Source organism: Cyprinus carpio, chromosome A4 (genome assembly GCF_018340385.1).
Source record: "Cyprinus carpio isolate SPL01 chromosome A4, ASM1834038v1, whole genome shotgun sequence".
In the NCBI taxonomy this organism is placed as follows: domain Eukaryota; kingdom Metazoa; phylum Chordata; class Actinopteri; order Cypriniformes; family Cyprinidae; genus Cyprinus; species Cyprinus carpio.
The window spans coordinates 6,784,792-6,849,541 of NC_056575.1; the positions used below are offsets into that span (position 1 = coordinate 6,784,792).

The window sequence follows — 64,750 nt, forward strand, 5'->3', positions numbered from 1 at the left end:
GATAATGAAGCCCCTCAGCACATACTGAATCTCTCTTTTTCTTTCTCGGTGTGTGTTTAAATAACACTTGCTGAATGTCCTTTGATGAAAAATATGTCCATTCTCAAATATGTGCAGCACTCGATGGGACGCCCTAAATGAGGGCTTTCAAAATCCTCCGAGTAGCGGCCCTGAAATTCTTCTGTCAACGTTAAGATGACATGTAATTTGTGTGTGTTTGCAAAACGGAGGGGAAAGCAGAGAGATACTGATACCAGGTGCTTGCTTGACAGTGCATAATTAATTTCGTTTTGATCTTATGGGTTTAAGCATGAAAGCCCATCCACTGTTTTGTTTGTGTGCAGTGGTTGATGCACCATGAGAGAGCTAATGATAAGGCAGACATTTCACATGCAAATTCATTTTTTAAAACATTGCATCAACTTCTCCACAATACCTGGCAAAGACATTTAACAAATGCTTGCCTCAGTAGGCAGCATTTTAGGTGCAAAACTTAGACATCGTATCTATACTTCTAAGATGTTTGTTTGGACAAATTCTGAGGAAGCATCATATTAATAATGTAGAACACAATACAAGAATGATTTGTGATTAGCTCAGTGAATAACTGATGTGAAATCACTGCACTCAACCAATACTAGGGTGCATAGATCAATAAAAAATCATAATGACTTTAAATAAAAAAATGCAGGATCTGCATTTTATTTTTATTATTATTATACAAAATTATTATTATACAAAAAGCACATATGGATTAACACATATGGATTAGCTCAGTGAAACCGATTAAAAACAGATTAATGATACAGTAAGTTTAAATAACAATGATAATGTTTAAATAATGAAATACAGATTATTTCATTCAATTAAAAATAGTTTAAATATTTTGTTTAAATAATAATATTTGTTTAATAAAATAATAATAAAAAAAGAAGGTGTAAAGTAAAGTGATTAAAATATTAAATATAAATTAATTTGTAAAATATTTATTTATTGGTGTGTTTTAAATGAAGTTATTATATATTGTACTGTATAATATACACTTCTTACATAGTGTGTTCCAAATCAGATCACTGACGTGTTTTCATTTCAGTTTGGCAGAGGTGCAGATCTAGGTATTGGACATTTAATTTTGGACATCACATTTAATATTTTGTTGCGTAGAAACATAAGTAAGCTTAATTGAGACACTCATTCATGACTTTACTTTGCTTTACCTTTATCAGTTGCATCACATTCAACAATTTGTAATTTTTTCATATCACAGTTTTTTATTGTGTTTTTATTGAGTCAGAGTCATTAATTAATGAGGTTTGTTATTTATGTTGTGAATGAATGCAGAAGTGGTGTAGACCGTCAGGTGCCATGCATTATTAAATCAATATTCCAGGTAAATAAGTAATTGTATAGTTTACAAGAACAACTTAGCTCAAATAAAGTTTTAACAGAAGAATAATATGTGCTATTATTATTATTATTATTTACTAAAATACTAATAAAAAAGATTAATACAAATAACAATAAACTATAATTAAATTAATCTGTATAGTATTTAAACTAATATTTCATAATTACAATAATAATAATGTTGTTATTATTATTATTAAATATAAATGAATATTTTTTTTGTTAAAAATTACAATTATTTATAATAATTAGTTTAAAAGTTTAAATCAAATCAATATTAAAAAAAATAAATATTGATTTATTGAGTAAATCTGTTAAAATAATTTAATTTATAAAATCAAATAAAATTTTTAATTGAATCAAATTAAATTTACTTTTAATTATTCACTTCCATTATGTTTGGCTCACTGTAGCCATATTTTATTTTTATTTTTATTTTTATTGTTATTTATTGTTGGTAATCGATATTCTACAAAACCCGATAATTATTCTTATATTGAACCTGGAAATTTTTCTTTAATGAATTCCCAAGTTAAAAGTGTCTGATCCAGTAATAATAAAATAATAACAAAAATAATGTGAATGATGTTGACGTGTAACCAGCTTTATGTAGAATCAAACAGTGACTTGACATGATTGTATATCATTTAAAACAAATTTTTCAAAAGTAATATTAAGTTCTTTGATATTTTTTTTTCTCCAGTCAAAATTGTTACTTCAAAAAGACACTTTTAAAATGGGTCTTATTTAAAGTCAGAGCACCAATTTTCTGTCGTAAATTGGACTGTCCTGTTGAGGAGAGATTTGAGTCTCTCTCGGTTTCTACCTGTGAGATAGAGCTGTGCTCATTTATTTTAGCACTAAACCAACAACTTTAACCCCAGCCCTCAACTTTATCCTTCTTTTCAACTTTAATTTCCTGCTGAGCTGCTCTTTTGGTGAAAGTTTATGTAAAAATCTTTTAAGTAAGGTTTATTTTCTCACTTTTATACAATGTTTTGCCTTCCTATGGAATAATCAGCAGAAGGAGAATAGACCGAAATGAAAATGTGCATTTTCAGTCGATACTGATACTGTTTATGCTATCGTTTCTTTTATTAATCTAATTATCTTTTTGTAATAGTAATATTTAATTACATTTGATCCCTTTTGTTTTATCAACAGTTATCAGACTTGGACGTCCTGAATGACTGAATGTCTAAAGTTGATGCTTTAAATATCCTCGTCCTGACAAACAATCACCAGACTCGTCTATGCTGGTGACCTTCCTTTTTCCACATTCATTTAATGCAATTATTTAATAGCCTATTTATTAATTTGAGTGCAAGGTGTTTTTATCATGCTGAAAATGTCCTGGCACCCTCTGCTGGTAAATGACACTTTGTGAACTTCATTATATTTCTTTTTCTTTTTGCCTCATGCAATGTATCTCAATTCATTAAGCATTCCTGTGAACTCTGCCGCCAATACCTTGACACAGTGATGAGAACAGCGATACAGAGTGGCCCCTTCCTGCTGAGCTACACGGGATTTCTTGGCCCCCGTTGTCATGGCAGCTGAGATTGAAGACTGCAGGCTTTAATTGTAGTCAGCCCACTAGGAAAGGGGATATTGTTAATGAGGTTACACAGCTGGAAATGGGTGAAAGAGGGGATACGGAACGACTGCCAATCAGGGCTGAAGATGTTAATCTGACCTTTACAAAACTGTTCTGTAGGGCAGCCTAACACAACTTTCACAGAGGTCAAAGGATGACAGACAGAGAGCCGTGACTGGCAGCTCAATGCAGGGCTGCTGCTTTAGACTCCTACTGTGTGTTTAATAACTACAGGAAATATCAGATCCAGTGTTTGATCAACCTGAATTGCCTTTACAGTCATCAGTCATCTGTATGAAGAGAGAAAGATGGGCCAGAATTTCATGAGGGGGAAAAAATGTGTGTGTGTGTGTGTGTGTGTGTGTGTGTGTGTGTGTGTGTGTGTGTGTGTGTGTGTGTGTTTGGTTCAGGTATACCCACCCGTTATGAGGACAAAATATCGCCACAAAGATGTTCATATCCACAATGAGGAAACAAGCTTATAAATCGTACAGAAAGATTTTTTTTTTAAAATCTAAAAATGCAGAAAGTTTCCTGTGAGGGGTAGGGTTAGGTGTAATGTTAGGGTAAGGGAATCTAAAATACAGTTTGAACAGTATTAAAACCATTCAATTAGGTCAGTCTTTCACAGTTTTTTGTTCGAAGAACTGTAGATGTCAGACATTTGATGGCACTAATACAAAGCAGAAACATATGATTGTCAGCTTTGCCAGAGTGTGGGAGAACCCGTCGCCTGTCACTTTGGAAACCAAATAAAAGCACCAAAGAAGAAATCACACCATCAACGTCATCATTTTAAGCACCTCTCTTCTGACAGGAACAGAGCATTGAGGAGAAAAAGAAGAGGAGAACAAACTACAGTAAAGTTAGTACTTGAGGAAACATTTATGTCCGTTGTTTGTCTGTAATGAGAACGGTGTGATTAATGACTGGATGCTTTAAATGTTTTTCCCATTTCCAAATATAGTGTTTAGGTTGAGACCATTTTGCTTTAGCAGGAAACTTCTTGATTTACAGATAACTGATCCAATGTGCTCTCTTTATATATAGGTTCTCATCCTTGTGGACCACAGGTTTGGAGTTTTCCAACATCCCAGAGACATACTCAAGTTTAGCTTAAAATGTATGAATCTCATTTCATTAGATTGTGAAATATCAAACCAAGTGGCATCTGCAAAAACAATAGCACTTTAATTTGTGTGGAATAGTTTATCAAATAAACACTTACATTTGACATGAGAATGTCTTAATTTTGAAGATATAATCTGTTTTATGACTGAAAATCTAAAAACTGTTTCTTTACAATAAATGCCGCTTGATTGAATAAGTTTTATTTAATGCACTGATATCCATGCATTTTTAAGTGTCCAAAAGCACACTGTTAAGTGTTCATTGCACATACTGATCATGCTGCTCAGCCATGAAGCTTGTGTTTGATTGACAGCAGATATAAATATCTTCACTGATGTCACACTTCAACACACCCTAGAACCCTATTAAACATACCCAAGAGCTTTACTAGCACTTATGTGATATAGAACGTACAGTTATTAATTCAGCATGCATTAGTCCAATACCAACATTACATATCTTATTTATTATAACATATAACCGAGCATTTTGTATAATACCCAAGAGAAACTGTTAGGAATATTAGTTAGGAACATAATACAGAGTCCATTAAATCATCTAAAATGACCCTTAGAAGTCCAAAAATACATTTAAGTGCCCATAAATGCATCGTTAGAGTGAGGGCGTGATCAGTGATTGGAAAAATCATCTAAAATGACCCTTAGAAGTCCAAAAATACATTTAAGTGGCCCATAAATGCAGCAGTATATGTGAGTGTGAGTACAGTATGTGCAGTGGTTTACAGTATATGTGTGTGAGTACAGTATGTTATGTCACTAGCTTGTACTCTACTCTGGTGATGTCAAGTAGATATGCAGTCATCTTGCTAAGGATATTAACTTTGCATCATTGTCATATGAGAGACACTATATCCTCAGTTTCATAAACATTACTAGACACACACACAACTTTATCTTACCTAACTGATGTCATGACCTTTTGATATGTGAAATAGTAATGAGATTATAGTTATGCAGGAAGCTCTTGTTTTCTTTTTTGGTTTTTTTTGGAAAGAGAGCAAGCAAATTAGGTTCCCATCAGTCAATTTACAATTCAAATGCTTATATCTCATACAATAATTCAATTAAAATGAACAACATTTTACTCTAGTAATTAAATTATACAAGACATATTCTGGGCCATATTCCCAAAATTTAAACATCCATTTGTACATCCATTTTTTCTGCACTATTTTGATAACAGTTACTATAAGCAAGTTTATTTATTTATTTATGAATTTATGTATTTTTTTCTTATTTTTAATTTATTATCATGTCATGCTGTAAGGAAAACCATCCTGTCAAGACACAATTTAAAAAATAAAAAATAACAATATCAGCACGAATCAGTACCACAAATAGTACCATGATGTATAAATATTTTACACTTTAAAAATATATTCATTTTTCTGATATTTAGATAAATATATTTTCTATTAAACTTTCTGTTGTTTCCATTTCTAAGTATTCAATAAATAAATAACATATAGTATTTTGTCATCAAAATAATGCAGAAAAAATCACAAAGCAATAATTTTGTTTAAATTTGGAGTAAAGTAAGACCTTGAATATGACCTTATTTTACCATGTAGACCTATGAGATTATACATTAGTGTGTGTGTGTGTGTGTGTGTGTGTGTGTGTGTGTGTGTGTGTGTGTGTGTGTGTGTGTGTGTGTGTGTGTGTGTGTGTGTGTGTGTGTGTGTGTGTGTGTGTGTGTGTGAATAATGATAATGACAAAACTTTGTCTTTTTAGGTGAAGTATTCCTTTAACTTACTCGCCCCTCTGTAGACCCCCGCTGTGAATGACATGAGATTAGTGTCACAGAATTTGTTCCACCTACTGATTTTGTATTCTCTGTCTCCCCCTGCTGACTCTGTGCAATGCTGTCGCGTGTGAGGGTGAATAAGTGACCCATAAAGCGCCTCCTACACCATTCAACCACTTATGTCTAAGCGAGGAATGGGGGAGTCATTGAGGAGCCTTTTCATTGTAATTTATTACTCTGTTGTGTAGTTGCACAGTTGCACCAGCAGAAGTCAGACAGGCGCTTTCTACAGATTCTGTAGCGCAGGCTGCTTGGTGCTTCCGTTCATCTCAAAGGTTAAATTCAACCTGGTGTAAACCTGGCATCATGCATTTGCACTGAATAATACATTCGGACAATGTGCGAATAGCTCATTGGCTTTCAGAGGGTCGACTTTAAAATATTAGTATATTAATCAGTACTTTGTTTTTATGCGGAATTGGTTGAGGGTCGTCGTTTGGCGCCCCTAACGTCCTTAGCGAAGTGTTACCACTGAAATACGTTTGAAAAAACACTTTATATATTATTTACAATATATTTTGTGATGCATAAATTTATAATGCGGCGTTTGCTGACAGTACTTATGTTTTACACACACATAATGTCTTAAATATATATAGTCTTATTTTATATTTGCTATATTAAATAATCTTAACAGAAATAAGTGTAAACAAAATTTCACTTTTCAATTTAGGATCATATTTTGTGAGTGTTTCCACCGCCAAATGGCACCAATTAATCAATAAACCGTTTTAGTAAGAATTAAATCTAGTCCAGTGGTTCTGAGTCCAGATCTTGAAGTACTCCAGCGCCAGCTTTTGGGATTTCTCCGTTATCTGACACACCCAGTTCAGGTCTTTCGTCTCTGCTAATAAGCCGATGATACAAATCAGGTGTTAAACAAGAGAACTATCCAAAATGTTCAGAGCTTGGGTTCTCAATGACCAGGACTGGGAAAAACTGGACTAGAGGTTTCCTAAAATAGAGTGACTGTCAAATTTATGGGTCTTACACGCACACACTCACACGCCCCAACCCGCCCATCAATTGACAGTAGTGTGAGAGCGCGCGCATGAGAAAAGCGCACGCATAACAATTTTCTCTTTTTATTGTTTGCAAACACAATCAGATACTCACACACCTAAGAGTGTGTTTAGATGAGTTACGGCGTCTGTCACCTCTTTCTTGTTTATACCGCGTGCGCACTCAACCTGTGCGTAATATCGATGCGGCCACTTGCATCTCCAGCCGTTCTTGCGCGTCCGGCGATGCGGCTGTAACGACGCGCCCCTGTGGTTCACGTGCCACTTTTCATGGGTTTTCTGATATGCATGGTTGAATGTCATCGCATTGCTTTACCCACCACAGTTTCCTGCTGCTGGATCACGCACTGAACCTGTGGTTAGATATGACGCATCGGGCACAGTAGGGACGCGTCTCGGAGAAGCAGAAAGGTTTCAGACAGAAGGGACCAGCGGATCTGGACTATACAGGCGTCATGTCTAACACGACGAAGAGCAAAAAGGAAAAGGAAATCATTACAGAGTATGAAAGCCAAGTGAAAGGTAAGAAGAACACTGGCACCTGATGGGTACCTGGAGACGGTCTCGTCTGATGCATCTAATTCGAACCTTGTGCATGCGTTAAATTTACAACATACTGGCCAAATAATATTTCATAATGCATTTCAGTTGCATTATTGCTGCTTATTTTGTGTGAATTGATTCTCAAAACTTATTAAATTGAAATTTAATTAAGTTGGTGGATGTGTTTTAAAGCATGTTAAGTGGTTTCTTGCGCTCCTTTTGCTTGTTAAACCTGGTAAACCATCTTTGCCCAAGCAACTCAAAATGGTCAAGATAGTTGGGGCAAGATAGTTTTTGGAACATGGTTACTGGTCAACCAGCTAATGACCAACTGACCAGTTTGGATTAGCTAGAATGTTTTTTGCAACATTACTAGCTAGAAACCAACCAGATTAAAGTGGCTTTGAGTCTTGGAATATGGTAGCTGGTTGACCAGTTAATTACAAGCTGTAAATCAGCGGCCAGTTGGTCTAGATGTGTTTTTTTTCTTCTTTTTTTCTTTTTCTTTCTTTTTTTTTCTTCAAAATGACAGCTAGTCAACCAGTTTATTACTAGCTAGAGAACAACAATATAAATGTGGTCAAGATGAGTTTTTGAACATGCTAGCTAGTTGACCAGCTAATACCCAGCTAGAAATAACCAACCACCTGGTCAAGATGGTTTTTGCAACATAGCAGCTGGTCAACCAGCTTATTACTAGTTAGAAACCAACCAGCTTAAGATGGTTAGGATGAGTTTTTGGCACATGGTTGCTGGTTGACCAGCTAATGACCAGCTGGTCAAAATGTTTTTTGCAACATGGCAGGTGGTTAACCAGCTTATTACTAGCTAGAAACCAACCAGATTAAGGTGGTTAAGATAAGTTTTGGAACACAGTTGCTGGTTGAACGCTAATAACAAGCAACCAGTGGATTGTAAGCTCAAGATGGTCCAGATGTTGTATGTAATGTGGTTACTGGTCAACCGGTTAGAAACCTCAAGGTGATCAAGATGGTTTTTGGACCATGCTAGTTGTTTGACTAGCTATCTACGAACTAAAAACCAGCTATGAGCTGGACATACCAGCTCTTGATGGCTTATTCACCAGTTGATAACCACCTCGGACTAGCTAGAAACAAGCTACTGTGTTTCAAAACAATCTTAAGATGGATTTCCAGCAGGAAGTGAGAGGCTTAAGTGAGGGAATTATGAAAATGCACGCTTTTTTGCATTCAATATATGCATTAGCATCAAAATAACACATACAATCCACACACCCTGCATCATTTGTTTGCCCTTACAGCAGGGCGGCCGTTTGTGCGCACACTTGTTTAACAGTGTGTAATCAATGAAATGGAGGGGGGGGCAGCATCGTACAGGCTCCATGGCAACCCGCATGGCAACCCCTGTCTCCAGCACTCCAACTGTAGTCAGGTGAAGGTGTATGGCTTGTTTAGACCTCAAAAATTGAAAAATGTTTTGGAAAAAAAGCTGGAAAGGGAAAAGCACCAATTTGCTTTCTCTAATGCTGATATTTAAATGTAAGGAGCCGAGTTGCTGTCTCAGCTACTATTGGCCAATGGTGGTCTGGGTGAGGGTGGTCTCTAGGCAACATGCTAATAGAATGGTGTAGTATTGGGGCCGCTGCGTTAGCGCTCGCGCAGCCAAGATGGATGAACATATGGACGGCTCACATTGTCAAATGTAGGTTCGTGTGCACGTGCACAAAGGTACACTCCGCTTTCAACAGACAACAGGCTCCTGCTGCATTGTACATGTTTCCATGGATACTCAACCACCAGGTCCAATAGGGAAGCGATGGGTATCTGGCTGTGTGTGTGTGTGTGTGTGTGTGTGTGTGTCAGGGAGCAAGATCAGGGAATCCTCCTGCCGCAGCACTGCTGTTTAGTATGGACCACACGTACAGCCATGTGTGTGGCATACAGTAGTGTGACTAAGGATGGATTGAGACAGATGATTGATTCATGGTTATAAGGGACAGCTCTGTTATTCTCAGATATTACAGACACATGCCCATTTGCTATTCAAGTATACTTAATTTTCTTTTTATTGATTAATAATGTCACAGTTAAATGCATTCTGTGAGCGCAGATGTGTAAATGTGATTACTTGAATTTTTATCAGACTCGAAAAATTGGTGCTGTGAAAAAAAATGTCCTCGGGAACATGCTCGAGTTTGTCAGTGACCGAACAGGAAATGGTTTTTTCTAAGGGAGGAAGTTAGGAGGAAAGAGAGGCACATGACCTTGACTGTACCTGCAACTACACTAGTGCGTGTGCGCACACACAAACTGAACTACACATTTCTGGTAATTCAAAGCAGTATTATTTTAGTATCGCTGTATAGTTTTTGTTAATATTTTGAATTAGATTTTTTTATATATATATTTAGGTTTAGTAATTTAGTTGTGTGTTGTCAGTGCATTTATATTTTTATTTTAGTTAATTTTAGTGAGTTTAATGTGTAAAACACTGGTGTGTGTTTGTGTGTGTGCGCATTCCTAAAAAAAAAATATCTCCACCACATAAGAAACAAAAAACAAACGAGCGACTTACTATTCCAGTCCTGTAGGGAGCTTGCTATGGCTAGAAACACAATTGTAAACCCCACCCTCATGCCATCCAGTGATAGCTAGTGTGTGTGTGAGTTATGTGTACAGTATGTTATCATGCAAGGTTTAATCTTTTCCAACGTGCACTTATAAGCATAAAATGAAAGACAGAAAATGATTGATGTCTTACAGTATGAAATTGCCATAATACTGTGTTTTAGCCTGTTATTCTCATGAGATTTGATGCTGGGTTGTACTTCTGGCTGCCGACCAGTCCAAAGCCACAAACACACAGATACACATCATCGTCCAAGGCTGCAGACTGACTCGCTGGTGTACTTCCTCTGCCTAGAGTGACTGTCTGAATCAGATTTATTGCGGCTCAGGGGATCCACTCTGCTACAAGACATTTCATCTCTTTGTTCAGAGTCCCAGAGAAGGAGCTGTCAGAGTCCAAACATCTCGCAATAAATGTTTAGAGTGAATGCAAAGCAACGTAAAACAGGTTGTACAGATTAAAGGAGCAATTGTAGCGGGTTTGAGAAACATTTATAATGCAGAATTTCCTGAATTCAACAGCCATTCACAGAAACAGTACCAAATGATTTTATTTTATTTTTGGTAATGCGAAAGGAACAAAGTGGTTTTGATCGCCCACGTCATCCTGTGCGTGTCGCTGTGTCACATTAAATGATGAACTTTGGGTTTTTCTGATATGAAATAATAAGAAATGTCCTGCTTCTTTAAAACTTACAGATTGTTCTTACATACACTTTGATTATCTGTGTAACAGCTCAGTTTAAACACTAGTCAAAGTGCACAGGAAATGTGGACCTGCAAACCTTGTAGATTATATATATTACAGGGAATTGGATGTGTGTGTGTGTGTGTGTGTGTGTGTGTGTGTGTGTGTGTGTGTGTGTGTGTGTGTGTGTGTGTGTGTGTGTGTGTGTGTGTGTTTGTGTGTGTGTGTGAGAGAGCGATTACTTATATTTTTGGAGAAAAAAATAGTTACCTCTCCCTTTGGGGATATTTGGGGACATTCATAATTGGGAAAAATTTTAAATGGTTACATTTTATTAAGTAGAATTAAAATTAAGCATAAATATAAATTATAATATAAAATAGAAACATAAATAAAATAAAAATAAAAAAAATACAAATATAAAATAAATAAAAATTATATATATATATATATATATATATATATATATATATATAATATATATATATATATATATATATATATATATATATATATATATATTATATATATAATTTTTATTTATTTGTGGTTGGCTGTTCAAAGGTTAGGTTAATCAAAAGAACAAATTGGGGTATCAGATCAAAAACTTTTCTTAGTTTCAGTGTTGGCTTTTTTTTTTCTTTTTTTTTGCATTATAATTAGCATTATGTAATATCTAATGGAGTCATATCTGATGGACACTTTACTGTCCCATTAGGCCACAGGAGAGGAATTGTCATGTTTGTGAATGTTGTAAAACTGCAACATGAATGATGTCTAGGTCATATGACAGTTACAGCATGGTGTAAAATGTTCATACTACCAAAATTCATACATGCATATTAATGGTCAAAAATAAATTCTTCATCAAAAGCAGTACATACTTAATATGCGATTTCAGCTTATGAAATGGCTCATTTAGGTAGCAAAATAAATGTGTATGTCTGGACAAGTGGTATTGTAACACAAGTCAGGCGATGGGCGAATGCTGAGAGATGGACAATGACCAGATGTCCACAATGTGTGTGTGCTTGCAAGAGTGTGTGAATGTGAGTGTTGTGTGTAATATCATCCTCATACTCATCTCAGCCCTGGTCATGTTTCAAAATAATGATTGGAAATAGCATATGGCCTCACTTCCTCTTTTCGAGGATAGACAGTGAACAAATAGCTAATTTGGTCAAAACTGATTTCTTTGTATCAGACTCGAGACCAGACAGATTTTCCAGCCACCCACTGCATGTATTTATAACAGGAACCCTGTAAGTCTCATTAATCAAGTATAGATATCGATCCAGTAATCCATTTAAGATCACAGCAGAGAGGGCCATATACACTGCAGAACTTACACTAAGGATTGTCTGGTCTTTGACTTTACTCTTGGGTTTAAAGCAGAAAGCTTAGTTAGCCAGGTTTGTTTTTCAGATTATCTCGAGTTGTATTTAGATTTGAAAGGACAGAGATGTGCTAATGATGCTTAGTCAGGGTGTCTCTCTAAAGATGAATCATTACAATTTTTTTGCATTTTTAATGTTTTGACTGTCTCTTCCAAACAGCCTCATTTCTATTTGTGTCAGATTAAGTTCTGGTCTAGCGTTGAGTCCTTACACGTTCTCTTTAGCTGTTCGTATCTACTGACCTTGGATTTGTGAGCGCTTGATTACATTTGATGTGTCTTGTGTGCTGAATGAAGCCTCAGCTAATGCTGGCTTTTCCTTGACACTATGCAAAGACATGTACTTTAAGAGAGCGAGAGAGAAGAGGAGGTATGGGAAATAAATGGGAAGTAGCTGAATAACGTAAAACATGATGTGTGTGGGGTTTTTTTTAGAGGGCAAAAATGCGAGTTCCTCTTTCTTTCACATAAATAAGATATTTTTATGTATATGGAGGGCATAAGTGTGTATTTTGCTGCCGTTGTGGTTTGAAGTTCCCGTTTTTATAAATCATGTGAATATGTGAGTGTGTGGTTGTATGCGCTAGCGTGTGTGTAACGCTGCTGTACAGGATGCCTGCACACTCCTCACACTCTCAGGTTGCTGAGCAGAAGCCTTGTTGCCATGGAGACAGTCTGGGTCAGGCGCATGCCACAGGGTATCAGACATGCTCACCGCGGTCACAAGTTCAAAGGTCAAACACCAGAAAGACATTGACTTGTAAAGACGAACAATTTGAAAAATTATAAATGGCAATTATTTTATGGTAGTGAGTGGAGTACACTATTTATACACATTTTGTTTGCTTATAAACTGGCAAATTTTATTTTTCATCATGATAAATGTCCATATTTATGTACTGGCTTGGCTCAGCAGGATGGGAATTTTATATTTCTCCTCTGGATGCAATCCATCCACATGAACAAACATGTTTCCTATGCTTTTATATTCTTTTAATTAGCATCGTCTGCCTGTTTTGTGCTTCAAAGCCTTGTGGAAATGAGTCACTGTCTATTTATTTGTCGTTTGGAAAGCAGTTTCAATGCACTTCCAGTTCCGCAGTCGTTTCAAGCTGGTTTTTGCCAGTGAGCTGTTTGTGACTGGTTTGAAACTGCATGCACATTGTCCAGATGACAGATGAGCGTGTTTCGAGGATCAGCATGAGTGGAGGCAGGGGACGACGGCCCATGTGAGGATGCGCTCCGTTGCAGTTGGATGTTTTTTCTCTTGAGATTTCCTTGAGAACAGCTCTGTCAGCATCAGCTGTACTGGTAAAAGACTGATGCATTGGCTAGGCCACTTAATTGTCCAATATTTGGCAATTTTGAGAATTTCGATATGATCACATGATATCAAATTATTCTGGTTGCCAGTTTGCTCCTCATGATATCAAATTATTCTAAAGCAGTTTTTTAGTAGTTATTTTATTTTAATAATATTTTAAATTATTTTCTAAAGCAGTTTTTTAGTAGTTATTTTATTTTTTTTACTATTTAGCATTATTTACATACTGTTACAGTTTTATTAATATTTTGAATTATATTATATTTAAAACATTACATTAGTTGTATTATACGTTGTATTTTGTTACATTATATGTGTATATATATGCGCATGTGTGTTTTTATATTTATGTGTATTTATTTTTGAATTATTACTACTAAGGTTGAATTTATATGTGTATATATACAAGCATGTTTATTTACAAATTTATTATTTACTAATTATATTATTTACTTTTTATTATTACTTGAATATTAAATATATTTGTTGTACATATATTTTTAAATACTTGTACTTTTTTTTTACGACTAAATATAGATTTGGTTTTTATTTTCTTTATTGTTTATTTTCTATAAATATGTATATATTTACAAATTAGAATTAAAGAGTAATATTATCAACTTTGACAGCCCTTATAAAATAGTTTTGTATTTTCCCTACAAATGGCTTACTTATAGTTGTCACTGCATATTAAACTGCAAAAGTGTTTTAAAAAAAATCACACTCTGAAAAAAGTAACATGCACCACTCAGGCAGTGCTGACATTCATTTGGCACATTGTTTTGAAAATCACCTCAGATTCTCTGCTATTTTATCAAATGTTTCTCACATTGCACACAAACAGCAAAATTCATAACAATCAAACACACACACACAAACAAAAAAAAAAAAAAAACACACACAAAAACACAAACACACACACACACACACACACACACACACATACGTGTTACATGCCTCCATTTCTCACAGTCCATCCCACCCTCCTACACAATCAAACACACACACACACCCACGCAGAGCTCATGCCAAGCCTGCTGTCTCATCTTTTATTTCGAGCCGGAGAGGCAGTGTGACATTAAACAGTTGGTCTATGGAGAGAGAAGGAGAGGGGGAAAAGTGTGAGGGAGAGGAAGAAAAGGAGGGAGAGAGCGAGCTGGTGAAGGGGAACAAGGGAATGTTATTATTAGGAATAATTAATAATTAAAGGAATAATTTGTGCAAAAGTGAAAATTACATATCCTCATGGTGTTTAAAACCAAGGCAGAACCTGGTATTCAGGATTGGGATGCAAAATGTAAGAATCAACCATTACACCATAAAAAGCCATATCGATGTGAATATGTTGGTGGGACGGGACGTGGAGGGGTGGTGTGTCCTAGGGGGATTATTGGGGGTGTTTATGGTTCTGTTTCAAAAGCATATGGCTGTTTTACATGCTCATTTCCATGCAATTACAAATAACAGGCAATGAATCTTTTTAAAGCTTCAAAAAGGATGCAAAAACACTGTACAAATATCTTGTAGTTCCTATGACTTGTGCACTGATATGATAGCTTTATGTGAGGAACAGACCCGAATTTAAAATGTAATGCACTGAAAGTCTGTCCTAGTTCTGTTCTGTGCATTCGTGAGGGTAGACATGAGAGTTGTAGTAATAGTCTGATTTATTTCTTAAATCTTTCTTTTAAATGAGTAGACTGATTGGGTTAAAGCGAGAATGATTCATTCACAAATCTAACTCATGATTCAGTCACACCTTAGATTATAAGTGGATAATGGCTTAAATTTCATGCAAAGATATCATATGTCTTGGCTTATATTTAACTTGTATATCTTGGTTATAATATTTAACTTAAACTAAAACTGTTAAAAAATGTGTTAACTGAAATAAAGCTGAAATAAAATATTGTGTTAACTGAATGAAATAAATTCAGGGTTAATGACTAAAATTACTAACTGGGAAAAAACTGAACTAAAACTGAAACAAAAAATAAATTAAACTTAAGTAGCAATAATAATAATAATAATAAAATACAAATATCAACAGCAGGTTACAAAATTAATCAAATTTAAACTATAATGAAAATAACTGGAAATAAGCCAAAGCTAATTCAAAATATTGATAAAAAACTATTTTAGTATATAATACTAAAATAACAGCTTCAGACAAATTTTGATTATAATTATTATAAATTATGATATGTTTGAATGGAGAATGGCTTCTGAAAATTGAGCTTTGTCAAAACGGGAATAAATTACATTTTAAAATATATGAAAATATATTACCGTTTTTACTATATTTTTAATTATATGCAGCCTCTGTGAGTGTTTTTCAAAAACCTATGAATATATTTATATTTCATTGACCCTAGGCTTGTATATACAATTTATATTTCTTGCCTTAATTTTAAAAAGTATTTTTTTTTTGTCTTTATAGTTTCGTATAGATTTATTATTATTTTATGTATTGATCTTTTTTAGTGTTTTTTTGCTGTCTTATTTTCTTGTCTAATTCATAAGAATTTGTTTATAAATGCATGAGTCTAGTCTACTTTTATGATACATTTGTACCTGTTTTAAAAAACTGAAAGCAATCTCTATCGACTGCCTTAGTATTGAAACGGCAATGAGTTTGGAATGGCATGACGTAACCTAAATGAAGACAGCATTTTAATTCTGATTGAACGATCCTGTAAGGAAAAGGAGTGTGGAGTTTGTGGAGAAGTAGCATGGAGAATCCAGAATACCTCCTCCTATTAAACCCACACACTAATCCCCATGGGATGCTCCACTCCACTACCTGTTGTCTTGGCAACGGCAGTGAGTGTGATAACCAGTGTGTTGTTAAGGAAGAATCCAGCCCGTCTTGTTAGGAGGAAAATCTCTGGTTCAGGGAGCACAACTTCACCCCTCAGTGCCCACTTTGTTCTCAAGTTGCTCCCGAATGTGTCATGTGATGTCAGTTACACTGCAGCTGTCATTAAGAATGAAACACTGTCGTTTGAAATGTCCGTTGTTAATTAGCTAACATAACTTTGTGTGTGTGTGTGAGCAGAGATACGGTCTCAGTTAGTGGAGCAGCAGAAATGTCTGGAGCAGCAGACGGACATGCGGGTTCAGCTCCTCCAGGACCTGCAGGATTTCTTCAGGAAGAAAGCTGAGATCGAGAGCGAATATTCACGCAACTTGGAGAAGCTCGCCGAACGATTTATGGCCAAAACCCGCAGCACCAAGGACCACCAACAATACAAGTGAGTGGAGGTTGTGTGTGCATGCGTATGTGTGTGTGTGCATGAATGATTCAAGAGTCATTTTCTTGAAACGAATCAGTGGTGAATCGTTTCGATTCAGATGCATATCTCCTTTCCTTCCGTTCACCTCCAAATCATTTTTCCCTCCCTGTTCTGTTCAACTGTGGTTTGCGGTGGATTAGGGCGACGTCTGGAATATTTTACCCGTGATGCTCTGCTGCTTCATGCTTGAAAAATCAGAGATGGCAGAGGAGAGGCGATTGCTGTGTCTGCTGTAGTTATTGTTCTTGTATGTGTGGACAGGCATCTGTGTATTTGCTGTCTCATTAATGCAGATAACATTCTTCCTGTAGCAATTTTTTTTTCTCATGCTAGAGAGAGAGAGTTTCACAGTTTCTCTTCTGTTGCAATTTTTTTTTCTCATGCTGGGCACCGTTAGTGTGCTGGTCCTCATGGGGCTGTCCCATCGGATGCCTGCTGAGCTTTGTGATTAGTCACTGGCTGCTGAAGGCATTCGCCTCTTTGGTCCAAAATGGCTTCCCATTGTCTTTTCGCAACAGCCATAACTAATATAGAAGATCAAGTGTGAGAAACAAAATGGCGTCTTTTACCTTCACATCGGCAGGTGGTTAAACCACCTTCACTCTCCAAAATAAATGAGCAATTTGCACAGAGAGAAATGCAATGCATTTTTCGGCAGTAATCAGTTTAAAACGCAGTCATACAACAGTATGGGGTCAATAAGATTTTTTTTTAATGCTTTTATTCAGCAAGGAGGCATTAAATTGGTCAAAATTGTAAGTAAAGACATTTATAATGTTACAGATTTTTTTTATAATGTTGCAAATTTTAGTTTCAAATAAGTGCTGTTCTTTCAAAGTTTTAATCACTCAAAGAATCCTGAAAAAATGTATTTTTCCACGAAAATATTATGCAGTACAACCGCCTATTTTATGGGTTGTGGCACATTTCCTTAACATCCTCAACCGATCAGTTCAGTGAACTGCAGTTGAAATCTTCAGCAAAGCCTCAGCATTTCTTGAGGATAAATATGAAATGGTTCATTAGTGGATTTGGATGACTACTTGAAAAAAGCCACAGAGCAGCATTCACGAAAACAGCATGAACAGCAAATCCAGGGCCGCCCAGAGAGCAGAGATGAAGATATTCCCTTTGAATATCACAAAGAGATCAGGATTTATGATTTTAAGCTTGACATTTATATATACAATGACAGCAAAAAATGTTACATTTAAATCACCTAATGTATGTATGTTGTATTATATCACAAGATTTATTTGTATTTTGTATCATTTTTTCCATCTACATGTTAAACACACATATCTGTGGCTTTCAGGAAGGACCAGAACCTGCTTTCTCCTGTGAACTGCTGGTATCTGCTGCTGAACCAAGTGAGGAGGGAGAGTAAGGACCACGCCACCCTCAGCGACCTTTACCTCAACAACGTCATCACGCGCTTCACGCATGTCAGCGAGGACAACATGCGTCTGCTCAAGAAGGTGAGGTCAAACACAGGTCAGCATGGAAGGTCGTTTCTGTCAGTACTATAATGTGATGGGATGCACGTTTAATTCCACCAAAAATAAAGCTGGAAAAAATATGCATTCATTAAAAACACAGCCGGTGGGAGACAAAACCCCACATTTCTCCTTTGGATAATTAAAATGTGAACAACTTTTTACTTTCTTGTAATAGTGGTATTAGAATTTGTTCCTAGCAGTTAATTTTCATTCTTTCAGTGTAATTATCAGGCTTAAACTCTGATTGCTTTCTCAGATTGTGTGCATGGCTGTGGTTTTATTTTATGTGAATTCACCATTCATTATTCAGGCATCGTCTCTGTAGAATCCAACACTGGTGGTTTATTTATAGGAAGTGAATTTCTTTTTCTGCACTACAACACTTTAGTAGACCAGCACTAGTGTAATAACAATAGTAGAAGGGTCAGTGACAAATAGGAGTGTCCAAGATATGGAACAAATAGTTTAAAACACATGTGCTAGTTCATATAAATGGAATCTTTGTATTCATGTTGGTTTCATGTTTTAAAAAAGTTTTACACCATTTTTGGAGCTTTCTTACTTCTTAAAACAGCTTTACAGTTGTTTCCCCTATGAAATAACAATAAATACAGTAATAGTACAGTTGATACCAAACTATTTAAGTTTTATTTAACTTTCTTTTTTTTCATCATTAAGATATCATGACAGGACAGTTGTATCATCCTGATCTTTTATTTGACTTTATCCCACCACAAAAAAAAAAAAAAAACAATTATATATATATATATATATATATATTCTTTAAAATAAATAAATACTATTTTATTAAATGCGTTTTTAATAAATGAAAAGATTCAGTCAAAAAAACTCTGCTAAAACGCAATAGTGACACTCTATAAGAAATACTGTGTAACATGACTGATCCAAGAGAAGTAAAGCAACATAAGTGGACATTTGAGTTGTTTTGATCTATCATGTTAGTTCAGAATTGACAAAGCTAGGACAGCGATTCTTGGCTGTATATTTGAGTTTGACCCAGCTCGCCTTTACTCTCTGTCCATTATAACACACCTTGTGTTTTTTTGACCCTCAGAGCAAAGAGATCATTTTCCAGCTGCAAGAAGACCTGATGAAGATTCTTAACGAACTCTACACGGTGAGCTTGTCTCATTCTCTCTCATCATCTATTCAGTCTCTTTTTGGATTGCTTTTTCATCCCATCACTTTGTTGGTGCTTTTCCTCTCTCTCATTTTATCATTCCATCATTCCATCAATACGTAATTCGCCCCTCCATCACTGACACTCTCAGTCTCTCACTTCTCTTCTTCCAGAACTCAACTGTATAGGTTTCATCTATCTTTCAGTTGACTGGCTCAAAAAAAGTTTGCAAAAAAGTTGAGGAAAGATGGCAGATTTGAAATCACAAAAAATAACAAAAAATAAATAAAAGAAATGCATGCACGGATGAGTCTTTCACATGAAACAATATGCATTTATAAAATATGGTGAATTTCCATTGTAATGCTGACTTTAAGCTGGGTGGGAACTTTCCCTGTTGACAGAAATGTTATTCATCTGTAATTGTTTTAATGTGCAGTTGTGAATATTTGACCTGAATGTGAGCTTGTCTGACAGGACTGAAGTCTTAAAAGCCAGCAGCTCTTGCATAAATAATCTTGATAAAACAAAAACACGCAGCGCACATTAAGTCTGTCAGCTGAGCTTACCTCTAACATGAGGAATGTGCACTAAAAATGAGATGAATTCTCTGAACCACAGTACTCAAAGTTCAGGAAGTTTCCACCTCACTGCAGCCCTTTGTGTTAGCAGTTTTGTGTCCCTGTTGAGAAAGATTTACATCAGAGTATGAGAGCAGAGCAGGATGCATGTTGCATTATTTAGCTTGTAGCGAGGAGCCATCCAAGATGTAGATGAGTTTGTTTGATTTGGAGAAATTTAGCATTACATCACTTTATCACCAATGGATGCTCTGCAGTGAATGGGTGCCATTAGAATGAGAGTCCAAACAGCTGATTAAAAACATCACAATAATCCACAAGTAATCCACACAAATCCAGTCCATCAATTAACATCTTGTGAAGCAAAACGCTGTGTGTTTGTATGAAAAAATCCATTATTAAAGTGTTTAAACCTTTGCTTCTGGCCAAAATATGCACCATAATCCATAATAACACTTCCTCCAATGGAAAAAGTCTGTCTCCTGTTGTCCTCTCACATCAAAATCCACCAGCATATTTGTTTAAAACGTTTTTAGTCTTATTTTTTTGCTTGTAAACAGTTCTTGATTTGTGCATATTTCTCTCTTGATTCAGACTAGACCACTTTATCTCTGTACAAAGTAATATTATGCACACATAATTTAGCACTGAAAGCAACGGTTTGAACTTAACATTTTTATGGATCTGTTTATTACAATCACACAGCTTTTTAGTATATTGTCTTGTTTGTATCAGCATTTTGGACTCTCATTCTGACGGCACCCATTCACTGCAGAGGATCCATTGGTGAACAAGTGATATAATTCTAAATTTTTCATATGGAAATCATTACGCAAACACACCATGTGGACACAGATGCACAACAGACATTTATGAATCAGATTTAGCTTAGCAGGATGGGCTGCATTCTGCTCAAAGTTTTTGGGCTTGTGGGTAATGTAGTTTTCCCTCTGCTCAGGTGATGAAAACATATCACATGTATCACACTGAGACTCTAAGTGCAGAGAATAAGTTAAAGGAGGCAGAGAGGCAGGGTGAACGTCAGGGCCGAGGTGGAGAGACTGTCTTCAGTCTGCGCACTGAAGATCGCCACCAACGGCGCAACGCTGCTCGAAAAATCCAGAAGATGAAAGAGAAGGTGAGTTCCACATCTTTTGCTTTGTTTTTCTGTTGTGTTGTTGTTTTTTGAGGAAACCTTATTTGTTATACCTAATGTGTTTAGTTATTTGCAATCTAAGAGAGTATTATCCACTTTGCAAATTACATTCTTTGAATTTTAATGTGCCAGATGTATTTCCAGAAATAGTGCAAAGTTCATTTGTCTTGATGAAATACTGTGAACTGGAGTTATGGAGTAATTCGGTGGACATTATGAGGGAATAATTTCTGATTCGTGCATAACAAACCTGAAAATGAGCCTATTTTGTTGCTGTTGTTGGCTTAAATGATTTGATGCTTCATTATAATGATGGTTATAAAGATTTACTAATAATTTTTTGGGATGCCAGGTTGATTTAACGCTAAATTAATTAATTAATTATTTTTTATGCGATTGAGCTGAAATACATTATAACGTCACTGCTTTCCAAATGTAATTTTGAAGTTATTCCATTAAATCCTGGTACAGCTACAGCATGTACGGTCAGTGCATGTTTATAGAAATGTACACTGGGGAGTCTAGGGGTAAAAAGCAAAGAAGAACAGCCATTTTGCAAACTATTCTGTAACCGAAAACCATTGATAACCATGTTTTTGTAGGACACGGTGTGGTCCTACACCAGTGTGAACTGACCCAGGAGACTATAATCTCAGACAGTGTAAATATAGCAGTCTATATATACAGTAGTCTCGGTTTCAGAACATTAATTTCCAGTACATACACCCCCATGACACACCACGTGTTCACTACAGTTTGGCACTGCATTCATTTCTCTCTTTCATAAGTGGGAGGAGAGATTAGAATGAGCAATTGTTACAGTATCGGACAGAATAGGCAGACAGGATATCCTGATGGACAGAGTCAACAGTGCGTTTTTTTTTCATTTGAGGCATGGTATGAACATAAAACGAATTGGTTTACACATTTAAGTATGTAATATAGTAGTATATGCACTGCTGTTTTTAATTCAACAAAGATGCATTAAATTACTCAAAAGTGACAAAAATATTGGTAGACTAAAATTGATTTTTATTAGAAATGAATGCTCTTTTGAACTTTCTACTGATCAGACTGAAGTAATGGCTGCTGAAAATTCAACTTTGCATCACAGGAATAAATTACATTTTAAAAATATTAAAGTTGAATATAGCTACTTTAAATTGTAATATTATTTCACAATATTACTGTTTACTGTATTTTCAATCAAATAATTGCAGCCTTGGTTAGAATTTCTTTCAGAACCACTTAAAAAATAATTACAGACCCCAGGCTTTTGAAATGTAGTATACATCATTACACAAAAATCACTGTCCCATTGATAAAGGACTTGAATGTTCAGGATGCTTGCTTGATTTAATGATAATGTTGCTTTAAAAGATCTCTGGGTTTTACCAGCAGCCGAGGAACTTTAATTAAAGAGTCGCAGATGTATAAGCCAAACCTCACTGTGCTACCACACTGCCATTAGAAACAAGTTAGTCGATAAGTCGTCAAATAAAAACATTTTATCTTCTTGCCTTGATGGAGATATAGCACTTACTCAACACTTTGTCCTTCTCCTTCAACCTCTGTCTCTTTCTTTTTTTTTCCCAGCGCCAAGCCAAGTATTCAGAGAACAAACTGAAGGTTATGAAAGCTCGGAATGAGTATCTGTTGACTCTGGAGGCCACGAACGCTTCTCTGTTTAAATATTACATCCACGACCTGTCACATTTGATTGACGTGAGTATCTGATTAGGGCTGTGTACTGTGATGCACAGACTGTGAATCGACGGCAGGAAATTACAACTGCATGAAGGGCATGGTATTATGGTTGCGTTTATAAGCACAGTAATGAATTATAGTCCTGATTAATAATCACTAATTAAGGCAGCTTCCACTGCCTTTAATTAGAGACAAACGCACCCTGTAACAGGCAGGACGGGATGGAGATTAAGCCTTTAATTACAAGCACACATTTGCACATTCTGAAACAGGCCATGTTTAGAATGAAATACTAGCACTCTTGTTACTGCCTACTTCACATGATTCTATCTATCTATCTATCTATCTATCTATCTATCTATCTATCCTATGCTACTCTATTTCTGTCTATCATTCTATTTCTCTTCTGTCTGTCTATATATCATTTTATGCATTGCCCTGCCTGTTGTTCTTTCTTTCTTGCTCTGTCTATTGTCAGTTTGTCTGTCTGTCATCACATTGAAAATGGAAGGTGAAGTTGTGTGCATTGCATTGTGGGATAGAGTGTCCCATGTAGTGTCCTATGGTTGCATACTGATTATTTTTATCCCATTAATGATTATCCTATTAAATATCCTGCACACCTAATCTAGTTTCTGGTGAGGCCAGGAGATTCCTTAGTGGTAAAGAGAGGAGCCGTTTCTCACACGGGCCAACCTTCTCCTGGGTTTGCTGTGTCTGTTATTTTGCTCATTAGAGTTTGCAGCAGGCTGATGGTGGTCAGCAGTATCTGGCCATCGGAGCGCTGCGTCTCTTTGACCTTCACAGAGGTCAAACCTGCTCACACTGAGATAAAGACAGCAGGAGAATTGGTGTATGTGGGTGGGTAAAAGAGGGAGAGAGAGGTTGTGTGGGGGCGGGAAATGAAATCCAGTAAAAGCCTGGATGAAAAACCCTTCAAATCAACCCTGAGAACACAAGCCCTAGAGGATCATTTCTAGATAAACGCTTTAATGTAATGGTTCATCCGTCATAATCAGTTTCAACTGACAGCTCCACACGAATTCTCTTCTCCAGTAAAATCGAGTGTGTGTATTTGTGTTTGAACAGTGTTGTGACCTCGGCTACCATGCTGGCCTGAGCCGGGCGTTGCGCACCTACTTGTCAGCGGAATACAGCCTGGAAACCTCTCGACATGAAGGCCTGGATATTTTGGAGGGGGCCGTGGAGGGGCTGGACCCCAGTAGTGACCGGCAACGCTTTATGGAGACTCACCCCACAGCGTTCACTCCTCCTGCACGCTTCACCTTTCAGCCACACATGGCAGACCAGGTCACATGCCACCTAGTGTCCAAACTGCATAAATACATATCATTTGCAGTACATACAGTAGGCGTCTGTGTAGGAAATGAACCAATTTGTGTTATTGCAGAGACTTTTACTGTCATATCTTCATAATTTGGCTGGACAGCAAAAAAGAAAATGATTTTATCTAAAAACAAATTATTTATTGTAATTAAAAAAATATATATATATATGTAAAAAGTTTGAAACCGTCCTGTGCTTGACTGTATTGTGTACTTTGACATTATCTAAATGGGGTCAGAAATTGGTCAAAAATAGCATAATATTTTATAAACAGTATAACATTTTGTAACCAATAACTAAACTAATATGGAAAAGTCATTTTCTAAACTAAAAAAATCAGTTCTAATTGGGAATCATGACCTCAGAAGACAGAAGTAGTAATTATGGTGCTTTTAACTTCAGAAGATGGAGAGTTTCGTCTCATGCTATTAATTGAACTCGCAATATTTATCTGGAACTATTTCTATGTTTTTTTTATTCCTGCAATGTGATGCATAATAGAGAGATTTTCATCATTAATAAGCAAGAAATAAGCTAAAGTTTTCATGACCTCATAATAATTGAGGCCTCGTGGATTATTTGTAAATAAAAAAACTAATTTATCACACCACAGAACTGATTAAAATGAACTAGCAAAGCCAAAAGGGGTGATTTAAAAGTGCTGACCTCTTACTGCATTTGGAAATCTACACTAATTATTATTTAAATAATATTAATTTTAACTTCAAGCGTTGAGGAAAAACCTACATATATGGATATATATGGTTGAGCTGTTACTTGACACATTATCCAGCTGTGGCCTGTTGATTATCATGAACGCTATTATATGCAAATTCAAGTCTGGATCACAACATTTATTTATTTATTTATTTTTTAAATCAAGCAATGTCATCTTCTCCGTATCATTTCCTGTCTTTTTTTTTTTACACTCTATGTCTTTGAATATGCCAGAAAGGCCACTATAAGAATAGCAAAGATCAAATGATTTGTTTGTTCTGCTGAGTGGTTTCTGTAATATATGTATTTATGCATGTTGATATTTCAGGTGAGTCAAATCACAGCATTGCCGCAGGTGCAAGCCGAGCTCCTCCTCCGATTCCAGCAGCTGCAGTCGCGGCTCTCCACACTGAAGATCGAAAATGAAGAGGTGAGACACACAAATACACACACACGCAATCCCTTCCGCTTGAATGAGCACCTCGGCAGCTGCGGTTCCCCCACTGGGGGTGAAGAATAAGATGACTGGCATACACACCTTCTCCATTTCTCCTTTCCCCTCTCTCGTTTCTTCTCTCTTTGACGTCAGGTTCTATATATGCATACCAGCGCACTCCACAGCTGCAGACACATTCATACATATTGTTTCCATCTTCTCAGTCTCTGTTGGAGTGTGTGGTTGTTTATCACTGGTTGTTGGCAGGCCTGCTGTTTCCTGCAGCTCTCAGCATGTGAAGGACAGAGCAGAAGTGCTGATGAACGCTGTATTACTGCAGTGAGTTTAGACTGTAGAGATCGAGGGGTGTACAGATGTGTGTGCGAGATATTCCTCTATCCTCACTACTCTAGATGGCTATGGACCAATTCCTGATTACAGTGTGTGATTGTCAAAACAAAATGCTTGGTTGGACATTATACTAATTTATTTAATCAAAAATACAGTAAAAACTATAATACTGTGAAATAATATGTGACCCTGGACCACAAAACCAGTCAAAAGGGTAAATTTTTAGAAATTGAGATTTATACATCACCTGAATAAATAAGCTTTCCATTGATGTATGGTTTGTTATGATAGGACAATATTTGGCCGAGATGCAACTTTTTGAAAATCTGGAATCTGAGGGTGCAAAAAAATCAAGTACTAAGAAAATTGCCTTTAAATTTGTCTTAATTTTCTTAGCAATGCATATCACTAGTCAAAAATTAAGTTTTGATATATTTACGGTAGGAGATTTACAAAATATCTTTATGGAACATGATCTTTACGTAATGTACTAATGATTTTTGGCATAAAAGAAAAATCTATAATTCTGACCCATACAATGTATTTTTGGCTATTGCTATAAGTATACCCCCGCGACTTAAGACTGGTTTTGTGGTCCAGGGTCTCACATAATTTAAACTGTTTTCCAAACTCATTTATTACTCCAGTCTTCAGTGTCACATGATCCTTCAGAAATCATTCTAATGTGTTTATTTAATGCTCAAGAGACATTTCTTATTATTATCATCAGTGTTGAAAACAATTTTGCTGCTTAATATTTTTGTGGAAAGTAATGCTTTTTTCAGGATTCTTCGATGAATAAAACTTCAACAGTTGATAAATTATTGTGTCCTTTCAGAATAAAAGTATTCATTTCTTTCAATAGCATGCCACTGTGTAAAAACCACAGTGGACAAATTATTGCTTCCAAATAAATTTCCAATTGTTAATTTCACTGCAAAATGTAATTAAATTTTATATATTAAATGGAGAAAAGCTGAAAAGCTAACCTAAAAAAAAAAAAAAAAAACATTCAAGTCAAGTGCATATTGTAAATACATTAGTTTGAATTAATAAAATGCATCTAAAGCTCTAGTTCACAAAAATGTAAATTATATTCTGAAAAAAACAAACTCTTTGCTTCATTTTGCTGGTGTCCATTGACTAAAAAAAAAAAAAAAAAAAAAAAAAAAAAAAAAAAAAAAAAAAAAAAAGTCAATGGCTACCAGCAACTGTCTTCACTATGAAACAGAAAAAAAGAAACTCTTTGCTTCATTTTGCTGGTGTCCATTGACTTCCATAGTATATTTTTTCCTCATACTATGGAAGTCAATGGCTACTAGCAACTGTTTGGTGTATGTATATCTTCTGTTGTGTTCAACAGAAGAAAAAACTTGTGTTGAGGCCCCACGGAAGAGAGGGGTGGGGTAAGCAGGAGCGAAACGAGTCGCTGTGAACAGAGCTGTTTTTGACAAGGAAAACGGGTGTTGTTTTGTACGATCATAGAGGAATTTTAACCAAAGCATGTTAGACATTTTCCTTAAAGAATCATACCAACTTGTAGAAAATTGACATCTGATGTCCCCTTTAAGAGTTTAACCAGACAGAAAATATTACTTGTAGTTTATGATGTGTGTTTGGATCACAAAATGTTTTGGACCCCATTTACACCTGTATTTTGCATCACCTACTTAAATATAAAAATACAAGTAACTGTTCTTGGATTAAAATTACCATGAGCTAATCATTCAGTACAATGGTGTCAGGCCACTACTTCTGTAACTCTCTATGTTCTCTCTGAAGGTGAAAAAGACATCGGAGGCTACCCTCAGCACTATCCAGGACATGGTGAACATGGAAGATTACGACGTGTCCGAGAGCTTCCAGCACAGTCGCTCCACTGAGTCAGTCAAATCCAGCGTATCAGACACTTACCTCAGCAAACCCAGCCTGGCCAAGAGACGCGCCAACCAGCAGGAAACAGAGCTCTTCTATTTCACAGTAAATGTTGGCCCACACACACAGTTTCAGAAATCTAGCATTTAATAAGACATTTACTTGAATCAGACACAGCATATTTACATGTGCCTATGATCTGATCACGCAGTAGTTTTGTAGCGTTGTGACCCCTGGATAGATGGTTTTGTTTTAGCAGAAAGCAACATCAGTATATTTAAACTTAGTTTAAGGCTACTGACGGATGACCGGGACTAATCAGATCATTAATTTCCAGTATTATTGAGTGTGTGTATTTGTGTGGCTGCAGAAACTGAAGGAGTGTCTGGAAGGCAGTAATCTCATCGCTAAACTACAAGCCAAACACGACATGCTGAAGAGGAGCATAGCTGAAGGTGGTGATGTTGCACTTTTCTCTAAATGTAAAATTATTATGATTATATTTATTATTGTATGTTGCTGCTGCTGCTAAAAATGAGAAAGTGAAAAAGGTTTAGAAATTGATTTTTTTTTATTATAAGCTCTTTTTTTCATTTGTAAATCTTTTATTTTTTATTTAATTTTATTTTAATATTAATGCTGCTGCTACTAGTACTACTATTGTTACTACTACTAATAATAATAATTGAAGAGCAGTGAAATGTTGTCTAATATAATGTCTATATCCACAGGATACAGAGGAGACATCATGACAACCAGGTATATCTCATCATCTATGTCTGACCTTATTTTAATGCCCTTTTTAAATATATTGCTCTGCATCACAAGGTCCTTTTGATATTTGTGAAGGTTCTCATGACCTTTTTGAATGCTAAATCTCTTGTTTCAGTTGTATTTCTCTCTCTTTTTCCACTTAGCCGTCGACGAAACTCCCACAGCAGGCACCAGGTAACCGCTGGTTTTGTTTTCACCTGTACCAGCATGCATATTTCACGTTTTGTAAAACTTCCATGTGCTGCTTTATAATTATTGCAATATTTTTATCTGCACGCAGGATTCTGGGAAGGCCATCCCACTGATTGTACAAAGCTGCATTCGCTTTATTAATCTATATGGTGAGAAATGTATAAAATCTGAAGAATAATACAAATATTGAATCCATCATCAACAATGCATTCACATGCTCTTAAGTTGTGTGGTGTATGATGTATTCTTATTTTTTTTTTTTATTCTTCTAGGTCTGCAACACCAGGGTATTTTCAGGGTTTCAGGGTCACAGGTGGAAGTCAATGACATTAAGAACTCTTTCGAACGAGGTTTGTGAACGCAGTCATCAGATCATACATCTGTACATCAGTTAAGTTCATTTTATTTCTAAAGCACATTTAAAAACCGCAAGAAGGCTGCCCAAAGTGCTGTACAATACAAAAACAAAAGACCATAGGATAAGAGATAAAAAGACATTATGATGTATTAAAAGCCAATGAAAAGAGATCTGTTCTAAGACTAGATTTGAATGCAGTTCAAATAGAAGCAACCCTAATATGGTATGAAAGCTCTGTTTCCCCGGCACTTTAAGAGAGTTTTTAAAAAAATTGGAGTAAGTTTTGATCTTCTGATCTTAGGCTTTGTGAGGGGTTATAGGGGGTGGAGTAAACTAGACAGATGGCTCGGCATTTGATTATGTAAGATTTATAGACAAGTAATAGGATTTTGAACTTCATTCTGTCTCCATATAAATCTGGGATTTTTTCAAATTTAAATCTGGAAGTATATAAAGTTTTAAATCATTTAAAAACAAATATAATAAAATGAAAAATACAAAAAATAATTATAATACAACATTTTAATCACACTAAGTAAATTTTTTTTTTTTTAAATTTTAATATTTTTTTTTCTTATACCAGTGGTGATTAATTACCACGTAATTTTTAATGTAAAAAAAAAATAAAATAAAATAAATTTATATGGTTGGTACTTCCTCTGCATAATGTAAGAAGTCACATTTTATTTTATTTTGTTTTTAAATTGGCAAAGCAAACAAGTTGTAAGATTTTGAATAAATCAATATAAGTTATAGATGAGTTTTACAGATAAGTTATGGTGTAATATTAAGAATACATCTCTGTGTCACCAATATAGAAGTGGTAACTAATTTCCAGTTAATTTTACTTACAAAAAACCATTATAAATGAATATGCTACCTTTTAGAAAAATGCTAAATTATTAAAAAAAAAAGATTTATTTATATATAAACTAAAAGAATTGACTTTATACAGATTAACAGTCTCCCTTAAATAAAAAATTAAAATTGTGGTTATTTAATAATGAATGACAATGACCATTTTTTTTAAAGCTCAGTGCCGTACTCAAATGTGAAAATCACTGATTTTAATGTAAAAAGATCTATCACCATGGATACACTCTCATCTTAGTGACTGTTTCCCAGGCAACGACCCCTTGACTGACGAGGAGAATAACCATGACATTAACTCAGTAGCAGGCGTGCTGAAAATGTACTTCCGCAACCTGGACAACCCGCTTTTCCCCAAGGAGAAGTTCAACGATCTCATCGCCTGTGTCCGTGAGTGCATGTTTTCCCCTGTGTTCATATATGTATGTGTATGAGGCAGGATGGAGGAAGGAAAGGAAAGGAAAGGTGTGTGTGAGAAATGGTGGTACAAGCATTCGGGAAATGACAGGGTGCTAAGTACTTGGGTTTCCTGGGGAGTTTGGACAGCTGTTGTCTTTTCATGTGAATATAAAAGAGTCCCTGCCTGTTTGAGCACATGGGATGTCTGATTTTCCTTGTTTATGAACTTACATGTTCATTTGCCTTCAACAGGAACTGAGAGTTTGTTTGAGCGTGCCCTTTCCATCCGCAAGATCTTGACCACAACACCACGGCCAGCACTAGTGGTCATGAGATACCTGTTTGCATTCCTCAACCAGTGAGTATTCACACACACACACACACACACACACACACACACTTGTTTTTATATAAAGCTTAATATAATTATTAAATAGTATAATTATAATGTAGATAATATATATATTTTAATATAAATATATAGTATAATTATATTATATTATTTTGTATATATAAAGCTTAATATAATTATTAAATAGTATAATTATATTATATTATTTTGTATAATTAAGTCAATGTTATTTTAGTATCATTGATATATTATAAAATATTAATATTTGATTGCTTTTTAATTTTTTATATAAATTTTACTCTTTTTGTAATTTTTTAAATATGTCTATATAATTATAGTATATAGTATTCATTTTTATTTCAGTTTTAGTTATTTTAGTACTTCTACTTAAAAATAGGTTTTTCAATTTTATTTCAGTTAACAATAACAGCCCTGGTATAAATATTATTAGCTATTTATGATTAGTTATATTATTATTACTTAATTATTATATTATTTTATGTATAATTAATTATTACAGACCGTAAAAGAAAACAAGCAAAAAAAAATATTTTTTTGTTTTTCCCGAAAATTAGACTTTATTTTTCTTTCTTCTTTTTTTAAATTTAATTCCAAGTAATGACAATGTTTTTGCATGTGAAATGCATGAGCAATACTGAGTACTGGTGAGTGTGACTATATTCACGATTATATGATTTAAAGTGTATAACAGTATGTTGATAATCTTTTGTGTCCTAAAGTGAAAGTCCGTACAGTGAACCTGGAGCATTTTAGTTTTAGTTAATGACAATGCCCCTGGTATAAATTTTACTAAAATATTATTAAATTATTAAAATTACACATATATCAATCTTAAACAAGTAAAAACATAAATAAATGTCAAATAATGTCACTTTTTAACACGTAATAACCTTATGAAGTGTCTGATTTAATTTACTAAAAATACTTTCATAAAACCAAAAACTACATAAGACATTTACAGTTATATCACTGAATAATTTCTTAGGAAGTTTTCAGATGTCCTCAAAGGAATGTTTTGCCATTTTTAACTGATTTACGTTGACAGCTACACTTAAGGGACAAATCTAAGTAAACCCACATACACACTCCTTCATGATTATACTTACTATGAACTATTCACCAGTATTTGTACTTCTAAAAGAACACAACTCACTCAGCTGCAAAGCTCAAGCTTCTCATTAAATAGGAGAAATGCAGCTAAACTAAGCATCCGTTTTCACACCGGAAATTAAATCCTCTCCCACCTCTGTGCTGTGAGAGAGATATGGTGAGAGATAGAGGGAAGGTGGGAGCGAAAGTGTTGGATAAAGGTGCAAAAAGAAAAGGTGCGATATGGAATTTATGACTCAAGCCATGCATGCAAATAACAGACTGATGCTCTGATTAAGAATGCATAATTATAGCAATGTACTCAGGAGACAACATAATGCATCATGGGTTTGTTTCCTATCACAGCTTGTCCCAGTACAGCGACGAGAACATGATGGACCCTGGAAACCTGGCAATATGCTTCGGTCCGACTTTGATGCCCACCCCGGACCTCCTGGACCAGGTGTCATGTCAGACGCATGTCAATGAGATCATCAAAACCATCATCATCCACCATGAAACTATCTTCCCTGACACCAAAGAGCTGGAGGGACCCGTTTATGAGAAATGCATGAGCAATACTGAGTACTGGTGAGTGTGACTATATTCACGATTATATGGTTTAAAGTGTATAACAGTATGTTGATAATCTTTTGTATCCTAAAGTGAAAGTCCGTACAGTGAACCTGGAGCGTTTGAGGAGGGGGAGCAGGATGGAGGGACGGAAACACAGACGAGTGAGGAGGGTAAATTCATGCATGCTTTTTGTCATGTAAATATACTCTGTTTTTCTCATTCACAAAAATACAGAATGCTGAATGTGTCTGTCTGTCTTTCAGAGGGCGAGCCTGTGGAGGCCATAGCCAAGTTTGACTACGTGGGACGGTCTGGACGGGAGCTGACGTTTAAAAAAGGCGCCACTCTGCTGCTCTTCCAGAGAGCGTCTGAAGACTGGTGGGAGGGACGTCACAACGGCATTGACGGACTCATACCACACCAATACGTCACGCTGCAGGAGTGAGTTCACATGCTTCATCTACAGTACATATACACGGAAACAAGATAAAAAAAAATTAACACCACAGCAAACATTCTCCAACAAAATACCAGATTTACAGTTAATCTTACTGCTGTAAACCATAGTGAATTAATATGGTACCTCCTTTACACAGTTTGAGAGGTCATTTCATTTCAGTGGTACCTAATTCCTACTTCACGTTACTGCTGCAAAACCGTAATAAATCAATTTTAAGAGTTTTAATTTAATTTAATTTAATTTAATTTAATTTTTTTTACTGTTTTTTAGTGGTGACTAATTTCCACTTAATATTACTGTTTTAAAACCATGAAACAGATATTATGGTGGTCTAAGAAGTAATTTATTAAATGTTTGTTTATTTTATTTTTAACAGTGGTGGCTAATTTGCACTTAATGTATATAGTGATTATGGTATCTATGAAGAAATGTTTTCATAGTAATTGTCTTGTAAGGAATTTGAAGTTAATTCTGTTTATGTAACTATTGACTAATTGAACTGAAAAACTAAAAGACCTTTTGATCAAATGAATAGCTTGATGTTAAAATGGATGAATGACATATTTCAGGGATGAGGCCATGTCAGACACTCTGAGCCAGAAAGCAGACAGTGAGTCCAGCACCACACCTTCAGATGAAGTGAGCTCCAGACGCTCACTGACGTCTCCTACTGAACCAAGAATCCCTGAGACCTTCATCAGCCGGTGAGCCTTTAGTCTCCTAGTCACTTCTGTCCTTGCATTTTGCTTTATTAATTCCTCTTTCCTTTCTTCAGACACCGGAAGCGAACGGAAGCCCTCCTGCGCCGCGTCCCCGGTCGCCTAAGCGACGGTCACTGCCATGGCAACGGGCTGGAACGTAGCTCGCCTCCCGTAACGGTGACCGTAACGGGGCATTTCAGCCCGCGGGAGCTGCTACGTGGGAATAGCTGTGTAGACAGTCCTGAGCACCACCGACGCATGGGACACAACGCTACCTCCAACGGCAACATCACTGCCAACATCAGCCGACACGAGTCCCTGCGCAGGGACAGAGAACGAGAGAGTCCTCCAATACGCCAGTCACCATCCACACTGCATTGTGGGTTACCTATTCAACGCTCTCAGACGCTGAACCCGCACACATTGGCACAGGTTTGTTATGAACAGACATGCAAATAGGCAAATCTCACAAAAACATGTTCATCACATTTCAGTCCCAAAATTAAAAGGAAAAAAAACAAGATGTTATTTTGCATATGGAAATTGAAACCTCTTTGTAGGACCATTACAATTTTTGCATTGACATTTTTACAGTTAAGCACATTTTTCACTCAAATTAATATATATTAAAAAAATAATTGAATCATAAAAAAAAAATAATTTAAAAAAAAATTTTAATACACATATTTTATTAAAAATAAAAAAATAAAACAAATAATAATTTACATTAATAACTAATAATCAAATTAATAAACAAATAAAATTATTTGTGTATTGTATGTATGTATGTATGTATATATATATATGTATATACTGTATGTGTGTGTGTGTGTGTGTAGATTTCTTTGTGATGTATGTTGTATGTATGTATGTATGTATGTATATATATATATATATATATTATTATATATATATATTGATATATATTTATATAATATATATAGTGCTATATATATATATGTATATGTATATATATATGTATATATATATGTATATGTATTTTATATGTATATATATATATGTATATATATTATATATACTGTATGTGTGTGTGTGTGTGTATATATAATATGTATATACTGTATGTGTGTGTGTGTGTGTGTGTATGTAGATTTCTTTGTGTATTAAATGTATAATCAATTTATAATAAAAAAAAATTAAATTGTTCTTTTTTGATTAAAATTTATAATCACCAAATTAAAAACATAAATTGGGATATATTATGTTAGATATTATAATAGCTATATTTACTTTTTAATGTTTATATTTCATTATTTTTCTATCAAATGTATAATCAGTTTATATTTTATTAATTTGTGAAAAAAGATTTTATTATAATTTATATATTCAATTTATATAGTTTTTATTGAAAAAAAAAAAAACGAATTAGGGACCCTAAAAATTTAGGATTTCCTTTCTTAATGCAAAATACAATGTCTTACTTGCTTGTTTTGAATTTGCTGTGCATTACAACCCATGATAAGTTTTGTGAGATGTGTTACAGTAATACCCGTACAGTTAACGCTCTCTTTCTACAGGATTTAGAGGAAACTATGAATCTGGCATTGAATGAGCTGCGTGAGCTGGAAAGACAGAATGGGAAAACCGCGGCTCCTGACCTGGTGCTGGACACCCTGGAGCAAGTGAAGAGCAGCCCGTCCTGCCTGTCCGGCTCCACCCCCTCCAGCTTGTCCAGCCCGTCAGATTCCCCGAGCCCCCTCAGCCCTATTAGCCCCCTTCCTCCTCTCCCTCCGTTGCCCGGCCCTTCGTCCCGACGCTCCAACGACCCCGTTGCCACCTTCAAACCCATCGCCTCACCCCGCATGGGCGTGACGCTCCGCCCACCCGCTTTGCGGCCAAAACCACCCATTCTCCCCAAAGCCAACCCTCCGCCTTCCCAGCAGCCCCAGAATCCGCCCTCGAGTTTCGGCGGCGACAAATCGGGCACTATGTAAGCCAATGGGTCCAACTGAAGGAAACAGGGTTTAAGACTTGACGACTGCTCGAAGAACAGGGTTCATCTCTTAATAATGACATGATTGTATGGCCGATAGCTAGTTTACGCGCAGAATGGTCTGATAGCATTAGTCTACGATATTATATCCATAAATGTGTTGTCAGGGTGGTGTGCGTGTGTATTCTCAAAGTGAATTGGACTTTACCGTGTCTGTGTGTAGATACATTTGCGAGGAACACATTCAGAGACAGCGGAGAGAGACTGCCTGTACAGGAACGACCGTTGTTGCTTTTTTGGGAAATGTTCTATTGAGTCGGTGCAATGTATTTAGAGTGCTTTGATTTGTTAGGCCTTACTACCACAAGAGGGATGTGTCGAAAACGCCGTTTTAATAAGTTGCTGCTGCTTTTTTTGATGCTTCGATTCGAGTTACAGGACTCCTGGTGCCTCTTGGGAAAAGTTATTTCACTTGTTGGAAGTTGATGGGGAATGTAATTTAGTTTTTTTGGTTCGTTCACCTAGCCTTTCCCACGAGGCGACTGAAGAACACAGAATGTATTCCATGAATGTTCCACTTTATTATTTTTCCTTTTTTCACTTGGAAAAATACCACACTAAGCCTTGATCACCAGATAAACCTCCCCCTTTACCGTGGAAACCAAACCCTTAAGCCTGATTGGACGACGTGGGAGGGACGCATTCCGAGGGCGAACACACAAACTAAGCTTTATCAAAACAACACACTGAAGGCGCAAAAACACATTCCCGGGGAGGATTGCGAAGAAAATTCTGAAAGTTCTTGAAAACAGGCCACGCCCTCCCTCAGGTCCTTCAAGTACAATTTCCACTGCTGCTCCACTGTCGGACGATCATGGTGTTCGATTCTCGATTTTCAACGTTCCCTGTGCTTCCAGTGTATGTGTGTTTGTACGATACTGTCAACGGCAGACTCTTTGGAGCACACTAACCATACATGGCTCTTCTGTGTGTGTCTGTGTGAGGGTTTTTGCATGATAAAACACAGTTAGAGTAGTTCAGAGTACTAGATGATGGATAACTCATGCTTGTACATGACAACTTAAGTGTTTGAGTGTGTGTGTGTGAGTGAATGAGAGAAAGAGTGTGCTGTACTTGTAGACAGGATTGTGTGTGTGTGTGTGTGTGTGTGTGTGTGTGTGTGTGTGTGTGTGTGTGTGTAAACGAGGGTGTGTAAATATGCATGAAGGTGAGGTGAGTTGCTTTACAACTAAAGGGCCTTGGTTCACTTTTTTTATACACTAATGATTGTTTTTCCACTTTTTCTGACTGCTGCTTTTACGTTTTTCTAACTGTTCTATTTTTTACCTTCATTTCTTACTGGTGCTCTTTCATATGACTGCGACTGCTTGTCGCAGTATCCAACGCCCGCCTTTTTGTCCTTTTCCAAGCAATGTGAATATCTATGATTATCACCCCACCCTCCTACACACACACACACACACAACTGTGTTCACATGAAAGTGCCTTTCAGGATGCATGTTGAATGCAGGAGCCTGGTCTGCCAAGGGTGTGTGCTCCCATCGCTCTCTGAAGAGTCGTTCCCCAAGTTAAATATTAATAATAATGCTAGAGCTCTTTTACAGATATTTAATATCCTGAACAAATAATAAATATGTACATTTAATCCATTGTGATGTCGCACTTTCATGTATAGGACTGTATTGGCATGTAGCATTAAATCATGTTCCAGTGCATTTTAAAATGTGTCTGAATGTCTTTGAAATAAAGGAAAGTTAATACGTCTCAAAAATGGTGCATTGTACTTTTTTGTTTGTATACTTCAACTTAGTGATGGATAGATGCATACTTAAACTAAACGGTGAGTAAAAAGCATATGACAATCTACAATATTTAAAGAGACAGTGCACCCAAAAATAACATTTTGTCATTATTACCATATTATACAAACCACTCCTCTATAGAAAATCAGGTGTATGATTGTGAAGGATTTTAGTGCACCGTTCCTTTAAACATTACAATCGATCTGCCTGAATCCATGTTTTGTACACTAATAATAACCTGTGCTCTTATTTCAGTCTTGCCGTTAAAAATTTAGGAAGATTCGAGGATGCTTTTATGGCTCATGCAGGAGTGGAGGTCACCGTTTCTATCTTTTAGCAAGGAATCATTTCCCATCATGCACCTTAACTTGGTCGATTCTAAAGTGGAGGTAAAGTGATAGAGATTAGACATTCAATGGGGTCCAAAAGTCTTAGAACACTTTTTATTTTGCACTGTAATATAATACTACTACTTTTTCATGTTGAATTGAAAATGTAATGTGAATATCATAATATATATGAATTTAGTTTTTTTATTTAGTTTTTTTATTTAGAAGATACTTTTGCTTTAGCTGCATGAACAATTTTGTGTAAAACCTGCTAATCATGTTCTCCAGCATGATTTAAAATTTCTTTTTTATTTTACATCACAGCATTTCTTGGTTAATTCCAGATTTTTAATGTGATCTCAGACCTTTGGACCCTACTGTGGTTTCAGATTTGCTGTTTTGTGAGCCTGTTTTCACTGTCTTGTGTTATGGGTATAAAGCTATCAATCTTTAATGTTTTGATTTATATTAATCTTCATCCATTTTTCAAATGCAAGCTGGGACAACCTTTCTGCTGTCAGATGTTAACTCTTATATGTACAGCTGTGACCTATGTGTTTTATTGGCTTGCAGCGAACCATAACAAGAAAATAATCAATCGCTGTTTATATCACACCAAAATCCAAAAACATATTCACGTTTGAATAGGTATAGTTATTTTTCATTTGAATTGTGCACTGAATTACCAAGAAGGTCCTGGGATTTCCAGCAGGACAATGACCATAAACACTTTAAAATGCACCCAGTTTCTCAAGTAGCTAATCACCATATTAAAATTACTTCTGAAGGATCATGTGACACTGAAGACTGGAGCAATGATGCTGAAAATTCAGCTTTGCCAACAGAGAAATGTTATTTTTAATATATTACTGTTTTAACAATATGCAATTAAGCAATATTACAGTTTTACTGGATTTTGATAACATATGCAACCTTTGTGAGAATAAGACTTTTCAAAAACGGGGAAAAATCTTACAAACAGTACTATACATCACATTAAATGCCAATTGAAATATCTGAAGAGGCTCTTAGAATCGATAAGAATTTGAAGCCGAAGTAATTCAGTAGATTCAAAGAAATGCATATGTGCAATCAAAATGGTTTTTATCTATAACTATAATTTTCTTTCCTAAGAGAAAGAAGTCTGTTCATTTGTAGTATGATGGACAATTCCAAACTTTATTTCAGAAGTGAAAATGTACACAATGGTCAAAAAAAATCAAAACATTAAAACCAAAGGCTATTAAAATGCACAGAAAATGAACAATATAGGGGGAAGTCACATTTTTTTGCAGTGGGTCCCTTTCACATTCGGTAAAGCAAATCCAATTGCTAAGCAGGAACACAAGCTTAAAGAACTCATTTGTGAGCGCATTAAAAAAACAAGACACAGTCACGGCTGTGATATTCGTCTTTGGTCTGAAGTGTTTGAATAATGAATCTTTTGGACCTCTTTAGTAGCTGTTCAAAGGGTAAAGAATAAAATGGATTATATTCAACAAGAGTTTTAGCAGCACAGTGAATAAAAGAGCAACAGCAACTGATATCAATGTAAATTTCCTTTTAAAATAAACTATATTTGGGGTGAAAAATAGTATATATTGACAAGTATCAAGGAGTTCAGCTCTTGGAGCCTGGTTTAAGTGTAGTGAAGGGTTTGGTGTTCCTCAGCGATCCCGTCAGCTCCTGCAGGAATGCCACGATGTTCGAGTCCCTCTCTGACTTCCTCCCGTCAAAGATCACCACCACAGTGAAGTGCGGCTCGGGCCGTGCCAGGAAGTAGGTGCTCTGGACTTTATCGTCATAAAAGTGGACCACTTTATCCAGAGAGTTGAGCTCCATGGAGCGGTCGCTCATGATCATGATGACATTGGGCCAATGCGTGACTGGCCTTTCTCCGCCAGGAAGTGACACGACGGCTGGAAACTGGTCCACACCTTTGGGAGCTTCACGGTAAGAGTGCGGATGATGGTATCCGTGTCCCTGAAAGCTCTCGGAGCCACGGTTATCGAAGACCAAGGAGACGTTTGAAGCGTCGTGCTTGCGAATGAAGCCCGAGATCTTGCCGAAGTAATCTAGAGAGGTGCGAGCTGTCAGGGTTTTCATTTCGGACTGTGACGTTTGGCGGCTCAGGGCCTCGTGGAAGTAGAAGCTGAACTTTGCTAGGAGCGTCGCTTGAAGGCGCTGCAGCCACAGGTAGAGGTGCGGCGGCTGCACGGCCTTCTGGGATTGGCCTCCGAAGAGGTGTTTCCTGGTTTCTCTTTGCCTCTCGAACACCTGACCCCATGCCTGAAGTTTGGAGTGGGCGCCATGCAGATTCAGCAGAGATGGCAGGAAATGCCACTCGGAGATCTGCGCCTGGCATCGTAACAGCTGCGTCAACACGTCCACCTCCAACTGGAAGCTGCTCTCAAGACGGCTCAGGATTGGATGGTGGAATCTAGAAGAAACAAAATGGTACAAAATTAGGGCTGCACAATGTATCGAAATGGTTTAATGCAATAGGCAAAACGCAAAGGATAATAACGTAATGCACTGCAGAATTCAAAGCGAAGCGCGCTACTGTTCATTTACACACTGTACAAAATTATTTTTCTTTTCAATTATTGATATTCTTTCCATTTACACACTGTGCAGAATTATTTATTTGTATATAATTTTAAACTGTAGATAAAAAATATTAGAGTACGTTTTTAAATAGTTTATTAGTCTTTTGGTCTTTCAGATCTGACACACTTTTTTTGTGTAATTTTTGCTAAATTATCAAATACATAATTACAGTAGTTATTTATTGTAATATTTATTTAATATTTTATCACAATAAAAATCTTTATTTTATGGTCATTAAATTGGTCAAAAAGCTTTGGGAATGAGGCTGAAGTTGAAAATTTATTTTTTTATTCTGTTCACTTTATGAGTGTGGAAAGAGATTCAAGTTGGTTCTTGTAAAAAGTCACCCAAGTGTATCTCCAAAACAGTTCAACTCTAAAAGGATGGTTCACACTAAAAAAAAAAAAAAAGTTATTTTTGAATCATTTTAAATGCAGACACACCTCAGCAAACAACCAACTTAATCTAAAATTAATTCTTTCCAAATATTGCTATTCAAATCATCTTGTTGTTTTCTTGTGTGTTTTCATAATTTTATTCTATATTAAATCTTGGTGAAAAAAATATTGAGATGCAATTTGTTTTCAATATCGTGCAGCCCTACGTGAAATGGAACTCTGATATTAATATGAGACGATGCAAGATGGTGGATGATTGTCAACATCTCTGTAATCCTGCAATCTGTGTGTCCCGTTTGTGTTTGAGCGAGCGACGCCGCACCAGCTTGTTCTCTTTGCTCATTAGTGCTGGAGAAAGTCATGAATACTGCAGAGCGGCATAGAGCTCATTACATCTCCTGCATTCAGCAGCAGCGTGAAAATTCTTCACCCCTGACTGATCATTAATTACATGTCTTAGCAGGCAGCCGGAAAGAGAGCATGAGGAAATGACAGAGAGAAAGAAAAGTGAGCTTCTTCATAAGAAAGGCTGGCAGAAGAGTACTTTCTATCGCAGTTTAATTCTGAGATAAGCCATTTATCCAAAATCCTGTTACTGTGAGAACATTCTGACCAGCCCAACATAGCAACCAATAGTAAGAGTTTTTGAGATATGTGAGATATCTGTTTAACCAGCCAATGGAAGATGGGGAGTGTTTGGGGAAACCTGTTTGGAAATAATTTTTGCAACATTTTCTTTGTAGGCCAGCAGACATTTAATAGAATTCACAGCTGATTTCTCAACGTCAACCTCTGTAGCGTCACACTGCTGGCAAGAGCCGAATCTCTGCTAAGCACTTGGCTGACTGATTCATTGATCAGATAACATTTGTGAGATCTCATCTCTTCTACTCCAGCGATGACTCAACATTTGGCATCCTTCCTTCCATCTCTCTCTCTCTTCCTTTAGTGAAGAGCAGAGTTCACCTTGAGCAGTCAGTGGGAGCGCTCTGCTTCAGACGTCATTAACCAGGTGCTGTGCTTTATCATACATCACTTATCCTCACACTATAACATGATTTCTGCTAGAACAACCTTGTAAGTTAAAGGTCAATTTAAGTAGTTTTTCAACTTATGTCCCTTTTTCAGGATACTGTATTTTATAGTTAATTTAGCAAAATCCGAATGAGCTTTAACAGATTTTTTTTGGAAAGGGCTTGAACAATATTTTTCAAACTTGTATCTATCTCTATTTTTTATATGTCACTATATATTAATATAATGTAAAAAAAAAATTTAAAAAAAAATATTATATATATATATATATATATATATATATATATATATATATATATATATATATATATATATATATATATATATATATATATATATATATATATATATATATATAATTTGCCATATGCTTTAAAAAGACATCAAATGCTTATGCCATTTGCTTATGAGGATTGGTAATTTGTTTAAGCTCATTTCTGAGTAAAGATTTAAAAATCTAATTAAACATTTCATAATTAATTAATGGTATTTATTATTTTTAGTTTATTTAATAATTATTACTTTAATAATAGACAGATGTTTTTATTAAAAATTTAAATGCACCTCATTAATTTCATCCGTTTAATGGTTAGAGAGTCGGACTAAATAAACCTTCAATACCACGACTTAGGTGCCCTTGAGCAAGGCATTATAAAAGGCTGCCCACCTCCGGGTACAGTGTGTGTGTGTGTTCACTCAGATGTTTGAAATGTAAAGACTTTAAAAGAATTCTCATTAAAAACAACCTTTATCTTAGTAAGTTTTTATTAAAAATTTAAATGCACCTCATTAATTTCATCCGTTTTCTGAGTAAAGACTTTAAAAGAATTCTCATTTTAAATTACTTTTATTTTTGTTTGAGGTGGACATGGACTTTCATACTTTTTCTAGTCTACTTGTAGTGGGTTTAAAAAAAAGGGTTAAACTCATTTGTTTTGCTAATAAATAAAGGGTAAATGTGAGCAAGGTGAGCCACAGCTCCCTCTGCTGGCATGGACAACACACAGCAACACAGAGACCCTCGCAACACACACACACACACACAAAATGATCCTCATAATCTAAAAACCATTCATAGACCATTTCAATAATATACAAAATCCCCATTGTTTTTAATAATTGTAATGATTCTAAAATGACTCAATGAAGCATTTGCGCACACACAGCATCAGCGCCGCCTCTGTTTCTCACCTGGAACTGTACTTCTGCAGAATGCTCTCCAGCGTGCTCACGAGCTCCTCAGAGTTCACAGTCTTCTGGCTGCCCAGAGAATGCATCTTCTCGTAGAAGTCGGCGATCTCCATCCTGGCCTGCGTGAAGTGACACAGCTGCTCGGACAAATGGGGCAGGAGATCCTCCAGGTTGGGAGTGGAGCCTCCGGATGTGTGGCGGCCCATGGAGACCACCTTCTTTAGTTCGTTGTTCAGGGACGTATAGATGGTTCTAAAGGAATCCTTGCGGCTGAAGAATGACTGACTGCCTGCATGATACACATACTTCAGTATGACGGCATTAAAACAATACAAAGCAGGAGGCACTTGTTTCAGCTAGAATATTAATTCAATAACAGAACACACAGATGGAGATGCATTATGTATGACCACAACATGGTAATATGGTACTTGTACTAGAGTAATACAATTTTTTTCTCTAAAAAGCCATGGGTTTTTATTTCACAACAAAAAAGCATGGTATTACCCTTTTTTTAAGTGATAAGTTATAATTATGATATAATTATTTATTGACATTAAATATCAAATTTGAGATGAAAAGTCAATTACGACAAATCATAATTATGATGTAATTACAATTATGTGTTATGAAAAATGTCAACTGTAACATGTCAAATGTTTTATCAAATTTATAGCTTTGTTGTAATTAACTCATAATTTTGACTGAATTATGACATCATAGTTGACACGTTGGTTTTTATATTTAAATTATGACCTTTTATCTAATAATTTTAGACTTGCGGTTTCATAACTATGACTTGGTATCGACATTTTTACTTTATGATTTCTCATAAATTTGACAGTCAATTTTATTTTTATCTCATAATTGTGAACTGAAACCTCATATATATATATATATATATATATATATATATATATATATATATATATGTATATATATATATATATATATATATATATATATATATATATATATATATATATTAGTCAATTTCAACGTTTTAACTCAACGTTATTATTTAATATCAATTTCGACTTAATCTCAAAATTAAATATATAACTTTGTTAAAATTGACTATCTTAGAATTTTGACTTCTTGTCTTAACTTTTATCTCATACATTTATCTCATCGACATCTGTAATCCATACTTATAACTTTGACTTTTTATGTCATAATTTTGATTTACTAAACTTTTTTTTTTCTTGTGTAGCGGAAATGGGCTTTCAAATAGCTCCAGGGTAGCACCACAGTACTTTCTGAAAGAATGCAGTGTTGGAAACGCTTCTCTCGCACCTAGTTTCTGTCCGAGGAAAGTCATGTTGTGGTAGGCTTTCTCCGCGGCTGCCAGGTGCGCGAGAGCGAGCAGCAGTGACGCCCAGATGGCCCCCGCGCTCTTACTGGCGTCCTTCTCCTTCTCCACATAATCCTTCGCCCTGTCGAACCAGAACATCCCGAGCTGAGTGAAGAAACTCTCGAGCACGGCTCGCTCTTTGGGAACCGGCCGGAGATCATCGTCGCGCTGCGTGTCACACATAGAGACCGAGAGAATCAGCGCGGATCCACTTGCAGCTGCCGCACATTCACCCGAAAGCGTTATTTAACTGATTGATGCGCGCGTTATGTTGTGTCCGACAGAAACGACCTAAATTAATCACACCATCGAAATTAAGCGATTCAAACGGGTTTCTGTTGGTAAAATGCACATTCTTGGTGATAAACGCCACCATGACACTTTTCAACGACAACACTACGGCACGTCAAAGGAGACAAATACGTCTATATACGAAACGCGCATCCTATACAAGAAATGCGCAAATGGATCAAACTTTATTTTAAATATTAACTACTTGTTATATCTCTATATCTATTGATTAAACCTTATTATATTGCAAAGACTCAGTAGCAAAATAAAAAATCTGCCAAAACCATTTTTTTATTCAATAATTCAAAACTATTCAGAATGTATAAACTTACATTAAGTAAGAAATTGTACATACATTCTGAATAGTGGCATATGCTTTTCGGTTTTAAGCGCAATTTTAATTCTAAATAGGCCGCCATGTAGATGCAGTTTAAATGTTTACATCAACATTTCCACCCCCGAAAAAACACAAACACCAACGAAAAATCACAAATACTCCCTTTAATTTTTCGCGTGGGCAGATGTTGTCATGCCAGCTTCTGACGTAAACGTTTCGTTTCGGCTTTGTTCTTTGCGACGCTGACAGTCGCTTGTCGGCAGACTGGGGCAGGGCTGCTTGTAAGATCCGAGACGTCTGATCGTCCGCGCATCTGTCCGAAAGTCCAAAATTTATTCAAATTGATCCATCGCATCGCCCCTAATGGATCCCAATCGAATCATACAGGCTCTGAAGGGCACCATAGACCCGAATCTCAGGCTAGCGGCTGAGAATGAACTCAACCAGGTCAGTGAACCATCTAACGTTAGGGAAGTTTGATGTTTCTCTAGGAAACACAAGCACTATAAGAGCAGGGATGCTTTCAGTGAATAAATGTGCTAAATTAGGGCCTGATTTTAATGCATAAGGCAGGACAATGTTTAAACAGTTAAATTTGTATATCTGTTTACTATTTAGAGGTTGCAAACTAGTTACTATGCATCAAAGCATCAGTGTCCAACAACAGTGGCCAATAACTATTTAAGATCATATTTGCGTGCTGTTCTTTATTCTAAGATCTGTTCTGGTTTAGTCTTGATGCCAGAGAGAGAGAGAGAGAGAAATCCCATAATACCCCAGTGAATGATGTGGAATGTGCCCTACTACAGAGTTTATAGGTGTTATACTGTGATTTGACATTTTTCATTGTGTCCTGATTCTGCTGCATGGAAATCTCCACTGCAGACCACTGATGCAATTCTGTGCAACCTGCACTCTATGCAAAGCGCTCTATACAAAGTCAGTTTCTCTTCTAGATAAACTCATATGGGTTTGGAAGAGCTGATGTGCAATGCGTACAAAAAGTGTCAAATTTATTTTTAATGAATTAGTTTCATTGTTTCAGTTCATTGCATTACATTTGACATCCAATCAGTTTTTATGCAGAGGATTTAATACATTTTTCTCAGTGTATGCTATTTCAACAATTCTGAATTATTGGATACAGGTAGCATGAAACAAACCGTTTTGTGTCATAATGTAACAATTTTAGAGCTATATTGGGTCTCCACTTAATCTCAGTCCTGAAGAAAAGCCAGTTGAGGACCACTGAGAACAGATTGCTAACGGTTACAAGTCATCAGCCTCTTGAATTATTATTTATTATTATTTTTTTCAGTCTTACAAGATCATCAACTTCGCCCCAACTCTGCTGCAGATCATTGTATCAGACCAGGTGGAGTTTCCTGTGCGACAGGCAGGTGAGCGCTTCTCTCTTCCTGCAGTATTTTGATGCTTTTTATACCTTTAGCAATGACTGGTTCTGAATCTGAATGACTCTGAGTGAATCATTCTGGATCCCTTTACCGTTAGTCATTATATTCTTCGTCTAGCTGCCATCTACCTGAAGAACATGGTGAGTCAGTACTGGCAGGACCGAGAGCCCACTCTGGGGGAGGTGGTGTTTCCCTTCAACATTCATGAAAACGATCGCGGACAGATCCGAGAAAACATGGTGGAGGCCATTATTCGCTGTCCGGAGTCCATAAGGTGAGTCACATGTGCAAGTACGGCATTTTCTTCCAGGTGTTATTACTTGAAAATGACTTTTTTTGTCGGTTGGCAGGGCTCAGTTGACAGTATGTTTGCGTGCCATAATAAAACACGACTTTCCTGGACGCTGGACGGGCGTAGTGGACAAAATTAATCTGTACCTGCAGTCTCAGAACAGTGGGAGCTGGTACGGGAGTCTGCTCGCTCTTTACCAACTCGTCAAAAACTATGAGTGAGTCAGCCACAAGGTTTTTGTTTCTCTTAAAGGTCCTTACCTGGGATATTTCACAGTTTATTCATGTCATAATTGTCATCCTCCAATCAGATTTGGGTTAAAGGAATAGTTCACCCAAAAAATGAACAGTCAAAATACGAGTCCATAATCCATAATAATGCTTCCTCCATTCTCTGTGGTCCTCAAACTTCAAAATCCACCAACATATTTGTTTTGAACGGTTTTCTTGATGCTTGATCTGTGCATATTTCTCTCCTGATTCAGATTAATCTTTTTTTTCACCGGACAAAGCAATATTATGAATAGAGGACTCGTATTTTAGCATGAAGCAACAGTTTGATTTAATGGTGGATTTGTTCATCACAAATACGCAGCTTTTTTAACTTCACATGACTTGGAGTGGTGTGGATTATTGTGATGTTTTTATCAGTTTGAACTCTCATTCTGACGGCACCCATTCACTGCAGGGCATCCATTGGTGAGCAAATCTGTTCTGATGAAGAAACAAACACATTTAGTTGGCCTGAAGTTAAGCCATTTGTCAGAAAATTTTAATTTCTGGGTGAACTATTCCTTTAAATCAGAGGTCTATGCAAGAGTATATTGAAATATGTATAAAAGTTGATCATGATGGTTCTGTGGTGGTCAGGTTTAAGAAGGCTGAGGAGAGGGACCCCCTGTTGGCTGCAATGCAGATCTTCTTGCCACGGATCCAGCAACTCATCACTCAACTCCTGTCTGATGCCACCTTCATCTCAGTTCTGATCCAGAAGCAAATCCTAAAGATTTTCCATGCACTTGTACAGGTGTGTGTGAGCGTTTGTTTCATTTGTTTACCAGGTTATTCCCAGCAGGTCATTCCCAGCAGGTCAGTGCTGAGTCCCTGTTTGTATCCGCAGTATTCCCTTCCACTACAGCTGATCAATAACGCCGTCATGACCCACTGGATGGAGATCCTCCGGACAGTTGTGGATCGGGACGTCCCAGCAGTACGTTTGTGAAGCATGTTTCCTCACACTTAAGATCTTGTTGGTAAGTATGATTCCATGACTCTGTGCTGAATGATTTTCAGGAAACTCTGGAAGCTGATGAGGACGATCGACCAGAACTGATCTGGTGGAAATGCAAGAAATGGGCTCTGCACATCATCACAAGAATGTTTGAGAGGTGATTCATTGGGGTCACTTAAAATAGAAAGAACTTTATTGATCCCCTAATAGGAAACACAATGGCAGACTTAAAAACCGAGCAGCACCCAGCAATTATTTTTTTAATCTCAAAACAACTTGATTATATTATATTTCTTATATATTATTTGTATATTTTCTATGATTATTTACAGTCATTTTTAAACCACAATAACTTGGAATATTATATTATATTATATTATATTATATTATATTATATTATATTATATTATATTATATTATATTATGTACATTAATTGTATATTTTTGTATGATTAATTAGCATAATTTTTTTATCACAATAACTTGGAATATTGTTTATTTTTGTGTATTATATTTTGATCACAATAACTTGGATTTAGACACACACATATATATATATATTATATTTTGTATATTTTGATCACAATAACTTGGAATTATTATATTATATTTTGTATATTTATATTATATTTTGTTCATAATAACTTGGAATTATTATATCATATTCTGTATATTTATATTATATTATATTTTGTAAATTTTGATCACAATAACTTGGAATTATTATATTTTGTATATTTATATTATATTATATATTTTATATTTTGATCAAAATAAATTGGAATTATTATATTATATTATCTCATATAATATGTTGTATATTTTGTTCTCAATAACTTGGAATTATTATATTATATTTTGTATATTTTGATCACAATAACTTGGAATTATTATATTATATTTATATTATATTTTTGTATATTTTGTACATTTTGATCACAATAACTTGGAATTATCATATCATATCATATCATATCATATCATATCATATCATATCATATCATATCATATCATATTATATTATTAATTGATTTGTGCTGATTTTCTGTTCTCAGATATGGCAGTCCAGGAAATGTAACAAAAGAATATGTTGAGTTTGCTGACTTTTTCTTGAAGACTTACGCTGTAGGAATCCAGCAGGTATGAACAGCATCTGTAGTGTAAATCAAATTGCATTTAAAAAGCATATTATTGTGGTACCGTGCTACAGCGATGTACCGTGATTGCTGATCCTGTTTCTCCCTGCAGGTCTTGTTAAAAGTGATCGAGCAGCACAGACAGAGACAGTACGTGAGTCCTCGCGTCCTGCAGCACACTCTCAGATACACAACACACAGCGCCTCACACACACTCACACACAAACAAACAAAACAAAACACACATGCAGGTGGGAGACACAGCATCACATGACTTCATATAAATGATGACTTTCATACAGCTTAATATCACTGTCTCTGCAGACTATAACTCAGGAGGTGGTGTTTCCTCTGATGTGCTATAAAGATGAAGATGAAAGACTATGGCAGGAAGATCCGTATGAGTACATCCGCATGAAATTCAGTCAGTGTGCTTTAATTTTTTTTCCCTCGTCACTTTGTAAATCTTGCTTATTGTGCTTTTTTGGCCATTAATTTCTCTGACAGTGTCATTGCACTAATTTCACATATTGTCCATTTTATGAATATGAGAGAGCGTAAAAAAAGAGATGTTTTAATAGTGTTTCTGATTAAAAACCTCAATAGCATTATTACATTTCAGCTTGGAAATTCAGTTTAAACAGGGAAACGGTCAGGTCAGAAGTTTGCTCAAAAGTATTTTTCATATATTAAAAAATGGTGTTTATTTATTTTTTAAACAAATTATCTATTGATTTATTTATTTTTAAATGAATTTATTTATTTAGCATTTTAATATTTATTTTAAACTAGATTTTCACTCTTTTTTTGGCCATTAAGTTTATTAGAGACGGCATTATTGCACTAATTTCACAGTTTCTCCTTGTCTCGCAACTCGAGAGTATTTGAGCACAAAGATGTTTTAATGCTTAGGTAGCCAAAATAGTGTTTGATTCAGCAAGATAGATTTATTCATCAGAATTCATCATTCAGAAATGCCCTTACATAAGTTTTTAATGTATTAAAGTGATGTACAAAATAAAAAAGTAATCGATTTAAAAATGTGTCATAATGTTTTTAAATGAATATATTAATTATTATGTATTTACAATATTTTAATTTTTTTTTATTAAAATTCAAAACCTAATTTATTTTATTAAAATAACTTATTTTTAATATTACCAGACTTTAACTGTTTTAATGTGTGCGTTAAGCATTTTCAATATAGTTGACCACAATGGTTTTTCTGATATATTTCAGTCGAGGCTCAAAAATATTGAGACTGATTTTTTTTCAGCTATATTTATTCCTGCTTGCAAGCAGTTTAATTTCCTGTCAGTGAATTCAGGAATAGGGCCTGTTGTTTTTGATTGTGTAATGATATGGTTGGCTGATCTGTGTGGTTCCTTGTGTGTGTTCTGCTGTAGATATGTATGACGATCATGTGTCCCCCGCCACAGCCGCTCAGACTCTGTTATGTACAGCAGCCAGGAAGAGGAAGGAGGTGAGTCCACCCACAGACCGCTCTTTAACTCCAGAGCTCTTGTTTACATTTACATTCCAAAGAAGCCCTCCAGAATTTCCTCGAAACGCCTTTAGATCTGATCAGAGTTACTTACTAGAGATACTGGAGGGAAGCAGTTTTCAAGGGAAGGATTCAGGACTCAAGTATTTCATTGCAGGTGCAGTTTTCTGTAAAAATGAGGTCACACATTCACATATGATTTAATTGCACATTTTTAGGGGTAAATGGGTTCAGTCATCGCCTGTGGGTCCGTGCTCTGCTCATCCTTTCCGTGTCCTTCTCAGGTCTTGCCTCACATGATGGAGTTTTGCCATCAGATCCTCATGGACCCCAACACGGACCCCCGCAGGAAGGATGGGGCACTGCATGTGGTCGGTGCCTTGGCTCAACCCTTGCAAAAGGTTACATTTAATAAGCAAGATCTTCTCCGTGTTCTCAATTTAATTACAGGCTTTCTGCATTAGTTTTCCTGCTTGTCCTTGTCTTTCTGCAGAAGCGGGTGTACAGGGACCAGATGGAGCTCATGTTACAAAACTATGTGTTCCCTCTGCTCAACTCTAATCTTGGCTACTTAAGGGCCCGGGTGAGTGAGTGTTTACTGCCAACCGTTTAACTGCCAGATCAAATTATTAAATGTTACTGTAACTATTTAGTAGGGATCAGTGTTTTGTAATATTATTTATATACTATTATCAGTTTAATTGCTATTAGATTTTCAAAAATATGTTTTTATTTTCAGGTTAATTTTTGTTTTAGTAAATTTATTATGTGCTTTTGACATTTTTATTGTTTATCTAAATAGTTTTAATTTTTATTTCAGTTTTTGTTTTAGTTTTATTTCATTTGGTGGCGTTAGTACCTAAACTTATTTCCATTAACATTTCTCATTTTCATTTAATTTATTCTATTTAATATTTCTATTTTATTTTTTTGTTGTATGTATTTTATTTACATTAACAAAAATGTTGATGAAAAAATGATTGGTCAGGATGGTCAACTAATCATCTTAACAACAGACTAGTCAGTTATTGAGTTTTCTTTACATTTAAAGTTTTCTTAATTAAAATTGTAGATTCTATTACCTTGAACTGTTCATTTGTTAAATGAACATTACTTGGATACATTCACTTCTGATAACAGATCACTCTAAATTGTAATGTAGACATATGCATTTTCTGTAAAGCTGCTTTGAAACAATGTATACTGTGAGAATCACTATACAAATAAATTTGAATTGAATTAAAAAATATTAAAGATCTTCTCAGAGAGTGTTTTGGCATGATAACTAACTATTAGACTAACTGTCAGCATGATAAAACCATCTCAGAAAAATTGTGTCCATAAATTCAACCCTATAAATCATCAATGCACTGCATTCTTAACAAAATCTCCAACAATAAATTTCAAGACAATTATTGTCAAATTTCAGATTGCCTGCTGTGAGAAATGCTTCTGTCTTGTTTTTTGTTTTTCTGAGAACTCTAATAGTTTTGTGCAATTGAAGTTGTTAATTAGCATGGTTATTTGTCTACTATCTATCATTTGCCTCATTAATGGTCTCATTAATGGCTCATTGTCCGTTTCTGGTGGACATGACCAACTGGTCACTCAAACAACCCACGGCTAGTTGAATTTCAGAGTATGTTTTGTCCAGTGCTTTAGCTATCAAAACTGCACCTGTCAAGAGTCCTTCAAAGCAAGACTGGTTTCCATGGAGCCGTAATTCTGGTCTTTGTGCGGTGTGTGTGCAGTCATGCTGGGTGCTGCACTCCTTCAGTCCTCTGAAGTTCCACAACGAGCTGGTCCTGAGGAACGCTGTGGAGCTGGTCAAACAGAACCTGGTGGATGACAAGGAGATGCCGGTCAAAGTGGAGGCAGCCATTGCACTGCAGATGCTGGTCAGGAACCAGGAACAAGGTTTGATGCCACACACACACACACAGAGACACACACACACACACACTTAGTTCACCCAAAAATGAAAATGTGCTGTTAATATACTCACCCATCCAAGATTTTTTCTCCCGTAAAGCAGTTAAGAAGGTGATTCATAAAATGGAAGTCAGCGGCTTAAATAAAATAAAAGAAGCTTCAATAAATAAAAGTATGTAGGTTTTGTCAAAACAAAAACATAATGAAAATATTATGTATATACGTCTACTTTCATTTGAGAACAAAATGCAGAACGCTAATGCACTTAATAAGCATCAAATTAGTTTTACTAAATTAAATTGGTTTACTCTCTGTAATTGGTTTAAGAGACAAGCGGATTAACCTGTTTTAATGAAAGTCTGCTGTCTGCCCGTCCTGTACTTCTAATTCTTCCCTGTTTCCATCTTTTGTGTGTTGTTTGAGTGCAGCTAAGGTCTACATCCGAGCCTTCATCAAGCCTGTGATGCAGGAGCTGCTGCACATCATCAAAGAAACGGAGAACGATGACCTCACCGGTGTCATTCAGAAGATGATCTGTGAATACAGCGAGGAAGTGTCCGGCATTGCCGTGGATATGACACAGAACCTGGTACTGCACTCGTCTTCTCATTTCAGCATTGAGTAATTACAGGGTTTTGTGCTGAAAGAGGTTGTTGCGCACAGGCCGAGATCTTCAGCAAGATTCTCCAGAGTGAAGAATACGAGGAAAGTGAAGATAAGACCGTGATGGCTTTGGGTATCCTCAGCACCATAGACACCATCCTCACAGTCATGGGGGACCGAAAGGAGGTTTGGACACGTCATTAAGGCCTTTTTCATGAATTTTTTTAGCATGAGAAGAATACACTACTGTTTTTTCTGATATTTTGGGGGAAATAAATGAATACTTTTATTCAGCGTGGATTAATCAATGTATTTAATTAGTCAGAAGTGACAGCAAAGACATTTATAACATTTATAATGTTACTTTTTCAAATAAATGCATTTATTAAAATGATTTCTGAAGGATCATGTGACACTGAAGGCTGGAGTAATGATGCAGAAAATTTAATTTTGCCCAAATAAATGACATTTTAAAAAGGAAAACAGTTTTTTAAAATTATAATAATATTTCACAATATTATTGTGTTTACTGTATTTTTGATAAAAATAAATGCAGCATTGTTGAGCATAAGAGATTTTTCTTTTAGAAATAATAAAAAAAATCTTATTGATTTTTAAATAATAATCAAACTTTTAAATAATAATGTTTGTTACTGGTATTTATTTTATTTTATTTTATTTTATTTTATTTTTCTGCATTGGATTCATTTTTGGTGGAAAAAATGTTATATAAAATTGTTGCACATGTTTCAGAATTATACAAAAAATTATTATACATTATTACATACAAATATAATATTTATATGAAAAATATCCAGGCTGCTTTTTTTCCATATAGGTACTATTAAAAATAGGCTTCATGCATTTTTTGCATTATAGTTTTTTCAAGTCATACACTAACTTTGTACGAGGAATGGACTGAAATGTCAGATTCCTAAACAAATTGTTAATTTGACTCAAATCTTTTAAATTAATATGTTCATCCAATTCACAAAACTGGTCTGAATAATTTCTTCACAAATTGGGCTGATCAGAATGATCATGTTTGGGTGAACAGTCTCTTTTAATTGCATCAATATTTGTTTGAACATGTTGTGATGTTTCTGAAAAGAGAAATATGGGTTGATATATTTCCTCTCTCTCTCTCTCTCTCTCTCGTTCTCTGTTTCTATCAATCTTAGATCAGTCAACAGCTGGAGGTAATATGCCTGCAGGTGATTGGTCTCGTCCTCCAGAAACCCATCATAGGTATGGCAGGTGTGTGTGTGACACTATTTTCCAGTTCAAGATTATTTATCAAGGATTTTTGCAGTAATAATAAATGTTTTATCTCATAAATGACGTGAAATAATTTTAAAGACATCCCCATAAAGATGCATTCACACTGATAGCAATTTGCAGTAACACAGCATCAGAGTTGGCGAAAATGTGAACTTCATGTGAGTTAATGCAAATATATAATGAGATGATCTACCACTCAACTACCAATGGGAGACCGTAGAGATGCAGTTACATACTGTAGTTACTTGTCAAACTCCAGCGATTTAATCTGTCAGTTTGAACGCCTCTTACAAAATAATTGCAACATTTGACCACATGGTGGAGCTTGGAATGAAAATATGTAATGTGTATATCGTTCAGTGATCTTTGACTGTCCTCAAAATATCCTGTCTCTGTTTTAGAAGCGAGCAGTCACATTCTCTCTGTCTTTTTCAGAGTTTTATGAGGAGATCTTGTCGCTGGCGTTTGGACTCACCTGTTATTCCATCTCCCCTCAGATGTGGCAGCTGTTGGGGGTCCTGTACGACGTCTTCCAGCATGACTGCTTTGACTACTTCACAGGTCTCAGACACGCTTGTAGCTCAGATACTTCACCTGTGGTGTAAACGCAGCCGAGAGCCAAGCTCAGATTGATTGCTCTGCTCCACCTTAAACTATAAATCATGTCATGATTGAACTAGGTTGAAAGAGTCATTAAGTTAATGGATGTGCGTGTTTACGAGAGTCTTTTGAAAATGATTGTGGCAATATTGAGTACTTGGTTAATGATGTGATATATTACCCTGTTGATGTAGATATGATGCCCCTCTTGCACAATTATGTTACCGTGGACACAAATATGCTGCTGTCAAACCCCAAATACCTGGAGGTCATTTACACCATGTGCAAAAAGGTCTTAATATGCATTTCCTCAATATTTAAAATTTTTCCATTTAAAGTGCATTTTCTGTCATTCTTCCATATGCATTTGACATTTGACCTTTTGACCTCTCACCCCCCAGGTCCTAACTAGTGATGCTGGGGAAGACACAGAATGCCACGCTGCCAAACTTCTAGAGGTCATTATATTACAGTGTCGTGGACGCGGCATTGACCAGGTGAGCCGATATATACGTGTAAGTTTAGGTGTGTTTTTTGTTATATATTAATTTTATGTGTCAGGACCAGTGTTATTTTTGTATTTTTTGATATACCATTTTATTTGTATTAATATTTTAAAAGAGCTTTTCAGTAATATTTTACATTTTAGTTACATTTTTAGTAATTTTGTTACATTCTTTTTTATTTTTATTAGTTTTTTATTATTTGTGTTTGTGTGTGTGTGTATATATATATATATATATATATATATATATATATATATATATATATATATATATATATATATGTATATGTATGTGTATATGTATATATATATATATATATATATATATATATATATATGTGTATATGTATATATATATTTGTATATGTATATATATATATATATATATATATATATATATATGTATATATGTATATATATATATATATATATATATATATATATATATATGTATATATATATATATGTATGTGTGTATATATATGTATGTATGTATGTGTATATATATGTATGTGTATATATATGTATGTGTATATATATGTATGTGTATATATATGTATATATGTATATATGTATGTATATATGTATGTATATATGTGTATATATATATGTGTATATATATATATGTATATATATATATATATACAGTTTTATTTCAATAAAGTAACAATAATTAAAGTAACGATAATATCCCTGGTCAGGATGCTTTATAAATGACAGCTGATTGATTAATGGTGTGTATTGCTGGTTTAATGAGCAATATCAAACATGCACATTAATGTACTATCAAATTTTGGTGCCTGTGGATGTTTTTTAGTGTATCCCTCTGTTTGTGGAGGCGGTGTTGGAGCGGTTAACACGAGGTGTGAAGTCCAGCGAGCTCCGCACCATGTGTCTACAGGTAGTGATCGCAGCTCTGTACTACAACCCCACCCAGCTGATACACACACTGGAGAACATCCGCTTCCCACACAGCCCAGAGCCAATCACAGCGCAGTTCATCAACCAATGGATGAACGACACAGAGTTCTTCTTAGGGTAAGGCCGTTTGCACAGGAAATGCCTTTCATTTGGTTCAGAAGGTCACATGCACTTTATTAACAGAGATTGGGTTAGATTAAACACATTTATGCTGATGTGGCAGCTGCTCCTGACAGGGATGTACACTGCTTAAAACTACCTTAGGAATGGTTTTAAATTTCTGTAAAATTCCAGAATGTAGTTAACTGAATTAGAATTTTGAATTTGAAAAAATAGAATGATATATAAAGAAATTTAAATGACTACTGGATATATAGTTTTAAATAATAGCTGCCGTCTTTTTTAGTATGACTTATTTATAAGCATGTTAACACTCAATAGATGGAACATTCAAATTCATATTACAATTCAGTTCTGAGTTAAAGCCATTTTTTTTATTCAGATTGTTTCCCAGTTCTTGTTAATGAGCGTTGCTGCCATCTTTTTCATTCCCTCTTTGTTTTTGTTTTTTTATAAATATATGATTGCTTGTTGTTGCTTTATTGTTGTTGTCCACAGACTACATGATCGTAAGATGTGCATCATTGGGCTCAGTGTTCTGATGGAGCTGCCCAGCCGCCCTGCGGTCCTGGAGGAAGTTGCAGGGCAGATCGTTCCCTCCATCCTCCTCCTCTTCCTGGGTTTAAAGCACATCTACGCCTCCCGAGTGCTCAACAAACCGGAGCAGCTCGCCAGAGCTCAAGGGTCAGAGGAGGAAGAGAATGGTGAGATTGTGTGTGACGTTATGGGAGAGAAACTCTCAAGCATTTCACTTTCAAAGTGTTTAGTGTCTGTACCTTTAAGACTTCTATATGTAAATGACCTCATTTACATAAAGAACCCTTAGAGGTACTATAGAAATTGCTATAATTAAATAAGGGTCACAGGAGAGTAAAAAATTGTCTTTCAAAAAGATGTTTTGATGTATGAAACCTTGACTAGTGCAATAAATGACTTTTAGGGAAACAAAAAATGCTTAATTATGTATATAATTGCCAAATAGAATGTAATTAGGTCCTTACTCAGCGACCTGTTGAGACCTATGCTTGTTGCTGCTTTCGGTGTTCTGTAGTTTCATCAAGTCCGTATCTTGCTTCACCTCAGGTAAACTTGATCCCTGCACAGGAAGTACTATTTCTGGCATATATAGCTTCAGGTTGGTCTTTAGTCATCAGGGTTTACAGACGACTGAGAACTGATTGTATCGCTCTAACAGGGCCCTGGAGACATGGGAGATGGAGGAACGTCTTGTGCGTGTTAGTTTAACATGATTCTGAACCTTTGGGCATCAAGCACTCGAACGAATTAAATAGATCTTCACGACCCTATACCCCTGACCTGAATTCTGACAGCATCATACTGTTGGAGTTATGGATTTATTGATATTATAATGCTGGTTCCTGCATGCCAGATTGCATATTTCCAGTATGCCTTTAATGTTTGGACATTTGGAGAGTCAACTATGCACTATTGCATTTAAGCATAAATCTAACCAAATTTAGTGAGAAGTGTATGCTTAAATCAGGAAAATATGACCTTAATTTAAGATATATTCTCTGAAAATAAACCTTAAAGGGAAAGTTCACCCAAAAATTCTGTCATCATTTACACACCATCCAAACCTATATGAATTTCTTTATTCTGCTGTACACAAAAGAAGATGTTTTGAAGAATATGAGTAACCAAACAGGTTTTGGTCCCCATTGACTTCCATTTTTTTTTTTTCTTTCTAAAGTCAGTGGGGACCAACATTCTTCAAAATATCTTCTATGTTCAGGTTTTCATAGGAATATTTATACAATATGAAACTGATTACCACCATTTTTTTTTTTTCAGTGTTTGTTTTGATTTGTGATGCACTAATAATCCTAATTTGGCGTACTGTATGCTACAAATAATATGCAAATTTGTACACAGCTGTTTCATTGTAAACCAAAAATATATCAGTTCCAAAAATGTGTTGCTTGGATCATGGACTTGAGGCTTTTTTTAGCTTCACACCAGTGGTGGACCAGTAGTGTGAGATTCAAACACTGGAAATCTCTATTTTTAGAAATGACCTTTACTTCAACAAGATCCAGACTACATCACCAAACCCCTCCTTTTCCTACTCAGGAAATTTACTACACTGAGTTTGGAAATTCATCATGTCTGTTTTCCAGAGGAGATTCCTAGCGACGAGGATGAGGTCGGACAGAAAGGGGTGGCCCTGCAGTCGTCCGGCGCTCCCACTGGGAATGACGATGAAGATGATGAGGACGATGATGAATATTGGGATGATGACTGTCTGGAGGGGACCCCATTAGAGGAGTACAGTACACCACTGGACTATGACAATGGAGAGGATGAATATCAGTTCTTCACCGCCTCCCTGCTCCGTATGCACATTTTTTAACTCCGTAATATACCAGACATGTACATTTACATAATACGTTTATTACATATCTAAGACATATCACACTATACTATAACAGCCCCACCCACAGTGAAATGTCCAAAATCCTGCTCCATATAGATGAATATTAAATAAATGCGTGGTTTATGCATGTGTCCATATACTTATTTTAATCAACAACAAAATTTGAGGTTAAAATGTATTAGGTTTTTCACAAATTTTTAATCTTTTTTTGGACTAAGCTAGTTAATTTGAAATAGTCATGTAATGTTGTAAACATTTTTTTTTTTTTAATTCCGAAATTTCTTCGTCAAAGAAAATTGCAATCATAATAAATATTTAATTAATAATAAAAAATTGTGTATAGCATGTCACACAGCAGGACATGTCAACTCCCCAAATGTCAAAAATGTTCAGTGCAATTTTTTTTCCTTTGCTCAAATATTGATCCTTTTATTGAATATTTATTTAATTATTAATTTTTATTTATTTATTTATTTATTGATCTATCTGTGGGATAAATACTTTTTATTTTGGTGTTAAAATAAAATAATAATAAAACTTTTTTCCTGGTTATCATTTCATCAGTTTTTCCACAATTTTTTAAATTATAAATATCCTTTTTTTTTTTCCAAACCTTTTTTTTTTTTTTTTTTTTTTGTATTATTCATTTATTTGAACATCGTAATAAATTGATGTTCAGCAATTTTCCATAAGTATAGCAGCAGTAATTGGAAACACTTCCTGTTGCAGGTGTTCAGAGTTCAGATGCAGGCTGGTATCAGTCCCTCACATCTCCTCTGAGCGAAGACCAGAGGAAACAACTGCAGGAGATCTATAACCTTGCCCAGCAGAGGAGGAGCGCAGGACTCAAAGGCCTGTGGTAAGTGTGTATGTGTGACCTTTTCAAACACACGTGGAACGACAGATCCACAACCACTAGAAGCAGCACAGCAGAAGTAACTGCTTTAAGACTCCACAGGAAGCAAATTTCCTCAACCATGTGGCAAGGGCATGTTTATCTTGTACAAATAATCGATATACACTACTGTATACAGTTTCGGGTTGGTAAGATTTAATAATGTTTTTGTGAGAAATCTCTTTTGTTCACGAACACAGTAAAAACGGTAATATTGTGAAATATTTATACAATTTAAAAAAACTGTTTTCTATTTGAATATATTTTAAAATGTAATTTATTCCTGTAATGCAAAGCTGAATTTTCAGGAGCCATGACTTCAGTCTTCAGTGTCACGTGATCCTTCAGAAATATGCTGATTTGCTGCTAAAGAAACAGTTGCTGCTTAACGTTTTTGTGCAAACGACGATACTTTTTTCAGTATTCTTCTTAATATATTTTATTGTCACAATATAAAAGTAAAATATCACCCAGCACTACTGATTTAGGAAAGACTATTCCAGTCTTGTCTAAAGGTTCTGCCTCTATATATGATTTATAAAGCTCTCAAATGGGTGGGACGTTCTTTGAAACAGTGATGTGTACGATTGACAGCGTTTGAAATCAAAAACGGCAACATTATCATAGTACTCAGTGACACAGATGTATTTAAAAGCATTTGTCGTCAGTCTAGCACATTTAACATTCACATTACATTATTCATCTGTCTGATGACTGCTGTTGTTACTTCAAACACTTGAAGTAATGCAAGATCGTTTCATCATCTCCCTGTAGAGATGTTCCAGTTGTTCTGAGGCAGGTTGGAGATACCTGACACTTTGGATTTGGATCTGTACAGAATTCTGACACTGAAAACAGCCTGAACTCTGGATACTAGTGACATCTCGGTCAAGATGGATGGGATATTTGACCCAGGACCCACAGCAAGCTCTTCAGGTCCATGAATCTTAACAGGAACACTGAATCATCGTCAAAACTGGTCAGAAAGGCCCCAGTGAGGTCGAAGAGGTTACTCTGGGTCACCCCTTCCCTGAAGCTGTGTGTGTGTGTCTCTGCACATCTGTACAGAATTGTGGGTGTTTTGCACATGTGTGCAGATGGGTGTGTGTATAAGTGATAGAGTGCTGTATATTCTGTTTCTCTCAGTCTCTCCTCCGTTTGCAATGAGTCGGTAAGAAACTTGAGCGAGGCAGTGAGGTGAGACATGTCAAGGCAAGCCAGAGAGAGACAGACGGACACCACACAGATGGAGGGATTTGTTGTGTTGGTCAGTGCCTTCAGAGATTCGTAGGCATTTTTCTGCCCAAACAGATCATGTGCACTGGCTAGATGTCAGAAGGACGATGTTTATAGCTGTCATACGTTTATATGTTTCAGAGTTTGTTTTTTGTAACAGTCAGTTTTCAGAATTAACTTAAATCATAAATGTTAATATGACACTACGCATTTGCAGGTTTTTTTTGTGTGTGTGTGGTTATGCAGTCACTTGATCATCTATTTGTGTATATTTTCCAGATCATTTTATTTAGCATATTTAGCCAGATCATATTTCACCCCAAAATCAAAATAGAACTTAAAGAAATTATACTGTACATTTATTTTTAAGAAAATGAAATCTATTTAAGTACCATTATGATTTTTTGAGACACAATTTTTCAGACAATTAAGCATATTTTGCAAAATAAATTTCTTTATCGTAATATGTGGACACATTTTTATATGTATATATATATATATATATGTATATGTGTGTATATATATATATATATATTATATTTGAGACACACACATATATATATGTATATATATTTAATATTTTATATCAATATTTTAATGTGAACTTTTTTTTTCGTGTTTTTTTAATTTGAAGTTCTTTTTTTATTAAAACATGTTAGGGCATTATATATATATGTATATATGTGTGTGTGTGTGTCGTTTTTATATTTGCTAGAAATTATACTTAATATTTTTTTTTTTCAAACTCCATGAATAAATTATTTTTAAATATTTTATATTCAGCACTTCAGATATTACCATGATTTATGGTTACAAATTATGCACTTTTAAATTTATGCACAATTTAAATAATATAATTTATTGTTTTTTCGTTGTTGCTTCTGCTACTGACAGTTGGTAGAGGGTGTTTAAATGTGCTTAATTGTCATGAAAATTATTTCACAATGGAGAAAAGCACCATCAGCAATCAGTTTCACTGTTCAGTCTGGTTGCAAGAACAATTTGACTGTAGGGAGCCACCAGATGTATTTAAACATATTTAACATTTCTTGCATAAAATCATGTTTAGCCAGATGTTCACCCATCAACGAATCTTTAAAAGTGTGTTTATCATCATGATTTATTATCCCTGTCTTCCTGTTCCATTAGCAAGTCCAAAGCCAGAGCAATTTGCTTATGGTTCAGTGTGGAAGCACAGGTCACGGTCAAGGCAGTGCAATCATTGTGTGAAATATCCCACAGCTCTTTATTGATTTCCTGATTTCCTGCCTGCTCTCATTCACCCCATAATTAGCATTTATCTTTCTTTCTCTCTCATGTTCTCATTCTCTCCTCCAAAATTTCACCTTGGTAGCCATAGTTTCTGCCTAAATAAACTGCTATAGCCATACATATTATGGAATATCATATAAACAATGTAAGACACTTTCAGGTTCTGTTCGCCAATTTATTCAATCTTTTTTTAATAACCACAATTTATACACACTATCAGAACCATACAATCTAATCAGTAGCATAACCTTTTATACTAACTAGTGTTATACAAGAATACTTGTGCACTATTTTGACCAAAAATATGACAGCAGAAAATAAACTATTCTTCAAATTACATCCATTATTATCAAAGCACATTATCTGAACATTTAATAACAACTAATATTTCATTCCTTAAAGTAAACTAGTTGTACTAGTAAATTTCATGGCTATAAAACATCTTTTGCAGGTTTTATAGTTATTCTCAGCTCTAATATATAGAAACCTGTTTCTGTCACGGAATAATAAAAAAAGGTAATTTTGACCATTTCACAGTGGAAAAAAAAGTCAGAATTGTGAGATATGAACTCAGAATTCTAATTATTTTGATTTCTTCACAATTTACATCTCAAAGTTCTGTTTTTTTTTTTCTGCCCTGGAATGCACAATAAATATAAAACAAAAAAGTACAACATTTATCTCACAATTTTATCTTCACAATTTTTCTTGCAATTGTGAGTTTAAGTCTCACAATTCTGAATTTTTATTCTTAGAATATCTTGCAACTCCGAGTTTAAATCTCACATTTATGAATTTATTTTTTTTAGAATATCTTGTAATTCTGAGTTTAAATCTTGCAATTCTTGGTCTGACTTTTTTCTTCTTCTCAGAATTGCAACATATACTGTATATATATATATATATATATATATATATATATATATATATATATATATATATATATATATATATATATTATATATATATATATATATATATATATATATATATATATATATATATAAACTAAATTGTGAGACATAAACTCAGAATTGTGAGGGGGGAAAGCCAGAATTGTGAATTTAAAAAGTCACAATTAGCTTTTAATTTTTTTTTTACCCTGTAGTGAAAACAAGCTTTCATATGGTAATCAAACAAAAGCATAAAAAGTTAATGAAGTGTAAAAAATAATGCAAGAATTAGGTAAATATAAAAGATGTGGGGTAAAAAAAATATTAAAGGGGGAAAATATAATAAACTATAATATTTTTTCCAATTTTTTTCTCTATCTCCCTTTTACTTCCATTTGTCTCTCTCTTTCCATCTGTTTTTTCTTTTCTTTTCCTCACGTGCTCATTCTTTCTAATTTGCATCTCTCTCCTCTCTCTCTCTGTCTCTCTTTCTGCACATGCGCCGGTAGGCGGGTTACATAGATTTCAACACCTTATACACGTTCACACTCGCTGATATTACGCATTCAGAGCTGATACGCTGTTCAGGCTTCTGTGCAGCACAAGGCTATGGAACGCGACGAGTCTCCTCTCTTTCACTCCCACGAGCGGCATGCGAGACGGGGACCAACATGACAGCGAACAGCCGAGGGACCAGAGCCGCTCCTCCCCCCGTGCAGCGGCGGCTGTCCGCGCTACCGAGGCCGGCGGTGGGAGTCCGGCTGCTCCGGTACGCCGCGCTGGTGGCGGTGTGCGCGCTCTGCTACAGTAACTCTCTCTGGGGGGAGTTTGTACATGATGATATATGGGCCATCACCAACAATCCAGATGTCAGACCGGGCTCCAGCCTCCAGAGCATCTTCACCAATGACTTTTGGGGCAAACGGATGGCTGATAACACCAGCCACAAATCCTACCGTCCGCTCTGCATCCTCACTTTCAAGTAAGTCAAAGTCATTTCAGCCTTCCGCTATTTACTTCTAAGTTCGAAAGGTCTGAAAAGAGTTGTTTGGCGCATTTTACGCAGAGTTATGAATTACAGTAACTTTCATGAGAACATTTTGACATGGCTGGAGTCACACGACGAGAGCAGTTTAATTCCTCTAGTGCATGCATGTATATTAAAAAGAGATTTGTATATTTCATAAGTGATTAACTTGTTAAAGATTTAAAGCATTGCTAAATTAAATGAAAGTAAAAATATATTTCAATTCGTAATGTTCCATTCCACATCAATTGTGTGTTAGAAAATATATATATATATTTTATATTGTTTGCAATTTTCTAACCAACTGAGTGAGCATGCTTTTGGTTTTCCACTGAAACTTTAACTTAAAGACAATGAGTGCGGGTTGTATCTATTGAGTAGCCTAAAGTAGAATCAACTTCGCATTTACGTCCACTCTTTGTTGCTGACACACTTGAATAATGTTAGTAAACACGTGTTGCGCCGTTTATATTGAGAGCTGTTACTCTTCTCAGCGTGCACCAGCACAAAACGGTCATTGCAAAAAAGTGCTCGTAGATCGTGAAATGAAACGGACTAGCACGAGTGTGGGTGTTTCAGTCCGAGATAAGCTCGCGTGTTTTGACTCCAGCTTCAGAACGCAGGGGCGTTCCTTTCGAGTGGATGACGTCATTAGTCCATATGGCGCGAGCGTCTGACAGCTCTGCAACATCGCGGCGGATCCACATTCACACCAGCGAAAACAC

At 35.6% G+C, this 64,750-nt stretch overlaps 4 protein-coding genes across 4 annotated transcripts in view; 3 read left to right on the forward strand and 1 right to left on the reverse strand.

Annotated features, from left to right (window-relative positions):
• The first annotated feature begins 6,964 nt into the window (after positions 1-6,964).
• On the forward strand, positions 6,965-37,189 carry srgap1b (SLIT-ROBO Rho GTPase activating protein 1b). Its single transcript, XM_042739050.1, has 22 exons — positions 6,965-7,507; positions 16,604-16,799; positions 18,157-18,319; positions 19,416-19,478; positions 21,021-21,200; positions 22,815-22,943; positions 24,015-24,236; positions 25,318-25,419; positions 27,559-27,756; positions 28,022-28,106; positions 28,383-28,410; positions 28,569-28,599; positions 28,706-28,766; positions 28,890-28,967; positions 30,101-30,235; positions 30,497-30,602; positions 32,073-32,297; positions 32,373-32,452; positions 32,546-32,723; positions 33,312-33,446; positions 33,518-33,875; positions 34,982-37,189. Exons 1-22 carry the CDS (start codon positions 7,441-7,443, stop codon positions 35,396-35,398), a joined length of 3,237 nt encoding a protein of 1,078 aa, XP_042594984.1. The 5' UTR covers positions 6,965-7,440; the 3' UTR covers positions 35,399-37,189.
• A 1,518-nt stretch (positions 37,190-38,707) lies between these two features.
• kics2 (KICSTOR subunit 2) lies at positions 38,708-44,546 on the reverse strand. The gene is made up of 3 exons (XM_042739061.1): positions 44,080-44,546; positions 42,784-43,072; positions 38,708-39,989 (listed from the first exon to the last, which is right to left on the reverse strand). The coding sequence occupies exons 1-3, from the start codon at positions 44,318-44,320 to the stop codon at positions 39,170-39,172; spliced, it is 1,350 nt and encodes a 449-aa protein (XP_042594995.1). The 5' UTR covers positions 44,321-44,546; the 3' UTR covers positions 38,708-39,169.
• Positions 44,547-44,942: 396 nt separating this feature from the next.
• LOC109097390 (importin-8-like) lies at positions 44,943-61,034 on the forward strand. Its single transcript, XM_042739075.1, has 25 exons — positions 44,943-45,212; positions 46,084-46,165; positions 46,298-46,454; positions 46,531-46,689; positions 47,342-47,498; positions 47,592-47,681; positions 47,765-47,859; positions 48,758-48,842; positions 48,951-49,085; positions 49,163-49,262; positions 50,245-50,321; positions 50,627-50,743; positions 50,836-50,925; positions 52,094-52,259; positions 52,703-52,863; positions 52,938-53,063; positions 54,059-54,125; positions 54,594-54,719; positions 54,953-55,050; positions 55,160-55,255; positions 56,081-56,301; positions 56,803-57,008; positions 58,446-58,661; positions 59,432-59,561; positions 60,372-61,034. Coding segments are annotated over exons 1-25 (3,042 nt in total). The 5' UTR covers positions 44,943-45,128; the 3' UTR covers positions 60,373-61,034.
• Positions 61,035-63,500: 2,466 nt separating this feature from the next.
• The window catches only part of LOC109097212 (protein O-mannosyl-transferase TMTC1-like), a 38,540-nt gene continuing 37,290 nt past the window's right edge, over positions 63,501-64,750 (forward strand). Inside the window, exon 1 of the mRNA XM_042739089.1 lies at positions 63,501-63,980. Coding sequence (XP_042595023.1) covers positions 63,670-63,980 — 311 coding nt within the window. The 5' untranslated portion in view covers positions 63,501-63,669. The remainder of the gene's footprint in view (positions 63,981-64,750) is intronic.

What these genes read in the sequence shown, in the direction of transcription:
- kics2 (XM_042739061.1), bottom strand. Translation starts at nt 44,320, where the DNA reads ATGTGTGACACGCAGCGCGACGATGATCTCCGGCCGGTTCCCAAAGAG. An exon ending in TTTCCTCGGACAGAAACTAG is followed by an intron (nt 43,073 to 44,079) that starts GTGCGAGAGAAG and finishes TGTATCATGCAG; the next exon opens with GCAGTCAGTCATTCTTCAGC. An exon ending in CTGCAGAAGTACAGTTCCAG is followed by an intron (nt 39,990 to 42,783) that starts GTGAGAAACAGA and finishes TGTTTCTTCTAG; the next exon opens with ATTCCACCATCCAATCCTGA.
- srgap1b (XM_042739050.1), top strand. Translation starts at nt 7,441, where the DNA reads ATGTCTAACACGACGAAGAGCAAAAAGGAAAAGGAAATCATTACAGAG. An exon ending in TTCTTAACGAACTCTACACG is followed by an intron (nt 19,479 to 21,020) that starts GTGAGCTTGTCT and finishes CCCTCTGCTCAG; the next exon opens with GTGATGAAAACATATCACAT. An exon ending in ACTCCCACAGCAGGCACCAG is followed by an intron (nt 28,600 to 28,705) that starts GTAACCGCTGGT and finishes ATCTGCACGCAG; the next exon opens with GATTCTGGGAAGGCCATCCC.
- LOC109097390 (XM_042739075.1), top strand. Translation starts at nt 45,129, where the DNA reads ATGGATCCCAATCGAATCATACAGGCTCTGAAGGGCACCATAGACCCG. An exon ending in CTGCTTTGACTACTTCACAG is followed by an intron (nt 54,720 to 54,952) that starts GTCTCAGACACG and finishes CTGTTGATGTAG; the next exon opens with ATATGATGCCCCTCTTGCAC. An exon ending in GTCAGAGGAGGAAGAGAATG is followed by an intron (nt 57,009 to 58,445) that starts GTGAGATTGTGT and finishes TCTGTTTTCCAG; the next exon opens with AGGAGATTCCTAGCGACGAG.